Here is a 72,089-nt window from a genome sequence, read left to right on the forward strand (position 1 = left end):
TGTGTTGAATGTACACCTTGACAATCATTATGCTAGATAGCTCCGTTATTGTTTTAGAGCCAGATATTTCCCATTGTAGAATACACTCCCATTCACCCTGGAATATCCAAACGCAGCTTTTATAAGAAACGTGTTTCTAACTCGCTGAATCTAAATATAGATGCAACTTCGTAGGTTTAACCAACATACAGTAGAGCAGTTTGAAATATACGTTTACCCTCTGTTTTAGATGCAGTCTTACTGCTAAGTCTTATGTGAATGTATAAGGGTGGAAATGTCTGTTTCTAGATTCTCCAAAGAAAGTGTTTCTAAGCTGCTACAGACATACACCCGTTTAGCTCTGTAAGTTGAATATACACCTTGGCAACATTTCTGCTAGATAACTCCGTTTTTGTTTTAGAGCCAGATATTTCTCATTACAGCATATACTCCCATTCACTCAGGAATATCCAAACCCTGCTTTTAGAAGAAATGTGTTTCTGACTAGCTGAATCTAAACATAGGTGCAACTTCCGAAGGTGAAGCAACATACAGCAGAGCTGTTTGAAACATACGTTTCTATTCTGTTTTAGACGCAGTCTTACTGCTAATTCTTATATGTCTGTGTAAGGCAGGAAACATCTGTTTCTAGATCCTCCAAAGAAACGGTTTCTGAACTGCTACATACACACACCTGTTTAACTCTGTAAGTTGAATGTACACTCGATAACCTTTCTGCTAGTTAGGTCCTTTTCTGTTTTACAGCCAGATATTTCTTATTACAGCATATACTCCCATTCACTCTGGAATATCCAAACGCAGTTTTTAGAAGAAACACATTTCTAACTCGCTGAAAAGAAAAATAGATGCAACCTCCTACGGTTAAGCAACATACAGCAGAGCAGTTGGAAAGATATATTTCTTCTCTGTTTTAGACGCAGTCTTACTGCTAATTCTTATACGCCTGTATAAGGTTGTAAATATCTGTTTCTAGATTTTCCAAAGAAATTGTTACTGAACTGCTAAATACACACACCCGTTTAACTCTGTAAGTTGAATATTCACCTTGATACCATTCTACTAGATAGCTCTGTTTTTGTTTTAGAGCCAGATATTTCTCATTACAGCATATACTCCCATTCACTCTGGAATAACCAAATGTAGCTTTTAGAAGAAATGTGTTTCTAACTCGCTGAATCTAAACCTAGATGCAACTTCCTAAGGTGAGCCAACATACAGCAGAGCAGTTTGAAAGATGCGTTTCTCCTATTTTTTAAACGCAGTCTTACTGCAAATTCTTAAATGCCTGTATAAGGCTGGAAATATCTATTTCTACATTCTCCAAAGAAAGGGTTTTCTGAACTGCTACATACACACGCCACTTCAAATCTGTAAGTTGAATGTACACCTTGACAACCATTCTGTTAGATAGCTCCGTTTTTGTTTTAGAGCCAGATATTTCTCATTATAGCATTTACTCCCATTCACTCTGGAATATGCAAACGCAGCTTTTAGAAGAAACTTGTTTCTAACTAGCTGAATCTAAACATAGATGCAACTTCGTAGGTTTAACTGACATACAGCATAGCAGTTTGAAAGATACGTTTCTCCTGTGTTTTAAATGCAGTCTTACTGCTAATGCTTTTTTCACCCATTTATTTTATTGCATTTTAGGTTTTGGGGTACTTGTGAAGAACATGCGAGATTGTTGCATAGGCACACACGTGGCAGTGTGATTTGATCTCTTCCTCCCCATCACCTACCTCTGGCATCTCTCCCCTTGCTATCTCTTCCCAGCTCCTCTATCCCCACCGTCCCTCACCTATTTCCACCCCCCAACTGACCTCAATGTGTGGTGCTCCCCTCCCTGTGTCCATGTGTTGTCATTGTTCAAAACCCACCTATGAGTGAGAACATGTGGTGTGTGATCTTCTGCTCTTCTGTCAGTTTGCTGAGAATGATGGTTTCCAGGTTCATCCATGTCCCTACAAAGGACACAAACTCACCGTTTTTGATGGCTGCATAATATTCCATGGTGTGTATGTGTCACATTTTCCCTCTCCAGTCTATCATCGATGGGCATTTGGGTTGGTTCCAGGTCTTGCTATTGTAAACAGTGCTGCAGTGAACATTTGTGTGCACGTGCCCCTATACTAGAACAATTTATAATCCTTTGGATATATACCCAGTAATGGGATTGCTGGGTCAAATGGAATTTCTATTTCTAGGTCCTTGAGGAATCGCCACACTGTCTTCCACAATGGTTGAACTAATTTACACTCCCACCAACAGTGCAAAAGTGTTCCTATTTCTCCACATCCTCTCCAGCATCTGTTGTCTCCAGATTTTTTAATGATTGCCGTTCTAACTGGCGTGAGATGGTATCTCAATGTAGTTTTGATTTGCATTTTTCTTTTTTTTCTTTTATACTTAAACAGTTTTTGTTGTGGAAAATCTTAACTATTGCACAAGAGTAGAGATAATCATCTAATAAACTCTCATATGCCTGTCATTCATTTCTCTGATGACCAGTGATGATGAGCATTTTTTCATATGTTTGTTGGCCTCATGAATGTCTTCTTTTGTAAAGTATCTGTTCATGTACTTTGCCAACTTTTGAATGGGCTTGTTAGGTTTTTATTGTTAATCTCTTTTAGTTCTTTGTAAATTCTGGGTATCAGCCCTTTGTCAGATGGGTAAACAGCAAAATTTTTTTCCCATTCTATTTTTTGCCGATTCACTCTAATGGATGTTTCTTTCGCTGTGCAGAAGCTGTGGAGTTTGATTAAGTCACATTCGTCTGCTTTGGCTTTTCTTATCAATGCTTTTGGTGTTTTGGTCATGAAGTCCTTGCCTACGCCTATGTCCTGAATGGTTTTGCCTAGATTTTCTTCTAGGGTTTTTATGGTGTTAGGTCTTATGTTTAAGTCTTTAATCCATCTGGAGTTAATTTTAGTGTAAGGTGTCAGGAAGGGGTTCAGTTTCTGCTTTCTTCACATGGCTAGCCAGTTTTCCCAACACCATTTATTAAACAGGGAATCCTTTCCCCATTGCTTATTTTAGTCTGGTTTGTCAAAGATCAGATGTTTGTAGATATGTTGTGTTGCCTCCGATTCCTCTCTTCTGTTCCATTGGCCTATATACCTGTTTTGGTACAAGTACGTGCTGTTTTGATTACTGTAGCCTTGTAGTATAGTTTGAAGTCTCGTAGTGTGATGTCTCCCGCTTTGTTCTTTTTGCTTAGAATGGACTTGGCTATGCGGGCTCTCATTTGGTTCCATATGAAGTTTAAGGTGGTTTTTTCCAGTTCTGTGAAGAATGTCATTGGTAGCTTGATGGTTATAGTATTGAATCTATAAATTACATTGGGCAGCATGGCCATTTTCACGATATTGATTCTTCCTAACCATGAACATGGAATGTTTCTCCACCTGTTTGTGTCCTCTCTTATTTCGTTGAGCAGTGGCTTGTAGTTCTCCTTGAGGAGGTCCTTTACGTTCCTCGTTAGTGTATTTCTAGGTGTTTTATTCTCTTTGTGGCAATTGTGAATGGAAATTTGTTCTTGATTTGGCTCTCTTTAAGTCTGTTATTGGTGTATAGGAATGCATGTGATTTTTGCACATTGGTTTGTATCCTGAGACATTGCTGAAGTTGCTTATCAGTTTCAGGAGATTTGGGGCTGAGACGACGGGGTCTTCTAGATATACAATCATGTCGTCTGCAAATAGAGACAATTTGACTTCCTCCTTTCCTATTTGAATACCCTTTATTTCTTTTTCTTGCCTGATTGTTCTGGCTAGAAATTCTAGTCCTATATTGAATAGGAGTGGTGACAGACAGCATCCTTGTCTAGTGTGAGATTTCAAGAGGAATAGTTACACTTTTTGCCCATTCAGAATGCTTTTGGCTGTTGGTTTGTCTTAAATAGCTTTTATTATTTTGAGATACATTCCATCAATACCTAGCTTATTGAGGGATTTTAGCATAAATAGCTGTTGAATTTTGTCAAAGGCCTTCTCTGCCTCAATTGAGATAATCATGTGGTTTTTGTCTTTGGTTCTGTTTATGTGAATTTCGTTTATAGGCTTGCGCATGTTGAACCAGCCTTGCATCCCCGGGATGAAGCCTACTTGATCGTGGTGGATAAGCTTTTTGATGTGCTGTTGCGATTGGCTTGTCAGTATTTTATTGAAGATTTTTGCATCTATGTTCATCATGGATATTGGCCTGAAGTTTTCTTTTCTTGTCTAGTCTCTGCCAGGTTTTGGAATCAGGATGATGTTGGTCTCATAAAATGATTTGGGAAGAATTCCCTCTTTTTGTATTGTTTGGAATAGTTGCAGAAGGAACACTACCAGCTCCTCTTTGTATGTCTGGTAGAATTAGGCTGTGAATCCATCTGGCCCTGTGCTTTTTTTTTTGGTGATAAGCTCTTAATTGCTGCCTCAACTTCAGACCTTGTTATGGGTCTGTTCAAGGTTGGCGCTTCTTCCTGGTTTAGGCTTGGGTCAAGGGTCCAGGAATTTATCCATTTCTTCCAGGTTTACTAGTTTATGTGCATAGAGTTGTTTGTAATAATCTCTGATGATGGTTTGAATTTCTGTGGAATCTGTGGTGATATCACCTTTATCGTTTTTTATTGCATCAATTTGGTTATTCTCTTTTTCTTTTTTATTAATCTGGCTAGTCGTCTCTCTTTTTTGTTGATCTTTTCAAAAAACCATCTCTTGGTTTTATTGATTTTTTGAAGGGTTTTTTGTGTCTCTATCTCCTTCAGTTCTGCTCTGATCTTAGCTATTTCTTGCCTTCTGCTAGACTTTGAGTGTTTTTGATCTTGCTCCTCTAGCTCTTTTAACTTTGACGATACGGTGTCAATTTTTGATCTCTCCTTGCTTCTCATGTGGGCACTTATTGCTATATATTTATCTGTAGAGACTGTTTTGAATGTGTCCCAGAGATCTGGTATGTTGTATGTTCAATCTCGTTGGTTTCGAAGAACATCTTTATTTATGTCTTCATTTCATTGTTTATCCAGTCAACATTCAAGAGCCAGTTGTTCAGTTTCCATGAAGCTCTGAGGTTCTGGGTTAGTTTTTGAATTCTGAGTTCTAACTTGATTGTACTGTGGTCTTAGAGACTGTGTGTTATGATTTCCATTCTTTTGCATTTGCTGAGGAGTGATTATTCCCAATTATGTGGTCAATTTTAGAGTAGGTGTGATGTGGCCCTGAGAAGAATGTATATTCTGTGGATTTCGGGTGGAGAGTTCTGTAAATGTCTATTAGGTTTGTTTGGTCCAGGTCTGAGTTCAAGTCCTGGATATCCTTGTTAATTTTCTGTCTGGTTGATCTGTCTAATATTGACAATGGGGTGTTAAAGTCTCCCACTATAATTGTGTGGGAGTCTGAGTCTCTTTGTAAGTCATTAAGAACTTGTCTTATGTATCTGGGTGCTCCTGTCTCGGGTGCGTATACATTTAGTATCGTTACCTCTTCTTGTTGCATTGATACTATTACCATTATGTAACGTCGTTCTTTGTCTCTTATGATCTTTGTTGCTTTAAAGTCTAATTTATCAGGAGAATTGCAACTCCTGCTTTTTTGTGCTCTCCATTTGCTTGCTAAATCTTCCTCCATCACTTTATTTTGAGCTTTTGTGTATCCTTGCACATGAGATGGATATTCTGGATACAGCACGCTGATGGGTTTTGGTTTTTATCCAATTTGCCAGTCTGTGTCCTTTGACTGGGGCATTTAGTCCATTTACATTTAGGGTTAATATTGTTAAGTGTGAATTGGATACTCCATTTAGTTCTAGCTGGCTGTTTTACCCACTAGTTGATGCAGATTTTTCATTGCGTTGATTCTCTTTACCATTTGGCATGTTTTTGGAGTGGCTGGTACTGGTTGTTCCTTTATATGGGTACAGCCTCTTTCAGAAGCTCTTGTAAAGCTGGCCTGGTGGTGACGAAATCTCTGAGTACTTGCATGTTCACAAAGGATTTTATTTTTCCTTCACTTAGGAAGCTTAGTTCGGCTGGATAGGAGACTCTGGGTTGAAAGTTCTTTTCTTTAAGGATGTTGAATATTGGCCCCCACTCTCTTCTGGCTTGTAGACTTTCTGCTGAGAGATCTGCTGTGAGTCTGATGGGTTTCCCTTTGTTAGTAACCTGACCTTTCTCTCTGGCTGCCCTTAGTATTTTCTCCTTCATTTCAACCCTGGTGAATCTGATGATTATATGCTTAGGGGTTGCTCTTCTTGACAAATATCTTTGTCGTGTTCCCTGTATTTCCTGGATGTGAATATTTGCCTGCCTTACTATGTTGGGGAAGTTTTCCTGGATAATATCCTGAAGAGTGTTTTACAGCCTGGATTCATTCTCTTCGTCACATTCAAGTACACCTATCAAACGTAAATTAGGTCTTTTCACATAGTCCCACATTTCTTGGAGACTTTGTTCATTCCTTTTTACCCTTTTTTCTCCATTCTTGCCTTCCCATTTTATTTCATTGAGTTGATCTTCAACCTCTGATATCCTTTCTTCTGCTTGTTCAGTTCAGCTGCTGATACTTGTGCATGCTTCATGAAGTTCTCGTGTTGAGTTTTTCAGCTCCATCAATTCACTTATATTCCGTTCTATTTTGTCCATTCTCGTTAGCATTTCATCAAATCTTCTTTCAAGGGTCTTAGTTTCTTTACATTGGGTTAGAACGTGTTCTTTTAGTTCACAGAAGTTTCTTACTACCCACCTTCTGAAGTCTGATTCTGTCATTTCATCACACTCGTTCTCCATCCAACCTTGTTCCCTTGCTGGTGAGGAGTTGTGATCCCTTGTAGGAGGACAGGTGTTCCTGTTTTGGGTGTTTTCATCCTTTTTGCACTGGTTTCTTCCCATCTTTATGGATTTATCCACCTGTCGTCTTTTTAGTTGCTGGCTTTCAGATTGGGTCTCTGAGTGGACATTCTGTTTGTTTATGATAAGGTTATTTCTGTTTCTTGGTTTTCCTTCTGACAGTCTGGTCCCTCTGCTGTAGGTCTGCTGAGGTCCACTCCAGGCCCTGCTTGCCTGGGGTTCACCTGCAGCAGCTGCAGAACAGTAAGGGTTGTTACCAGCTTTCTTCTTCTGGTATCTTTGTCCCAGAAGGATACTCGCCAGGTGTCAGTCTGATCTCTCCTTTATGAGGTGGCTCTTTGGCTATACAGGGTTCAGGGAGTTGCTTGACGAGATGGTCTCTTCTTTGTAGGAGCTCAAATGCTGAGTTTTGAGCTCCGTTGTTCATTCAGAGCTGCTGGACTGGTACGTTTAGGTCGGCTGCAGCATAACTCATAAACTGCTTTTTGTTCCCAGGTGCTCCGTCCCAGGGATTTAGGGTTTTATTTATGAGTTTCCGTTATACTGCTGCCTACTTATTTTTTTTCCTTCAGAGCTACCCTGCCCAGCAAGGAGGCAGCCTAGTCACTGTCTGCCTGTAGAGGCTTTGCTGAGCTGCTGTGGGCTCCACTCAGCTGCCGAGTGAACTTCCTGCAGTCATGTTTACATGGCTGTAGTTAGAACTGCCTCAGCATGGGTGGCACGCCTCTTTTAAGACGGAGTCTTTCTGTAGTGGCTGGTTGCCTTGGCAATGGCAGGCTGCCTCAGCAATGGCGGGTTGCCTTGGCAATGGCAGGCTGCCTCAGCATTGGCTGACTACCTCCTTAGTGGAGGGCTGCCTCGGTAATGGCGGACACCCCACCCCTCAGAGCTGGACTTTCCCAGGTTCAGCTGCACTTGCTGTGAAACTCTCGATCCAGAGAGTTTCTGATTGCTGTTATTTTGTGGGGGTGGGACCAGCCGAGCCTGATTGCCTGGCTCTCAGCCTCAGAGCCTTTTTTAAATAGGTGTTCCAGTCGCCTGTTGAAGAGGTGCTGGGGTGTGTTTGTTTTCCCCTGTGGCCACTCACTGCGCTGGCTTAAACAGCAGCACTGAGATTTGTGGTGTTTTTTTTTTTTTTTTTCCCCGGGAATCTACTGTCCTGGTTCCCTGCTCAGTCCCCTTTTTAAACGGATAAATGGGTGACTTCCAGTGGTTCCAATCACCAGCCAAAAGGGCACCCAGACGGGTGTATTTTGTACAGAGAACTGCTGCTCCTGGGTGCCAACAAAGCAGCCGCACAGGGCAAAGCAGCGGCACCGACCAGCACAGCCACGTGGGCTGAAACTGCGGCGCTAATGGCCTGTGGAGCTCCTCTGCCTGGGAATTGCCTGGTCTGTGGGCAATAAAAATATGATGTCAACTCACTCTCTGCACTTTCACTTGGAGCTGCAATCCTGAGCTGTTCCTAAACGGCCATCTTCGCATTTACTCCCTGCTAATTCTTATATACCTGTATAAGGCTGGAAATACCTGTTTCTAGTTACTCCAAAGAAATAGTTTCTGAACTGCTACATACACACATCCGTTTAACTCTGTAAGTTGAATGTACTCCTTGACAACCGTTCTGCTGGATAGCCCCTTTTTCTTTTAGAGCCAGATATTTCTCATTACAGCATACACTCCCATTCACTCTGGAATATCCAAGCGCAGCTTTTAGAAGAAACATGTTTCTTACTCGCTGAATGTAAACATAGATGCAACTTGTTAATTTTAACCAACACACCGCAGAGCAGTTTGAAAGATATGTTTCTCCTGTGTGTTAGACGCAGTCTTACTGATAATTCTTGTATGCCTCTATATGGCTAGAGATACCTGTTTCTATATTCTCCAAAGAAAGTGTGACGGAACTGCTACATAGATACATCAGTTTAACTCTGTAAGTTGAATGCAAACCTTGACAACCATTCTGCTATATAGCTCCATATTTTAGAGCCAGATATTTCTCATTACAGCATATACTCCCATTCACTCTGGAATATCAAAACGCACCTGCTAGAAGAAAAGTGTTTCTAACTTGCTGAATCTAAACATAGATGCAACTTTCTAAGGTGAACCAACACACTGGCGCAGTTTGAAAGATACGTTTCTCCTGTGTTTTATAGGCAGACTTACTGTTAATTCTTATATGCATGTATATGGCTGGAAATATCTGTTTATATACTCTCCAAAGAAAGGGTTTCAGAACTGCTACATAGATACATCAGTTTAATTCTGTAACTTGAATGTACACTTTTACAACCATTCTCTCAATAGCTCCGTTTTTGTTTTAGAGAAAGATATTTGTCATTATAGCCTATACTCCCATTCATTCTGGAATATCCAAATGCAGCTTTTAGAAGAAACGTGCTTCTAACTCGCTAAATCTAAACATAGATGCAACTTCCTAAGGTGAACCAACAAACAGCAGAGGAGATTGAAAGATACGTTTCTCCTCCGTTTTGGACGCAGTCTTACTGCTAATTCTTATATGCCTGTACATGGCTGGAAATATCTGTTTCTATATTCTCCAAAGAAAGGGTTTCTGAACTGCTACATACACACATCATTTTACCTCTGTACGTTGAATGTAAAACTTGACAACCATTCTGCTACATAGCTCCGTTTTTGTTTTAGAGCCAGATATTTTTCATTACAGCTATACCCCATTCATTCTAGAAAATCAAAACACAGCTTTTAGAAGAAACGTATTTCTACATCGCTGAATCTAAACATAGATGCAACTTCCTAAGTTGAACCAAAACACAGCAGAGCAATTAGAAAGAAACGATTCTCCTGTGTTTTAGATGCACTCTGGCTGTTAACTCTTATATGCCTGTTTATGGCTGGAAATATCTGTTTTTATATTCTCCAAAGAAAGGGTTTCTGAACTGCTACATATATACATCAGTTTAATTCTGTAAGTTGAATGTACACCTTGAAAACCATTCTGCCAGATAGCTCCATTTTTGTTTTAGAGCCAGATAATTCTCATTGCCATGTATACTCCCATTCACTCTGGAATATACAAACGCAGCTTTTAGAAGAAACATGTTTCTAACTCGCTGAATCTAAACATAGATGCGACTTCCTAAGGTGAATCAACACAGAGCAGAGCAGTTTGAAAGATACGTTTCTGGTGGATACGATCCAAGGTCTCCATTTAGGAACAGCTCAGCTTTGCAGCTCCCAGTGAAAATGCAAAGGGCATGTGAACGATGAATTTTTATTGCCCACAGACTCCCACAGACTAGGCAATTCTCAGGGGTAGGAGCTCCACGGGACGCCAGCGCAGCTGTTTCAGCCAGCACGGCTGTGCCGGCCAGCGCCGCTGCTTTTCCCGATATAGCTGCTTTGTTGGTGCCCCAGAGCAGTGGTTCTCCATACAAAATACATCGGTCTGGGTTCCGTTTTTACATGCAATTGAAGCCCCGGGAAGTTGCCCATTCGTCTGTTTAAAAAGGGGACTGAGAAGGGAACCAGGACAGTAAATTCCAGAGCAAAAAAAATGCCACTAATCTCTGTGCTACTCTTTAAGCCAGTGCAGTGAGTTGCCCCACGGGGAAAAACAGACACTGGTGCCTCTTCAACAGGCGACTGGAACACCAACTTAAAAAAAAAAAAAAAGGCTCTGAGGCAGGGAGCCAGGCAATCAGTCACTGCTGGACCCACCCCCACAAAAGAACAGCAATCAGAAACTCTCTGGATTCAGAGTTTCACAGCAAGTGCAGCGAAACCTGGGATGGTCCAGCTTTGTGGGGGAGGGGCGTCTGCTATTACCGAGGCTGCCAGCCACTATGGAGGTAGTCAACCAATGCTGAGGCAGCCCGCCGTTGCCAAGGCAACCCGCCACTGAAGAGAAGCTCCGCCTTAACAAAGGGGGGCCATCATTGCCGAGGCAGTTCTAACTGCAGCCATATAAACAGGACTGCAGGGAAGTTCAGTCGGCAGCTGGGCGGAGCCCACAGCAGCTCAGCAAACCCTCTACAGGCAGACAGTGACTAGGCTGCCTCCTTGCTGGGCAGGGCAGCTCTGAAGGGAAAAAAAAGAAGGCAGCAGCATAATGAACACTCATAAAGCCCTAAATCCCTGGGACAGAGCACATGGGAACAAAAAGCGGTTTATGAGTTCTACTGCAGCAGACCTAAAAGTACGTGCCCAGGAGCTCTGAATCAACAATGGAGCTCACAGCTGAGCATTTGAGCTCCTATAAAGAAGAGACCATCTCCTCAAGCAGCTTGCAGGCCCCTGTATATCCAAAGAGCCACCTAATAAAGGAGAGATCAGATTGACACTTGATGGGTATCATTGTGGGACAAAGATAGCAGAAGAAGAAAACGTGTAACAACCCTTACTGTTCAGCAGCTGCTGCACGTGATTCCCAGGCAAGCAGGGCCTGGAGTGGACCTCAGCAGACCTACAGCAGAGGGGCCAGACTGTCAGAAGGAAAACCGAGAAACAGAAATAACCTCATCATCAACAAACAGAACGTCCACTCAGAGACACAATCTGAAAGCCAACAACTACAAAGACGACAGGTGAATAAATCCATAAAGATGGGAAGAAACCAGCGCAAAAAGGATGAAAACACCCAAAACAGGAACACCTGTCCTCCTACAAGGGATCACAACTCCTCACCAGCAAGGGAACAAGGTTGGATGGAGAACGAGTGTGATGAGATGACAGAATCAGACTTCAGATGGTGGGTAGTAAGAAACTTCTGTGAACTAAAAGAACATGTTCTAACCAAACGCAAAGAAACTAAGAACCTTGAAAGAAGATTTGATGAAATGCTAACGAGAATGGACAAAATAGAAAGGAATATAAGTGAATTGATGGAGCTGAAAAACGCAACATGAGAACTTCATGAAGCATGCACAAGTATCAACAGCTGAATTGACCAAGCAGAAGAAAGGATATCAGAGGTTGAAGATCAACTCAATGAAATAAAACAGGAAGGCAAGAATGGAGAAAAAAGGGCAAAAAGGAATAAACAAAGGCTCCAAGAAATGTGAGACTATGTGAAAAGACTTAATCTACCTTTGATAGGCGTACCTGAATGCGATGAAGAGAATGAATTCAAGCTGGAAAATACTCTTCAGGATATTATCCAGGAAAACCTCCCCAAGCTAGCAAAGCAGGCACATATTTAGTCCAGGAAATACAGAGAACACCACAAACGTATTCGTCAAGAAGAGCAACCCCAAGGCACATAATTGTCAGATTCACCAGGGTTGAAATGAAGGAGAAAATACTAAGGGTAGCCAGAGAGAAAGGTCAGGTTACCCACAAAGGGAAGCCCATCAGACTCGCAGAAGATCTCTCAGCAGAAACCCTACAAGCCAGAGGAGAGCGGGGGCCAATATTCAACATCCTTAAAGAAAAAATCTTTCAACCCAGAATGTCCTATCCAGCCAAACTAAGCTTCCTAAGTGAAGGAAAAATAAAATCCTTTGGGAACATGCAAGTACTCCGAGATTTTGTGACCACCAGGCTTGCTTTACAAGAGCTTCTTGAAAGAGCCTATACACATATAAAGGAACAACTAGTACCAGCCACTCCAAAAACAAGCCAAATGGTAAAGAGAATCAACACAAAGAAGAATCTGCATCAACTAATGGGCAAAACAGCCAGCTAGCACCAAAATGGCAGTATCAAATTCACACATAAAAATATTAACCCTAAATGTAAATGGACTAAATGCCCCAATCAAAAGATGGAGACTGACAAATTGGATAAAAAGAAAACAACCCATCGGTGTGCAGTTTCCAGGAAATGAATCTCACATGCAGGGATACACAAAGGCTCAAAATAAAGAGATGGAGGAAGATTTACCAAGCAAATGGAAACAAAATAAAGCAGGAGTTGCAATTATCATCTCTGATAAATTAGACGTGAAAGCAACAAAGATCAAAAAAGATAAAAAAGGACATTACATAATGGTAAAAGGATTAATGCAACAAGAAGAGCTAACGATCCTAGTTACGTAAGGGAAGGCTTACAAAGAGACTTAGACTCCCACACAATTATAGTGGGAGACTTTAACGCCCCATTATCAATATTAGACAGAACAATCAGACAGAAAATTAACAAGGGTATCCAGGACTTGAACTCACACCTGCACCAAGCAAACCTAATAGACATTTACAAAACTCTCCAGCCCAAATCCACAGAATATAATTTCTTCTCAGCACTACATCACACCTGCTCTAAAATTGACCACATAATTGGTGGTAAGTCACTCCTCAGCAAATACAAAGGAATGGAAATCATAATAAACAGTCTCTAAGACCACAGTGCAATCAAGTTAGAACTCAGAATTCAAAAATTAACCCAGAACCACACAGCTTCTTGGAAACAGAACAACTGGATCTTGAATGTTGACTGGATAAACAATGAAATGAAGACAGAAATAAAGATGTTCTTCAAAACCAACAAGAATGAAGGCACAACTTACCAGAATCTCTGGGACACATTTAAAGCAGTCTCTAGAGGAAAATATATAGCAATAAGTGCCCACATGCGAAGCAAGGAGAGATCAAAAATTGACACCTTATCATGAAAACAGTAAGAGCTAGAGGAGCAAGATCAAAAAAACTCAAAGTCTAGCAGAAGACACGAAATAGCTAAGATCAGAGCAGAAATGAAGGAGATAGAGACAGAAAAAAAACCCTTCAAAAACTCAATAAGGACGAGGGAGGATCCAAGATGGCCGTTTAAGAACAGCTCAGGATTGCAGCTCCCAGTGAAAGCACAGAGGGTGAGTGGACGCCGCGTTTTTATTGCCCACTGACTAGGAAATTCCCGGGCGGAGAAGCTCCACGGTCGCCAGTGCGGCTGTTTCGGCCAGCGTGGCTGTGCCGACCGGCGCCGCTGCTTTGCCCCGCATGGCTGCTTTGTCAGTGCACCAGAGCAGCAGTTCTCTGTACAAAATACACCAGTCCAGGTGCCCTTTTGTCTGGTGATTGGAGCCACTGGAAGTTGCCCATTCGCCCGTTCAAAAAGGGGACTGAGCAGATAACCAGGACAGTAGATTCCAGGGCAAAAAAAAAAAAAAAAGCCCCACAAACCTCAGTGCCACTGTTTAAGCCAGCGCAGTGAGTGGCCATAGGGGAAAACAAACAGACCCCGGCGCCTCTTCAACAGGCAACTGGAACACGAACTTAAAAAATCTCTGAGGCAGGGAGCCAGGCGATCAGGCTCGGCTGGTTCCACCCCCACAAAAGAACAGCAACCAGATACTCTGGATTGAGACTTTCACAGCAAGCACAGCTGAACCCGGGACGGTCCAGCTCTGTGGGGGAGGGGCGTCCACCATTACCAAGGCAGCCCACCACGTCCTAGTCAGCCAATGCTGAGGCAGCCCGCCGTTGCCAAGGCAACCCGCCATTGCTGAGGCAGCCTGCCGTTGCCAAGGCAACCCGCCATTGCTGAGGCAGCCCGCCGTTGCCAAGGCAACCTGCTAAGGCAGAGAGACTCCACCTCAACAGAGGCGGGCCACCATCGCCAAAGCAGTTCTAACTACACCCATATAAACAGGACTGCAGGGAAGTTCACTCGGCAGCTGGGTGGAGCGCACAGCAGCTCAGCAAAGCCTCTATAGGCCGACAGTGACTAGGCTGCCGCCTTCATGGGCTGGGCAGGTCTGAAGGAAAAAAAAAAAAAAAGAAGCCGGCAGCATAACGGAAACTCATAAATAAAGCCCTATATCCCTGGGACAGAGGACCTGGGGAAAAAAAAGCAGTTTATGAGTTCTGCTGCAGCAGATCTAAAAGTACCTGCCCAGCAGCTCTGAATGAACAACAACAGAGCTCACAGCTCACCATTTGAGCTCCTACAAAAAAGAGACTGTCTCCATAAGCAGCTCCCTGACCCCTATATATCCAAAGAGACACCTAATAAAAGAGAGATCAGATTGACACTAGGTGGGAATCCTTCTGGGACAAAGATAGCAGAAGAAGAAAACTGGTAACAACCCTTGCTGTTCAGCAGCTGCTGCGGGTGATCCCCAGGCAAGCAGGGCCTGGAGTGAACCTCAGCAGACCTACAGCAGAGGGGCCAGACTGTCAGAAGGAAAATCAAGAAACAGAAATAACCTCATCGTAAACAAACAGAAGGTCAATCTGAAAGATTTGAGAACCAACCTGAAAGTCAGCAACTACAAAGTCGACAGGTGGATAAATCCTTAAAGATGGGAAGAAACCAGTGCAAAAAGGATGAAAACACCCGAAACCAGAACACCTCTCCTCCTAAAAGGGATCACAACTCCTCACCAGCAAGGGAACAAGGTTGGAGGGAGAACGAGTGCGATGAAATGACAGAATCAGACTTCAGAAGGTGGGTAGTAAGAAAATTCTGTGAACTTAAAGAACATGTTCTAAACAAATGCAAAGAAACTAAGAACCTTGAGAAAAGATTTCATGAAATGCTAACGAGAATGGACAAAATACAAAGGAATATAAGTGAATTGATGGAGCTGAAAAATGCAACACGAGAACTTCATGAAGCAGGCAAAAGTATCAACAGCCGAATTGATCATGCAGAAGAAAGGAAATCAGAGGTCGAAGATCAACTCAATGAAATAAAAAGGGAAGGCAAGACTGGAGAAAAAAGGGTAAAAAGGAATGAGCAAAGTCTCCAAGAAATGTGGGACTATGTGAAAAGACCTAATCTACGTTTGATAGGCGTACCTGAATGCAACGAGGAGAATGAATCCAAGCTGGAAAATACTCATAAGGATATTATCCAGGAAAACTTCTCCAACCTAGCAAGGCAGGCAAACATTCAAGTCCATGAAATACAGAAAACACTACAAAGATATTCGTTAAGAAGAGCAAACCCAAGGCACATAATCGTCAGATTCACCAGGGTCAAAATGAAGGAGAAAGTACTAAGGGCAGCCAAAGAGAAAGGTCGGGTTACCCATAAAGGGAAGCCCATCAGACTCACAGCAGATCTCTCAGCAGAAACTCTACAAGCCAGAAGAGAGTGGGGGCGAATATTCGACATCTTTAAGAAAAGAACTTTCAACCCAGAATCTCCTATCCAGCCAAACTAAGCTTCATAAGTGAAGGAAAAATAAAATCCTTTGGGAACATGCAACTACTCAGAGATTTCGTCACCACCAGGCCACCTCTACAAGAGCTCTTAAAGAGGCTCTACACATATAAAGGAACAACAAGTACCAGCTCAACTAAACGGCAACACCACCAGCTAGCACCAAAATGGCAGTATCAAATTCACACATAACAATATTAACCATAATGTAAATGGACTAAATGCCCCAATCAAAAGACACAGACAGGCAAATTGGATAAAAAGCCAAAACCCATCAGTGTGCTGTATCCAGGAAACCCATCTCACATGCAAGGATACACAAAGGTTCAAAATAAAGGGATGGAGGAAGATTTACCAAGCAAATGGAGAGCAAAAAAAAAAAAGCAGGAGTTGCAATTCTCATCTCTGATAAATTAGATTTTAAAGCAACAAAGATCATATGAGACAAAGAGCGACATTACATAATTGCAAAAGGATCAATGCAACAAGAAGAGCTAATGATCCTAAATATATACGCACCCAATACAGGAGCACCCAGATACATAAGGCAAGTTCTTAATGACTTACAAAGAGACTTAGACTCCCACACAATAATAGTGGGAGACTTTAACACCCCATTGTCAACATTAGACAGTTCAACCAGACAAAATTAACAAGGATATCCAGGACTTGAACTCAGACCTGGACCAAGCAAATCAAATAGACATTTACAGAACTCTCCACCCCAAAGCCACAGAATATACATTCTTCTCAGCACCACATCACATCTACTCTAAAATTGACCACATAATTGGGAATAAAACACTCCTCAGCAAATGCAAAAGAACGGAAATCGTAACAGACAGTCTCTCAGACCACAGTGCAATCAAGTTAGAACTCAGAATACAAAAACTAACCCAGAACCACACACCTTCATGGAAACTGAACAACTTGCTCTTGAATGTTGACTGGATAAACAATGAAATGAAGACAGAAATAAAGATGTTTTTGGAAACCAACGAGAATGAAGACACAACATACCAGAATCTCTGGGACACATTTAAAGCAGTCTCTAGAGGACAATATATAGCAATAAGTGTCCACATGAGAAGCAAGGAGAGATAAAAAATTGACACCCTATCGGCAAAACTGAAAGAGCTAGAGGAGCAAGATAAAAAAACCTCAAAGTCTAGCAGAAGACAAGAAATAGCTAAGATCAGAGCAGAACTGAAGGAGATAGAGACACAAAAAACCCTTCAAAAAATCAATAAATCCAGGAGCTGGTTTTTTGAAAGATCAACAAAATAGACAGACCACTAGCCAGATTAATAAAAAAGAAAAGAGAGAATAACCAAATTGATGCAATAAAAAACAATAAAGGGGATATCACCACAGCTTCCACAGAAATTCAAACCATCATCAGAGATTATTAAAAACAACTCTATGCACACAAACTAATAAACCTGGAAGAAATGGATAAATTCCTGGACACTTGCCTCCAGCCAAGCCTAAACCAAGAAGAAGCCGAAACCCTGAACAGACCCATAACAAAGTCTGAAGTTGAGGCAGCAATTAAGAGCTTACCACCCAAAAAAAGCCCAGGTCCAGATGGGTTCACAGCTGAATTCTACCAGGTGTACAAAGAGGAGCTGGTACCATTCCTTCTGAAACTATTCCAAACAATACAAAAAGAGGGAATTCTTCCCAAATCATTTTATGACACCAACGTCATCCTGATTCCAAAACCCGGGAGAGACTCAACAAGAAAAGAAAACTTCAGGCCAATATCCATGATGAACAGAGATGCAACAATCTTCAACTAAATACTGACAAGCTGATTGCAACAGCACGTCAAAAAGCTTATCCACCATGATCAAGTAGGCTTCATCCCAGGGATGCAAGGATGGTTCAACATACGCAAGTCTATAAACATAATTCATCACATAAACAGAACCAAAGACAAAAACCACATGATTATCTCAATTGATGCAGAGAAGGCCTGTGACAAAATTCAACAGCCCTTTATGCTAAAAACACTCAATAAACTAGGTATAGATGGAACGTATCTCAAAATAATAAAAGCTATTTATGACAAACCAATAGCCAATATCATACTGATTGGGCAAAAACTGGAAACATTCCCCTTGAAATGTGGCACCAGACAAGGATGCCCTCTCTCACCACTGCTATTCAATATAGTATTAGAAGTTCTAGCCAGGGCAGTCAGGCAAGGAAAAGAAATAAAGGGAATTCAACTAGGAATGGAGGAAGTCACATTGTCTCTATTTGCAGACGACATGATTGTATATCTAGAAGACCCCATCGTCTCAGCCCCAACCTCCTGAAACTGAGAAGCAAGTTCAGCAAAGTCTCAGGATACAAAATCAATGTGTAAAAATCACATGCATTCCTATACACCAATAACAGACTTAAAGAGAGCCAAATCGAGAACAAATTTCCATTCACAATTGCCACAAAGAGAATAAAATACCTAGGAATACAACTAACAAGGAATGTAAAGGACCTCTTCAAGGAGAACTACAAGCCACTGCTCAACGAAATAAGAGAGGACACAAACAGATGGAGAAACATTCCATGTTCATGGTTAGGAAGAATCAATATTGTGAAAATGGCCATACTGCCCAAAGTAATTTACAGATTCAATGCTATCCCCATCAAGCTACCAATGACCTTCTTTGCAGAACTGGAAAAAACCACCTTAAACTTCATATGGAACCAAAAGAGAGCCCGCATAGCCAAGTCAATTCTAAGCAAAAAGAACAAAGTGGGGGCATCACACTACCGGACTTCAAACTATACTACAGTAATCAAAACAGCATGGTACTGGTACCAAAACAGAGATATAGACCAATGGAACCGAGCAGAGGTCTCGGAGACAACGCAATATATCTACAACCATCTGATCTTTGACAAACCAGACAAACACAGACAATGAGGAAAGGATTCCCTGTTCAATAAATGGTGTTGGGAAAACTGGCTAGCCATGTGCAGAAAGCAGAAACTGGACCCCTTCCTGACACCTAACACTAAAATTAACTCCAGATGGATTAAAGACTTAAACATAAGACCTAACGCCATAAAAACCCTAGAAGAAAATCTAAGCAAAACCATTCAGGACATAGGTGTAGGCAAGGACTTCATGACCAAAATACCAAAGCATTGACAACAAAAGCCATAATAGAAAAATGGGACCTACTCAAACTCCACAGCTTCTGCATAGCAAAAGAAACAATCATTAGAGTGAATCGGCAACCAACAGAACGGGAAAAAATTTTTGCAGTTTACCCATCTGACAAAGGGCTGATATCCAGAATTTACAAAGAACTAAAGCAGATTTACAAGAAAAAAACTAACAAGCCCATTCAAAAGTGGGCAAAGGATATGAACAGACACTTCTCAAAAGAAGACATACGTGAGGCCAACAAACATATGAAAAAATGCTCATCATCACTGGTCATCAGAGAAATGCAAATCAAAACTACACTGAGATACCATCTCACGCCAGTTAGAATGGTGATCATTAAAAAATCTGGAGACAACAGATTCTGGAGAGGATGTGGAGAAATAGGAACACTTTTACGTTGTTGGTGGGAGTGTAAATTAGTTCAACCATTGTGGAAGACAGTGTGGCAATTTCTCAAGGACCTAGAAATACAAATTCCTTTTGACCCAGCAATCCCATTACTGGGTATATATCCAAAGGATTACAAATCGTTCTACCATAAGGACATGTGCACACGAATGTTTATTGCAGCAATGTTTACAATAGCAAAGACCTGGAACCAACCCAAATGCCCACCGACGATAGAGTGGATAGGAAAAATGTGGCATATATACACCATGGAATATTACGCAGCTATCAAAAACGATGAGTTTGCGTCCTTTGTAGGGACATGGATGAGCCTGGAAACCATCACTCTCAGCAAACTGACAGAAGAGCAGAAGATCAAACACTGCATGTTCTCACTCATAGGCGGGTGTTGAACAATGAGAACACATGGACACAGGGAGGGGAACACTACACACCTGGGTCAGTTGGGGGGAAATAAGGGAGGGACGGTGGGGGGGTGGGGAGCTAGGGAGAGATAGTAAGGGAAGAAATGCCAGATGTAGGTGATAGGGAGGAAGGCAGCAAATCACACAGCCACGTGTGTGCCTATGCAAAAATTTTGCATATTCTTCACATGTACCCCAAAACCTAAAATGCAATAAAATAAATAAATGTGGAAAAAGAAATCAAAACATCCAGGACCTGGGTTTTTGAAAAGGTCAACAAAATAGACAGACCACTAGCCAGGTTAATAAAAAAGAAAGAGAGAATAACCAAATTGATGCAGTAAAAAACGATAAAGCTGATATCACCACAGATTCCACAGAAATTCAAACCATCATCAGAGATTATTACAAACAACTCAATGCACATAAACTAGTAAACCTGGAAGAAATGGATAAATTCGTGGGCACTTGCCTCTTCCCAAGCCTAAACCAGGAAGAAGCTGAAACCCTGAACAGACCCATAACAAGGTCTGAAGTTGAGGCAGCGGTTAATAGCTTACCATCCAAAAAAAGCCCAGGTCCAGACGGGTTCACAGCCGAATTCTACTGGACATATAAAGAGGAACTGGTACCATTCCTTCTGAAACTATTCCAAACAGTATAAAAAGAGGGAATTCTTCCAAAAACATTTTATGAGGCCAAAATCATACGGATTCCAAAACCCAGCAGAGACTCAACAAGAAAAGAAATCTCCAGGCCAATATCCATGATGAACAAAGATGCAAAAATCTTCAATAAAATTCTGACAAGCCCATTGCAACAGCACATCAAAAAGCTTATCCACCATGATCAAGTAGGCTTCATCCCAGGGATGCAAAGGTCGTTCAATATATGCAAGTCTATAAACATAATTCACCATGTAAACAGAAACGAAGACAAAAACCACATGATTATCTCAATTGATGCAGAGAAGGCCTTTGACAAAATTCAACAGCCCTTTATGCTAAAAACCCTCAATAAGCTAGGTATTGAAGGAACGTATCTCAAAATAATAAAAGCTATTTATGACAAACCAACAGCCAATATCATATTGAATGGGTAAAATCTGGAAACACTCCCCTTTGAAATGTGGCACTAGACAAGGTTGCCCTCTCTCACAACTCCTATTCAATATAGCACTAGAAGTTCTAGCCAGAGCAATCAGGAAGGAAAAGAAATAAAGGGCATTCAAATAGGAAAGGAGGAAGTCAAATTTTCTCTATTTGCAGACGACATGATGGTATATCTAGAAGACCCCATCGTCTAAGCCACAAATCTCCTTAAACTGATAAGCAACTTCAGCAAAGTCTCAGGATGCAAAATCAATGTGCAAATATCACATGCATTCATATACACCAATAACAGACTTAAAGAGAGCCAAATCAAGAACAAATTTCCATTCACCATTGCCACAAAGAGAATAAAATAACTAGGAATACAACTAACAAGGAACATAAAGGACCTCTTCAAGGAGAACTACAAGCCACTTCTCAACGAAATGAGAAAGGACACAAACAGATGGAGAAATATTCCATGTTCATGGATAGGAAGAATCAATAACGTGAAAATGTCCATACTGCCCAAAGTAATTTACAGATTCAATGCTATGCCCATCAAGCTACCAATGACCTTCTTCACAGAACTGGAAAAAAACATCTTAAGATCTCGATCCAAGATGGCCGTTTAGGAACAGCTCAGGATTGCAGCTCCCAGTGAAAGCGCAGAGGGTGAGTGGACGCCGCATTTTTATTGCCCACAGACTAGGAAATTCCCGGGCAGAGGTGCTAGACTGTCGCCAGCGTGGCTGTTTCGGCCAGCGCGGCTTTGCCGGCACCGCAGCTTTGCCGCAGGGCTGCTTTGTCGGCGCCCCGGAGCCGCGGTTTTCCGTACAAAATACACTGGTCCAGGGGCCCTTTAGGCTGGCGATTGGAGCCACGGAAAGTCGACCATACGCTGGTTAAAAAGGGGACTGAGCAGAGAACCAGGACAGTAGATTCCAGGGCAAAAAAAAAGAAAAAAAAGCGCCACAAACCTCAGTGCCTCCGTTTAAGCCAGCACAGTGAGTGGCCACGGGAAAACAAACACACCCCAGCGCCTCTTCAACAGGCGACTGGAACACCAACTTAAAAAAAGCTCTGAGGCAGAGAGCCAGGCGATCAGGTTCGGCTGGTCCCACCCCCACAAAAGAACAGCAACCAGAAACTCTGGATTGAGAGTTTCACAGCAAGCGCAGCTGAAACCGGGACAGTCCAGTCTGTGGGGGAGGGGTGTCCGCCATTACGGAGGCAGCCCGCCGTTGCCAAGGCAACCCACCATTGCTGAGGCAGCCCGCCGTTGCCAAGGAAACCCGCCACAGAGGACACTCCGCCCCAACAGAGGCGGGCCACCATCGCCAAAGCCGTTCTAACTACACCCATAAACAGAACTGCAGGGAAGTTCACTGGGCAGCAGGGTGGAGCCCACAGCAGCTCAGCAAAGCTGCTATAGGCCGACAGTGACTAGGCTGCCTCCTTGCTGGGCTGGGCAGGTCTGAAGGAAAAAAAAAAAAAAAGGCGGCAGCATAACGGAAACTCATAAATAAAGCCCTAAATCCCTGGGACAGAGCACCTGGGAACAAAAAGCAGTTTATGAGTTCTGCTGCAGCAGACCTAAAAGTACCTGCCCAGCAGCTCTGAATGAACAACAACAGAGCTCGCAGCTCACCATTTGAGCGCCTATAAAGAAGAGACCGTCTCCTCAAGCAGCTCCCTGACCCCTATATATCCAAAAAGACACCTCATTAAAGAGAGATCAGATTGACACTAGGCGGGTATCCTTCTGGGACAAAGATAGCAGAAGAAGAAAACTGGTAACAACCATTGCTGTTCAGCAGCTGCTGCGGGTGAACCCCAGGCAAGCAGGGCCTGGAGTGAACCTCAGCAGACCTACAGCAGGGGGGCCAGACTGTCAGAAGGAAAACCAAGAAACAGAAATAACCTCATCATCAACAAACAGAACGTCAATCTGAAAGATTTGAGACCCAATCTGAAAGCCAGCAACTACAAAGTCGACAGGTGGATAAATCCTTAAAGATGGGAAGAAACCGGCACAAAAAGGATGAAAACACCCGAAACCAGAACACCTCTCCTCCTAAAAGGGATCACAACTCCTCACCAGCAAGAGAACAAGGTTGGATGGAGAACGAGTGTGATGAAATGACAGAATCAGAATTCAGAAGGTGGGTAGTAAGAAACTTCTGTGAACTTAAAGAACATGTTCTAGCCAAATGCAAAGAAACTAAGAACCTTGAAAAAAGATTTGACGAAATGCTAACAAGAATAGACAAAATAGAAAGGAATATAAGTGAATTGATGGAGCTGAAAAACACAACACAAGAACTTCGTGAAGCATGCACAAGTATCAACAGCCGAATTGACCAAGCAGAAGAAAGGACATCAGAGGTTGAAGATCAACTCAATGAAATAAAACGGGAAGGAAAGACTGGAGAAAAAAGGGTAAAAAGGACTGAACAAAGTCTCCAAGAAATGTGGGACTATGTGAAAAGACCTAATCTACGTTTGATAGGCGTACCCGAATGCGACGAAGAGAATGAATCCAAGCTGGAAAATACTCTTCAGGATATTATCCAGGAAAACTTCCCCAACCTAGCAAGGCAGGCAAACATTCAAGTCCAGGAAATACAGAGAACACCACAAAGATATTCGTCAAGAATAGCAACCCCAAGGCACATAATCGTAAGATTCACCAGGGTCGAAATGAAGGAGAAAATACTAAGGGCAGCCAGAGAGAAAGGTCCGGTTACCCATAAAGGGAAGCCCATCAGACTCACAGCAGATCTCTCAGCAGAAACCCTACAATCCAGAACAGAATGGGGGCCAATATTCAACATCCTTAAAGAAAAGAACTTTCAACCCAGAATCTCCTATCCAGCCAAACTAAGCTTCATAAGTGAAGGAAAAATAAAATCCTTTGGGAACATGCAAGTACTCAGAGACTTCGCCACCACCAAGCCAGCTCTACAAGAGCTCCTGAAAGAGGCTCTACACATATAAAGGAACAACAAGTACCAGCTCAACTAAAGGGCAAAACAGCCAGCTAGCACCAAAATGGCAGTATCAAATTCACACATAACAATATTAACCCTAAATGTAAATGGACTAAATGCCCCAATCAAAAGACACAGACTGGCAAATTGGATAAAAAGACAAAACCCATCGGTGTGCTGTATCCAGGAAACCCATCTCACATGCAAGGATACACAAAGGCTCAAAATGAAGGGATGGAGGAAGATTTACCAAGCAATTGGAGAGCAAAAAAAAGCAGGAGTGGCAATTCTCATCTCTGATAAATTAGACTTTAAAACAACAAAGATCATAAGAGACAAAGAGGGACATTACATAATGGTAAAAGGATCAATGCAACAAGAAGAGCTAACGATCCTAAATATATATGCACCCAAAACAGGAGCACCCAGATACATAAAGCAAGTTCTTAATGACTTACAAAGAGACATAGACTCCCACACAATAATAGTGGGAGACTTTAACACCCCATTGTCAACATTAGACAGATCAACCAGACAGAAAATTAACAAGAATATCCAGGACTTGAACCCAGACCTGGACCAAGCAAACCTAATAGACATTTACAGAACTCTCCACCCCAAATCCACAGAATATACATTCTTCTCAGCACCACATCACACCTACTCTAAAATTGACCACATAATTGTGAGTAAATCACTCCTCAGCAAATGCAAAAGAACGGAAATCGTAACAAACAGTCTCTCAGACCACAGTGCAATCAAGTTAGAACTCAGAATTCAAAAACTAACTCAGAACCGCACAGCTTCATGGAAACTGAACAACTTGCTCTTGAATGTTGACTGGATAAACAATGAAATGAAGGCAGAAATAAAGATGTTCTTCGAAACCAACAAGAATGAAGACACAAGATACCAGAATCTCTGGGACACATTTAAAGCAGTCTCTAGAGGAAAATATATAGCAATAAGTGCCCACATGAGAAGCAAGGAGAGATCAAAAATTGACACCCTATCGTCAAAACTGAAAGAGTTAGAGGAGCAAGATCAAAAAAACTCAAAGTCTAGCAGAAGACAAAAAATAGCTAAGATCAGAGCAGAACTGAAGGAGATAGAGACACAAAAAACCCTTCAAAAAATCAATAAATCCAGGAGCTGGTTTTTTGAAAAGATCAACAAAATAGACAGAACACTAGCCAGATTAATAAAAAAGAAAAGACAGAATAACCAAATCGATGCAATAAAAACGATCAAGGGGATATCACCACAGATTCCACAGAAATTCAAACCATCATCATAGATTATTACAAACAACTCTATGCACACAAACTAATAAACCTGGAAGAAATGGATAAATTCCTGGACACTTGCCTCCTGCCAAGCCTAAACCAGGAAGAAGCCGAAACGCTGAACAGACCCATAACAAGGTCTGAAGTTGAGGCAGCAATTAAGACCTTACCACCCAAAAAAAGCCCAGGACCAGATGGGTTCACAGCCGAATTCTACCAGACATACAAAGAGGAGCTGGTACCATTTCTTCTGAAACTATTCCAAACAATACAAAAAGAGGGAATTCTTCCGAAATCATTTTATGACACCAACATCATCCTGATTCCAAAACCCGGCAGAGACTCAACAAGAAAAGAAAACAACAGGCCAATATCCATGATGAACATAGATGCAAAAATCTTCAATAAAATACTGACAAGCCGATTGCAGCAGCACATCAAAACCCTTATCCACCATGATCAAGTAGGCTTCATCCCGGGGATGCAAGGCTGGTTCAACATACGCAAGTCTATAAACGTAATTCACCACGTAAACAGAACCAAAGACAAAAACCACATGATTATCTCAATTGATGCAGAGAAGGCCTTTGACAAAATTCAACAGCCCTTTATGCTAAAAACACTCAATAAGCTAGGTATCAATGGAACGTATCTCAAAATAATAAAAGCTATTTATGACAAAGCAACAGCCAATATCATACTGAATGGGCAAAAACTAGAAGCATTCCCCTTGAAATGTGGCACCAGACAAGGATGCCCGCTCTCACCACTGCTATTCAATATAGTATTAGAAGTTCTAGCCAGAGCAATCAGGCAAGAAAAAGAAATAAAAGGCATTCAAATAGGAAAGGAGGAAGTCAAATTGTCTCTATTTGCAGACGACATGATTGTATATCTAGAAGACCCCATCGTCTCAGCCCCAAACCTCCTGAAACGGATAAGCAAGTTCAACAAAGTCTCAGGATGCAAAATCAATGTGCAAAAATCACATGCATTCCTATACACCAATAACAGACTTAAAGAGAGCCAAATCAAGAATAAACTTCCATTCACAATTGCCACAAAGAGAATAAAATACCTAGGAATACAACTAACAAGGAACGTAAAGGACCTCTTCAAGGAGAACTACAAGCCACTGCTCAACGAAATAAGAGAGGACACAAAGAGATGGAGAAACATTCCATGTTCATGGTTAGGAAGAATCAATATTGTGAAAATGGACATACTGCCCAAAGTAATTTACAGATTCAATGCTATCCCCATCAAGCTACCAATGACCTTCTTTGCAGAACTGGAAAAAACCACCTTAAACTTCATATGGAACCAAAAGAGAGCCCGCATAGCCAAGTCAATTCTAAGCAAAAAGAACAAAGCGGGGGGCATCACACTACCAGACTTCAAACTATACTACAAGGCTACAGTAATCAAAACAGCATGGTACTGCTACCAAAACGGAGATATAGACCAATGGAACAGAACAGAGGTCTCGGAGGCAACACAACATATCTACAACCATCTGATCTTTGACAAACCAGACAAAAACAAGCAATGGGGAAAGGATTCCTTGTTCAATAAATGGTGTTGGGAAAGCTTGCTAGCCATGTGCAGAAAGCAGAAACTGGACCCCTTCCTGACACCTTACACTAAAATTAACTCCAGATGGATTAAAGACTTAAACATAAGACCTAACACCATAAAAACCCTTGAAGAAAATCTAGGAAAAACCATTCAGGACGTAGGTGTAGGCAAGGACTTCATGACCAAAACACCAAAAGCATTGACAACAAAAGCCAAAATAGACAAATGGGACCTAATCAAACTCCATAGCTTCTGCACAGCAAAAGAAACAATCATTAGAGTGAATCGGCAACCAACAGATTGGGAAAAAATTTTTGCAGTTTACCAATCTGACAAAGGGCTGATATCCAAAATTTACAAAGAACTAAAGCAGATTTACAAGAAAAAAACTAACAAGCCCATTCAAAAGTAGGCACAGGATATGAACAGACACTTTACAAAAGAAGACATACGTGAGGCCAACAAACATATGAAAAAATGCTCATCATCACTGGTCATCAGACAAATGCAAATCAAAACTACATTGAGATACCATTTCACGCCGGTAAGAATGGCGAACATTAAAAAATCTGGAGACAGCAGATGCTGGAGAGGATGTGGAGAAATAGGAACACTTTTGCACTGTTGGTGGGAGTGTAAATTAGTTCAACCATTGTGGAAGACAGTGTGGCGATTCCTCAAGGACCTAGAAATAGAAATTCCATTTGACCCAGCAATCCCATTACTGAGTATATATCCAAAGGATTACAAATCGTTCTACTATAAGGACACGTGTACACGAATGTTCATTGCAGCACTGTTTACAATAGCAAAGACCTGGAACCAACCCAAATGCCCATCGACGATAGACTGGATAGGGAAAATGTGGCACATATACACCATGGAATATTACGCAGCCATCAAAAACGATGAGTTTGGGTCCTTTGTAGGGACATGGATGAACCTGGAAACCATCATTCTCAGCAAACTGACAGAAGAGCAGAAGATCAAACACCGCATGTTCTCACTCATAGGTGGGTGTTGAACAATGAGAACACATGGACACAGGGAGGGGAGCACTACACACTGGGGTCAGTTGGGGGGAAATAGGGGAGGGACGGTGGGGGGTGGGAAGCTGGGGAGAGATAGCAAGGGGAGAAATGCCAGATGTAGGTGATGGGGAGGAAGGCAGCAAATCACACTGCCACGTGTGTTCCTTTGCAACAATTTTGCATGTTCTTCACATGTACCCCAAAACCTAAAATGCAATAAAATAAATAAATGGGGGAAAAAAAGAAAAAAAGCTAGAACTCTGGAGCTGGACTGCTTGGGTTAAAATCACGATGATTGTGTATTGATTTTGAGGCCCTGGACAAGTTGCTTAACTCCATTTCCCCATATGTGGATCATGTATAATAAAAAAATTATAAGACTTAAAAAAAAAAATCTTAAACTTCATATAGAACCAAAAGAGAGCCCGCATAGCTAAGCCAATTCTAAGCAAAAAGAACAAAGCAGGAGGCATCACACTATCAGACTTCAAACTATACTGCAAGCCTACAGTAATCAAAACAGCATAGTACTGGTACCAAAACAGAGATATAGACCAATGGAACAGAACAGAGGTCATAGATGCAATGCAACATAACTACAACCATCTGATTTTTGATAAACCAGACAAAAACAAGCAATGGGGAAAGAATTCCCTGTTTAATAAATGGTGTTGTGAAAACTGGCTAGCCATGTGCAGAAAGCAGAAACTGGGACCCTTCCTGACACCTTACACTAAAATTAACTCCAGATGGATTAAAGACTTAAACATAAGACCTAACGCCATAAAAAACCTAGAAGAAACTCTAGGCAAAACCATTCAGGGCATAGGTGTAGGCAAGGACTTCATGATCAAAACACCAAAAGCATTGACAACAAAAGCCAAAATAGACAATTGGGACCTAATCAAACTCCACAGCTTCTGCACAGCAAAAGAAACAGTCATTAGAGTGAATCGCCAAGCAACAGAATGGGAAAAAATTTTTGCTCTTTACCCATCTGACAAAGGGCTGATATCCAGAATTTACAAAGAACTAAAACAAATTTACAAGAAAAAAAATAACAAGCCCATTCAAAACTGGGCAAAGGATATTAACAGATACTTTACAAAAGAAGACATACATGAGGCCAACAAACATATGAAAAAATGCTCATCATCACTGGTCATCAGAGATATGCAAATCAAAACAATATTGAGATACAATCTAACGCAAGTTAGAATGTCTATCATTAAAAATTCTAGAGACAACAGATGCTGGAGAGGATGTGGAGAAATAGGAACACTTTTACACTGTTGGTGGGAGTGTAAATTAGTTCAACCATTGTGGAAGACTGTGTGGCGATTCCTCAAGGACCTAGAAATAGAAATTCCATTTGTCCCAGCAATCCCATTACTGGGTATATATCCAAAGGATTATAAATTTTTCTACTATAAGGACACGTGCACACAAATGTTCATTGCAGCACTGTTTACAATAGCAAAGACCTGGAACCAACCCAAATGCCCATCGATGATAGACTGGACAGGGAAAATGTGGCGTATATACACCATGAAATATTATGCAGCCATCAAAAACGATGAGTTTGTGTCCTTTGTAGGGACATGGATGAACCTGGAAACCATCATTCTCAGCAAACTGAAAGAAGAGCAGAATCTCAAACACCGCATGTTCTCACTCATAGGTGGGTGTTGAAAAATGAGAACACATGGACACAGGGAGGGGAGCACTACACACTAGGGTCAGTTGGGGGGAAATAGGGGAGGGACGTTGGGGTTGGGGAGCTGGGGAGAGATAGCAAAGGGAGAGATGCTATATGTAGGTGACAGTGATGAAGGCAGCAAAGCACACTGCCAGGTGCATAGCTATGCAACGATCTCGCATGTTCTTCACATGTACCCCAAAACCTAAAATGCAATAAAACAAATAAATGGGGGAAAAAAAAAGATACGATTCTCCTGTGTTTTAGACACAGTCTTACTCCTAATTCTTATCTGACTGTGTATGGCTGGAAATATCTGTTTATGGATTTTCCTAAGAAAGGGTTTCTGAACTGCTACATACACACTTCCGTTTAACTCTGTAAGTTTTATGTACACCTTGACAACCATTCTGTTAGAAAGCTCCGTTTTTATTTTAGAGCCAAATATTGCTCATTACAGCCTATACTCCGTTTCACTCTGCAGTATCCCAACGCAGCTTTTACAAGAAACGTGTTTCCAACTCGCTGAATCTAAACATAAAAGCAACTTCCTAAGGCGAACCAACAGAGCATAACAGTTTGAAAGATATGTATCTCCTCTGTTTTGGACGCATTCTTACTGCTAATTCTTATATGCCTGTATAAAGCTGGAAATATCTGTTTCTAGATTCTCTAAAGAAAAGGTTTCTGAACTGCTACATGCACACATCTGTTTAACTCTGTAAGTTGAATGTACACCTTGACAACCATTCTGCTAGGTAGCCCGTTTTTGTTTTACAGTCAGATATTCCTCATTACAGCAAATACTCCCATTCACTCTGGAATATCCAAACGCAGCTTTTAGAAGAAACGTGTTTCTAACTCCCTGAATGTAAAGATAGATGCAACTTCCTAAGGTAAACCAACGTGCAGCAGAGTACTTTGAAAGATACCTTTCTCCTCTGTTTTAGACGCAGTCTTACTGCTAATTCTTATATGCCTGTAAATGGCTGGGAATATCTGTTTCTATATTCTCCAAGGAAAGTATTTCTGAACTGCTGCATACACACATCAGTTTACCTCTGTAAGTTGAATGTACACTTTGTCAACAGTTCTCCTAGGTAGCTCCGTTTTTGTTTTAGAGCCAGATATTTCTCATTACAGCATATACTCCCATTCACTCTGGAATATCCAAACGCAGCTTTTAGAGGAAATGCTGAATCTGAAGATAGATGCAACTTCCTAAGATGAATGAACACAGAGCAGAGCAGATTGAAAGATACGTTTCTCCTGTGTGTTAGACACAGTCTTACTGCTAATTCTTACGTACCTGTATATGGCTGGAAATATCTATTAGTAGATTCTCCAAAGAAAGGGTTCATGAACTGCTACATACACACATCAGTTTAACTCTGAAAGTTGAATATATACCTTGACAACCATACTGCTAGATAGCTCCGTTTTTCTTTTAGAGCCAGATATTTCTCATTACAGCATAAGCTCCCACTAAATCTGGAATATCCAAACGCAGCTTTTAGTTGAAACGTGTTTCGAACTCGCTGAATCTAAATATAGATGCAACTTCCTAAGGTGAGGGATCACACAACAGAGCAGTTTGAAATATCCATTTCTCCTGTTTTTAGATGCAATCTTATTGCTAATTCTTGTATGCCTGTATATGGCTCGAAATATCTCTTTCTACATTCTGCAAAGAAAGGGTTTCTGAAGTGCTACATACACACAACAGTTTAACTCTGTAAGTTGAATGTACACCTTCACAACCATTCTGCTAGAAAGCTCCGTTTTTGTTTTAAAGCAAGATATTTCTCATGACCGCATATATTCGCATTCACTCTGGAATATCCAAATGCAACTTTTAGAAGAAATGTGTTTCTAACTTGCAGAATGTAAACATAGATACGACTTCCTAAGGGGAATGAACAGACACTAAAGGAGTTTGAAAGATAAGATTTTCCTGTGTTTTAGACGCAGTCTTACTGCTAACTTTCATATGCCTGTATAAGGCTGACAATATCTGTTACTAGATTCTCCAAAGGAAGGGTTTCTGTACTGCTACATACACACATCTGTGTTACACTGTAAGTTGAATGTACACCTTGACCACCATTCTTCTAGATAGCTCCGTTTATTTTTTAGAGCCAAATATTTCTCATTACGACATATAATCCCATTCATTCTGGAATATCAAAACGCAGCTTTTAGAAGCAACGTGTTTCTAACTAGCTGAATCTAAACATAGATGCAACTACCTAAGATGAATGAACACAGAGCAGAGCAGGTTGAAAGATATGTTTCTCCTGTGTGTTAGACACAGTCTTACTGCTAATTCTTATATACCTGTATATGGCTGGAAATATCTATTTCTAGATTCTCCAAAGAAAGGGTTTCTGAACTGCTACATACAAACATCAGTTTAACTCTGAAAATTCAATGTACACCTTGACAACCATACTGCTAGATAGCTCCGTTTTTCTTTTAGAGCCAGATATTTCTCATTACAGCATATGCTCTCACTCCATCTGGAATATCCAAACGCAGCTTTTAGATGAAACGTGTTTCTAAGTCGCTGAATCTAAACATAGATTCAACTTCCTAAGGTGAAGGATCACACAGCAGAGCTGTTTGAAATATCCATTTCTCCTGTTTTTAAATTAAATCTTACTGCTAATTCTTATATGCCTGTATATGGCTCAAAATATCTCTTTCTAGATTCTGCAAAGAAAGGGTTTCTGAAGTGCTACATACACACAACAGTTTAACTCTGTAAGTTGAATGTACACCTTGACAACCATTCTGCTAGAAATCTCCGTTTTTGTTTTAGAGCCAGATATTTCTAATGACAGCATATATTCACATTCACTCTGGAATATCCAAAGGCAACTTTTAGAAGAAAAGTGTTTCTAACTCGCGGAGCATACACATAGATGCAACTTCCTAAGGTGAATGACCACATACTAGAGGAGTTTGAAAGATACGTTTTTCTTGTGTTTTTGACGCAGTCTTACTGCTAGTTCTCATGTGCCTGTATAAGGCTGGAAATATCTGTTACTTGGTTCTCCAAAGGAAGGGTTTCTGTACTGCTACATACACACATCTGTGTTACACTGTAAGTTGAATGTACACCTTGACCACCATTCTTCTAGATAGCTCCGTTTTTTTTTTTTTTTTTAGAGCCAAATATTTCTCATACAACACAAAATCCCATTCACTGTGCAATATCCAAATGCAGCTTTTGGAAGAAATGTGTTTCTAATTCACTGAATCTAAACATAGATGCACCTTTCTTAGGTAAACGAACACACAGTAAAGCAGTTTGAAAGATTCGTTTCTCCTCTGTTTTAGGCGGAGTCTTACTGCTAATTCTTACATGCCTTTATATGGCTGGAAATATCTGTACCTAGATTCTATAAAGAAAGGTTTTCTGGGAGGGAGGACGATCCAAGATGGCCGTTTAGGAACAGCTCAGGATTGCAGCTCCCAGTGAAAGCGCAGAGGGTGAGTGGACGCCGCGTTTTTATTGCCCACAGACTAGGAAATTCCCGGGCGGAGAAGCTCCATGGTCACCAGCGTGGCTGTTTCTGCCAGTGCGACTGTGCCGGTCAACGCCGCTGCTTTGCCCTGCGCGGCTGCTTTGTTGGCGCCCCGGAGACGCGGTTCTCCGTACAAAATACACCGGTCCAGGTGTCTTTTTGGCTGGTGATTGGAGCCACGGGAATTCGCCAATTCGCCAGTTCAAAAAGGGGACTGAGCAGAGAACCAGGACAGTAGACTCCAGGGCAAAAAAAAAAAAAAAAAAAGTTTCACAAACCTCAGTGCCGCTGTTTAAGCCAGCACAGTGAGTGGCCGCAGGGGAAAACAAACAGACCCCAGCGCCTCTTCAACAGGCGACTGGAACACCAACTTAAAAAAGGAGCTGAGGCAGGGAGCCAGGCAATCAGGCTCGGCTGGCAACACCCCCACAAAAGAACAGCAACCAGAATCTCTGGATTGAGACTTTCACAGCAAGCGCAGCAGAACCCAGGACGGTCCAGCTCAGTGGGGGAGGAGCGTCCGCCATTACCAAGGCAGCCTGCCGTTGCCAAGGCAACCCGCCATTGCTGAGGCAGCACGCCGTTGCCAAGGCAACCCGCCATAGCTGAGGCAGCCCGCCGTTGCCAAGGCAACCCGCCATAGCTGAGGCAGCCCGCCATTGCCAAGGCAACCCGCCACAGCAAAGAGACTCCGCCCCAACAGAGGTGGGCCACCATCTCCAAAGCAGTTCTAACTACACCCATATAAACAGGACTGCAGGGAACTTCACTGGGCAGTGGGGCGGAGCCCACAGCAGCCCAGCAAAGCTGCTATAGGCTGACAGTGACTAGGCTGCCTCCTTGCTGGGCTGGGCAGGTCTGAAGAAAAAAAAAGAAAAGAAGGCGGCAGCATAACAGAAACTCATTAAAAAAGCCCCAAATCCCTGGGACAGAGCACCTGGGAATAAAAAGCAGTTTATGAGTTCTGCTGCAGCAGACCTAAAAGTACCTGCCCAGCAGCTCTGAATGAACAACAACAGAGATCACAGCTCACCATTTGAACTCCTATAAATAAGAGACCGTCTCCACGAGCAGCTCCCTGACCCCTATATATCCAAAAAGACACCTAATAAAAGAGAGATCAGATTGACACTAGGCGGGTATCCTTCTGGGACAAAGATAGCAGAAGAAGAAAACTGGTAACAACCCTTGCTGTTCAGCAGCTGCTGCAGGGGAACTCCAGGCAAGCAGGGCCTGGAATGAACCTCAGCAGACCTACAGCAGAGGGGCCAGACTGCCAGAAGGAAAACCAAGAAACAGAAATAACCTCATCATCAACAAACAGAACGTCAATCTGAAAGATTTGAGACCCAATCTGAAAGCCAGCAACTACAAAGTCGACAGGTGGATAAATCCTTAAGGATGGGAAGAAACCGGCTCAAAAAGGATGAAAACACCCGAAACCAGAACACCTCTCCTCCTAAAAGGGACCACAACTCCTCACCAAGAAGGGAACAAGGGTGGATGGAGAATGAGCGTGACGAAATGACAGAATCAGAATTCAGAAGGTGGGTAGTAAGAAATTTCTGTGAACTTAAAGAACATGTTCTAACCAAATGCAAAGAAACTAAGAACCTTGAGAAAAGATTTGATGAAATGCTAACGAGAATGGACAAATAGAAAGGAATAGAAGTGAATTGATGGAGCTGAAAAACGCAACACGAGAACTTCATGAAGCAGGCAAAAGTATCAACAGCCAAATCGACCAAGCAGAAGAAAGGATATCAGAGGTCGAAGATCAACTCAATGAAATAAAAGGGGAAGGCAAGACTGGAGAAAAAAGGATAAAAAGGAATGAACAAAGTCTCCAAGAAATGTGGGACTATGTGAAAAGACCTAACCTACGTTTGATAGGCGTACCCGAATGTGACAAAGAGAATGAATCCAAGCTGGAAAATACTCTTCAGGATATTATCCAGGAAAACTTCCCCAACCTAGCAAGGCAGGCAAACATTCAAGTCCAGGAAATACAGAGAACACCACAAAGATATTCGTCAAGAAGAGCAACCCCAAGGCACGTAATCGTCAGATTCACCAGGGTCGAAATGAAGGAGAAAATACAAAGGGCAGCCAGAGAGAAAGGTCGGGTTACCCATAAAGGGAAGCCCATCAGACTCACAGCGGATCTCTCAGCAGAAACCCTACAAGCAAGAAGAGAGTGGTGGCCAATATTCAACATCATTAAAGAAAAGAACTTTCAATCCAGAATCTCCTATCCAGCCAAACTAAGCTTCATAAGTGAAGGAAAAATAAAATCCTTTGGGAACATGCAAGTACTCAGAGATTTCGTCACCACCAGGCCAGCTCTACAAGAGCTCCTGAAAGAGGCTCTACACACATAAAGGAACAACAAGTACCAGCTCAACTAAAGGGCAAAACAGCCAGCTAGCACCAAAATGGCAGTATGAAATTCACACATAACAATATTAACCCTAAATGTAAATGGACTAAATGCCCCAATCAAAAGACACAGACTGGCAAATTGGATAAAAAGACAAAACACATCGGTGTGCTGTATCCAAGAAACCCATCTTACATGCAAAGTTACACAAAGGCTCAAATAAAGGGATGGAGGAAGATTTACCAAGCAAATGGAGAGCAAAAAAAAGCAGGAGTTGTAAATCTCATCTCTGATAAATTAGACTTTAAAGCAACAAAGATCATAAGAGACAAAGAGGAACATTACATAATGGTAAAAGGATCAATGCAACAAGAAGAGCTAACGATCCTAAATATATATGCACCCAATACAGGAGCATCCAGATACATAAGGCAAGTTCTTAACGACTTACAAAGAGACTTAGACTCCCACACAATAATAGTGGGAGACTTTAACACCCCATTGTCAACATTAGACAGATCAACCAGACAGAAAATTAACAAGGATATCCAGGACTTGAACTGAGACCTGAACCAAGCAAACCTAATAGACATTTACAGAACTCTCCAGCCCAAATCCACAGAATATACATTCTTCTCAGCACCACATCACACCTACTCTAATATTGACCACATAATTGGGAGTAAATCACTCCTCAGCAAATGCAAAAGAACGGAAATCGTAACAAACAGTCTCTCAGACCACAGTGCAATCAACTTAGAACTCAGAATACAAAAACTAACCCAGAACCGCACACCTTCATGGAAACTGAACAACTTGCTCTTGAATGTTGACTGGATAAACAATGAAATGAAGGCAGAAATAAAGATGTTCTTCGAAATCAACGAGAATGAAGACACAACATACCAGAATCTCTGGGACACATTTAAAGCAGTCCCTAGAGGAAAATATATAGCAATAAGTGCCCACATGAGAAGCAAGGAGAGATCAAAAATTGACACCCTATCGTCAAAACTGAAAGAGTTAGAGGAGGAAGATAAAAAAAACTCAGTGTCTAGCTGAAGACAGGAAATAGCTAAGATCAGAGCAGAACTGAAGGAGATAGAGACACAAAAAACCCTTCAAAAAATCAATAAATCCAGGAGCTGGTTTTTTGAAAAGATCAACAAAATAGACAGACCACTAGCCAGATTAATAAAAAAGAAAAGACAGAATAACCAAATTTATGCAATAAAAAACGATAAAGGGGATATCACCAGAGATTCCACAGAAATTCAAACCATCATCAGAGATTATTACAAACAGCTCTATGCACACAAATTAATAAACCTGGAAGAAATGGATAAATTCCTGGACACTTGCTTCCTGCCAAGCCTAAACCAGGAAGAAGCCAAAACCCTGAACAGACCCATAACAAGGTCTGAAGTTGAGGCAGCAATTAAGAGTTTACCACCCGAAAAAAGCCCAGGTCCAGACAGGTTCACAGCTGAATTCTACCAGACATACAAAGAGGAGATGGTACCATTTCTTCTGAAACTATTCCAAACAATACAAAAAGAGGGAATTCTTCCCAAATCATTTTATGACACCAACATCATCCCGATCCCAAAACTCGGGAGAGACTCAACAAGAAAAGAAAACTTCAGGCCAATGTCCATGATGAACATAGATGCAAAAATCTTCAATAAAATACTGACAAGCCAATTGCAACAGCACATCAAAAAGCTTATCTACCATGATCAAGTAGGCTTCATCCCGAGGATGCAAGGTTGGTTCAACATACGCAAGTCTATAAACATAATTCACCACATAAACAGAACCAAAGACAAAAACCACATGATTATCTCAATTGATGCAGAGAAAGCCTTTGACAAAATTCAACAGCCCTTTATGCTAAAAACCCTCAATAAGCTAGGTATCGATGGAAAGTATCTCAAATTAATAAAAGCTATTTATGACAAACCAACAGCCAATATCATACTGAATGGGCAAAAACTGGAAGCATTCCCCTTGAAATGTGGCACCAGACAAGGATGCCCTCTCTCACCACTGCTATTCAATATAGTATTAGAAGTTCTAGACAGAGCAATCAGAGAAGAATAAGAAATAAAGGGCATTCAACTAGGAAAGGAGGAAGTCACATTGTCTCTATTTGCAGATGACATTATTGTATATCTAGAAGACCCCATCGTCTCAGCCCCAAACCTCCTGAAACTGATAAGCAAGTTCAGCAAAGTCTCAGGATACAAAATCAATGTGCAAAAATCACATGCATTCCTATACACCAATAACAGACTTAAAGAGAGCCAAATCAAGAACAAACTTCCATTGACAATTGCCACAAAGAGAATAAAATACCTAGGAATACAACTAATAAGGAATGTAAAGGACCTCTTCAAGGAGAACTAGAAGCCACGGCTCAACGAAATAAGAGAGGACACAAACAGATGGAGAAACATTCCATGTTCATGGATAGGAAGAATCAATATCGTGAAAACGGCCATACTGCCCAAAGTAATTTACAGATTCAATGCTATCCCCATCAAGCTACCAATGACCTTCTTCGCAGAACTGGAAAAAACCACCTTAAACTTCATATGGAACCAAAAGAGAGCCCGCATAGCCAAGTCAATTCTAAGCAAAAAGAAAAAAGTGGGAGGCATCACACTACCAGACTTCAAACTATACTACAAGGCTACAGTAATCAAAACAGCATGGTACTGGTACCAAAACAGAGATATAGACCAATGGAACAGAACAGAGGTCTCGGAGGCAACACAACCTTTCTACAACCATCTGATCTTTGACAAACCAGACAAAAACAAGCAATGGGGAAAGGATTCCCTGTTCAATAAATGGTGTTGGGAAAGCTGGCTAGCCATGTGCAGAAAGCAGAAACTGGACCCCTACCTGACACCTTACACTAAAATTAACTCCAGATAGATTAAAGACTTAATCATAAGACCTAACACCATAAAAACCCTAGAAGAAAATCTGGGCAAAACCACTGAGGACATAGGTGTAGGCAAGGACTTCATGACCAAAACACCAAAAGCATTGACAACAAAACCAAAATAGACAAATGGGACCTAATCAAACTGCACAGCTTCTGCACAGCAAAGGAAACAATCATTAGAGTGAATCGGCAACCAACAGATTGGGAAAAAATTTTTGCAGTTTACCCATCTGGCAAAGGGCTGATATCCAGAATTTACAAAGAACTAAAACAGCTTTACAAGAAAAAAACTAATAAGCCCATTCAAAAGTGGGCAAAGGATATGAACAGACACTTCTCAAAAGAAAACAAACGTGAGGCCAACAAACATATGAAAAAATGCTCATCATCACTGGTCATCAGAGAAATGCAAATCAAAACTACACTGAGATACCATCTCACGCCAGTTAGAATGGCGATCATTAAAAAATCTGGAGACAACAGATGCTGGAGAGGATGTGGAGAAATAGGAACACTTTTACACTGTTGGTGGGAGTGTAAATTAGTTCAACCATTGTGGAAGACAGTGTGGCGATTCCTCAAGGACCTAGAAATAGAAATTCCATTTGACCCAGAAATCCCATTACTGGGTATATATCCAAAGGATTACAAATCGTTCTACTATAAGGACACGTGCACACCAATGTTCATTGCAGCACTGTTTACAATAGCAAAGAACTGGAACCAACCCAAATGCCCATCGACGATAGACTGGACAGGGAAAATGTGGCACATATACACCATGGAATATTATGCAGCCATCGAAAACGATGAGCTTGGGTCCTTTGTAGGGACATGGATGAACCTGGAAACCATCATTCTCATCAAACTGACAGAAGAGCAGAAGATCAAACACTGCATGTTATCACTCATAGGTGGATGTTGAACAATGAGAACACACGGACACAGGGAGGGGAGCACTACACACTGGGGTCAGTTGGGGGAAAATAGGAGAGTGACGGTGGGGGGTGGGACGCTGGGGAGCGATAGCAAGGGGAGAAATGCCAGATGTAGGTGATGGGGAGGAAGGCAGCAAATCACACTGCCACGTGTGTTCCTTTGCAACAATTTTGCATGTTCTTCACATGTACCCCAAAACTTAAAATGCAATAAAATAAATGGGAAAAAAATCATATCCCCTATTTTTTTCCTTCATTTTCAAAATAAAAAAAATGAAAGGTTTTCTGAACTGCTACATGCACACATCAGTTTAACTCTGTAAGTTGAATGTACTCCTTGACAACCATTCTGCTAGATAGCTCCGTTTTTTATTTAGAGTTCAATATTTCTCATTACAGCATGTACTCCCATTCACTCTGGAATATCCAAACGCAGATTTTAGAATAAACGTGTTTCTTACTCACTGAATCTAAACATAGAAGCACCTTCCTAAGGTGAATGAACACACATGAGAGCAGATTCAAATATCCATTTCCCCTTTGTTTTAGACGCAATCTTACTGCTAATTATCATATGCATGCATATAGCTGGAAATATCTGTTTCTAGACTCTCCAAAGAAAGCATTTCTGAACTGGTACATACACGTATTAGTTTAACTCTGTAATTTGAATGTACACATTGACAACCATTCTGCAAGACAGCTCCGTTTTTTTATTTAGAGACAGATATTTCTCATTACAGCATATATTCCCATTCACTCTGGAAAATCCAAATGCAGGTTTTAGAAGAAACGTGTTTCTAACTCGCTGAGTCTAAACATAGATGCAACTTCCTAAGGTGAACGAAAACAGAGTAGAGAAGTTTGAAAGTTACATTTCTCCTTTGTTTTAGACACCATCTCACTGCTAATTCTTATATGCCTGTATATGGTTGAAAATATCTTTCTAAATTTTCCGAAGAAAGAGTTTCTGAAATGCTACTTGCGCACATCATTTTAACTCTGTTAGTTGAATGTAAACCTTGACAATCATTCTGCTATATAGCACCGTTTTTTTTTTTTTTAGCCAGATATTTCTCCTTACAGCATATACTCACATTCACCATGGAATATCCAAAAGCAGCTTTTAGAAGAAGCGTGTTTCTAAGTCGCTGAATCTAAACATAGATGCAACTTTCTAAGCTGAAAGAACACACATTAGAGCAGTTTAAAAGATAGATTTCTCCTGTGTTTTAGAGGTAATCTTACTGCTAATTCTTATATGCCTACGTATGTCTGGAAGTATCCGTTTCTAAATTCTCCAAAAAAGGATTTCTGAACTGCTACATACACACATCAGTTTAAATCTGAAAGTTAAATGTACACCCTGATAACCATTCTTCTATGTAGGTCCGTTTTTGTTTTGTACCAAGATATTTCTCATTACAGCATATACTGCCATTTACTCTGGAATATTCAAACGCAGCTTTTCAAAGAATTGTGTTCCTAACTCGCTGAATCTAAACCTAGATGAAACTTCCTTAGGTGAACGAAAACACAGCAGAGCAGTTTGAAAAATACGATTCTCCTGGTTTAGACGCAGTCTTGCTGCTAAGTTTTATATGCCTGTATATGGCTGGAAGTATCCGTTTCTAAATTCTCCAAAGAAAGGGCTTCTGAACTGCTACATACACACATCAGTTTAACTCTGTCAGTTGAATGTACACCTTGACAATCATTCTGCTAGATAGCTTCGTTTTTGTTTTCAGCCAGATATTTATCATTACAGCATGTACTCCCATTCACTCTGGAATATCCACACGCAGATTTTAGAAAAAACGTGTTTCTAACTCGCTGAATCTAAACATACGTGCAACTTTCTAAGGTAAATGAAAACGCCACAGAGCAATTTGAAATATCCATTTCTCCTGTGTTTTAGATGCAATCTTACTGTTAATTCTTACATGCCTGGATATGGGTGAAAATATCTGTTTCTAGATTCTCCAAAGAAAGGGTTTCTGAACTGCTACATAGACATCTCAGTTTATTTCTGTAAGTTGAATGTACACCTTGACATCCATTCTGTTACATGGCTCCATTTTTGTTTTAGAGCCATATATTTACATACATTTCCTCTGGTATATCCAAACACAGCTTTTAGAAGAAACATGTTTCTAAATTGCTAAATCTAAACATAGATACAAGTTTCTAAGGTGAACGAACATAAAGTAGAGGAGTTTTAAATATCAGTTTCTCCTGTGATTTAGACGCAATCTTACTGCTTATTCTTATATGCCTGTATATAGCTGGAAATATCTGTAGATTCTTCAAAGAATGGGCTTCTGAACTGCTAAAGACACACATCAGTTTAACTTTGTAAGTTCAATGTACACCTTGACATCCATTCTGCAAAATCGCTCAGTTTTTCTTACAGCTAGATATTTCTTATTACAGCATATTTCACTCTGGAATGTCCAAATGCAGCTTTTAGAAGACACGTGTTTCTAACTCACTGAATCTAATCATAGATTCAACTTCGAAGGTGAATGAACAAACTGCAGAGAAGTTTGAAATATACATTGCTCCTGTGTTTCAGACGTCTTCTTACTGCTAATTCTTCTGTGCCTGTATACAGCTAGATATACCTGTCTCTAGATTCTCCAAAGAAAGGGTTTCTGAACTGCTAAATACATACATCAGGTAAACTGTGTAAGTGGAATGTACACGTTGACAAAAATTTTGCTAGATAGCTCCGTTTTGTTTTAGAGCTAGATAGTTCTCATTCCAACATGTACTCCTTTTCACTCTGGAATATCCAAACACAGCTTTTAGAAGAAACGTGTTTGTAACTTGCTGAATCTAAACATAGATCCAACTTCTTAAGGTGAATGAACACACAGCAGAGCAGTTTGAAAAATACCTTTTTCCTGTGTTTTAGACGCAGTCTTACTGCTAATTCTTATATGCCTGTATATGGCTGGAAATATCTGTTTCCAGTATCTCCAAAGAGAGGCTTTCTTAACTGCTTTATACACACTTCAGTTTAACTCTATAAGTTGAATGTACACCTTGACATCCATTCTGCTAGATAGCTCCGTTTTTGTTTTAGAGCCAGATATTTATCATTACAGCATATACTCCCATTCACTCTGGAATATCCAAAGGTAGCTTTTAGAAGAAACGTGTTACTAACTCGCTGAATCTAAACATAGAGGCAACTTCATATGCTTACCGAACACACAGCAGAGCAGTTTGAAACATACGTTTCTCGTGTGTTTTAGAAGCAGTCTTGCTGCTAATTCTTCTATGCCTGTATTCGGCTGGAAATATCTGTTTCTTGAAATTCCAAAGACAGGGTTTGTGAACTGCACTGTACACACATCAGTTTAACTCTGTAAGCTGAATGTTCACTTTGAGAACCATTCTACTAGATACCTCCGTTTTTTTTTTAGAGCCAGATATTTCTCATTATAGCCCATACTCCCATTCATTCTGGAATATCTAAACGCAGCTTTTAGAAGAAAAGTGTTCTAACTCGCTGAATCTAAACCTAGATGCAACTTCCTATGGTGAACGAACAACAGAGCACTTTGAAAAAAATGTTTCTCCTGTATTTTAAATGTAGTCTTACTGCTAATTATTATATGCCCGTATACGGCTGGAAATATCTCTTCCTAGATTCTCCAAAGAAAGGGTTTCTGAACTGCTACAAACACATATAAGTTTACCGCTGTAAGTGGAATGTACACCTTGACAACCATTATGATGGATAGCTCCGTTTTTGTTTTAGAGACAGATAATTCTCAATACAGCATATACTCCCATTCACTGTGGAATATCCAAACGCAGCTTTTAGAAGAAACGTGTTTCTAACTCACTGAATCTAAACATAGATGCAACTTCCTAACGTGAATGAACACAGAGCAGAGCAGTTTGAAATATACGTTTCTACAGTGTTTTAAACACAGTCTTACTGCTAATTATTATATGTCTGTATACGGCTGGAAATATCTGTTTCTAGATTCTAAAAATAAAGGTTTTCTGAACTGCTACATACACACATTATTTAACTATGTAAGTTGAATGTGCACCTTGACAATCATTCTGCTAGACAGTTCTGTTTTTATTTTAGAGTCAGATATTTCTCATTACAGAATATGCTCCCATTCACTCTGGAATATCCACACGCAGCTTTTAGAAGAAACGTGTTTCTAACTCGCTGAAACTAAATATAGATGCATCTTCCTAAGGTGATCGACCACACAGCAGAGCAGTTTGAAAGGTACCTTTCTCCTGTGGTTTAGATGCGATCTTACTGCTGATTCTTAGGTACCTGCATATGGCTGGAAATATCTGTTTCTAGATTCTCCAAAGAAAGGGTTTGTGAACTACTACATACACATATAAGTTTACCTCTGTAACGTGATTGTACTCCTTGACTACCATTCTGCTAAATAGTTCTGTTTTTGTTTTAGAGTCAGATATTTCTCTTTACATCATATACTCCCATTCAGTATGGAATATCCAGAGGTAGCTTTTAGAAGAAACGCGTTACTAACTCGCTGAATCTAAACATAGAGGCAACTCCATAAGCTTACCGAACACACAGCAGAGCAGTTTGAAACATACGTTTCTTGTGTGTTTTAGAAGCAGTCTTACTGCTAATTCTTCTATGCCTGTATTCGGCTGGAAATATCTGTTTCTTGAATCTCCAAAGACAGGGTTTGTGAACTGCACTATACACACATCAGTTTAACTCTGTAAGCTGAATGTTCACTTTGAAAACCATTCTGCTAGATACCTCCGTTTTTTTTTTTTGTTTTTTTTTTTTTTTTTTGTGCCAGATATTTCTCATTACAGCCCATACTCCCATTCATTCTGGAATATCCAAACACAGCTTTTAGAAGAAACGTGTTTCTAACTCGCTGAATCTAAACCTAGATGCAACTTCCTACAGTGAACGAACAGTAGAGCACTTTGAAAGAAACGTTTCTCCTGTATTTTAAATGTGGTCCTACTGCTAATTATTCTATGCCTGTATACGGCTGAAAATATCTCTTCCTAGATTCTCCAAAGAAAGGGTTTCTGAACAGCTACATACACACATCAGTTTAACTGTGTAAGTGGAATGTACACGTTGACAACAATTCTGCTAGATAGCTCCATTTTTGTTTTAGAGCCAGATATTTCTCATTACAGCATATACTCCCTTACACTCTGGAATATCCAAACACAGCTTTTAGAATAAACGTGTTTGGAACTCGCTGAATCTAAACATAAATGCAACTTCCTAAGGTGAACAAACACACAGCAGAGCAGTTTGAAAGATACGTTTCTCCTGTGTTTTAGACGCAGTCTTACTGCTAATTATTATATGCCTGTATATGACTGGAAATATCTGTTTCTAGATTCTCCAAATAAAAGGTTTCTGACCTACTACATACACATATAAGTTTATCTCTGTAAGTTGAATGTACACCTTGACAACCATTATGACGGATAGTTCCGTTTTTGTTTTAGAGCCAGATATTTCTCAATACAGCATATACTCCCATTCACTATGGAATATCCAAAAGCAGCTTTTAGAAGAAACGTGTTTCTAATTCGCTGAATCTAAACATAGATGCAACTTCCTATCGTGAACGAACACATAGCAGAGCAGTTTGAAATATACATTTCTACAGTGTTTTCAACGCAGTCTTACTGCTAATTATTATATATCTGTATACGGCTGGAAATATCTGTTTCTAGATTCTAAAAATAAAGGTTTTCTGAACTGCTACATACACATATCATTTAACTGTGTAAGTTGAATGTGCACCTTGACAATCATTCTGCTAGATAGTTCTGTTTTTGTTTTAAGTCAGATATTTCTCGTTACACAATATGCTCCCATTAACTCTGGAATACCCACACGCAGCTTTTAGAAGAAACGTGTTTCTAACTCGCTGAATCTAAATATAGATGCATCTTCCTAAGCTGAACAAACACACAGCAGAGCAGTTTGAAAGGTATGTTTCTTCTGTGGTTTAGATGCGATCTTACTGCTAATTATTAGGTACCTGCATATGGCTGGAAATATCTGTTTCTAGATTCTCCAAAGAAAGGGTTTGTGAACTGCTACATACACATATAAGTTTACCTCTGTAACATGATTGTACACCTTGACCACCATTCGGCTGAATAGTTCTGTTTTTGTTTTAGAGTCAGATATTTCTCTTTACAGCATATACTCCCATTCAGTATGGAATATCCAAAAGCAGCTTTTATAAGAAACGTGTTTCTAACTCGCTGAATCTAAACATAGAGGCAACTTCCTAAGGTGAACGAACACACAGCAGAGCAATTTGAAATATACTTTTCTCCTGTGCCTTAGACGTGGTGTTACTGCTAATTCGTATATGCCTGTGTGTTGCTGGAAATATCTGTTTCTAGATTTTCCAAAGAAAAAGATTTGAAATGCTACATACACACATCAGTCTACCTCTGTAAGTTGATTGTGCACCATGACAACCATTCTGTTAGGCAGCTCCGTTTTTGTTTTAGAGCCAGATATTTCTCATTACAGCATATACTCCCATTAACTCTGCAATACCCAAAGGCAGCTTTTAGAGGAAACGTGTTTATAACTCGCTGAATCTAAACATAGATGTAAGTTCCTAAGGTCAACGAACAGACAGCAGAGCAGTATGAAAGATATATTTCTCCTCTGTTTAATACGCAGTCTTACCGCTAATTATTAGGTACCTGCATATGGCTGGAAATATCTGTTTCTAAATTCTCCAAAGAAAGGGTTTCTGAACTGCTGCATACACACATTAGTTTGACTCTGTATGTTGAATGTACACCTTGACAAACATTCTGCTCGATCGCTCCGTTTTTGCTTAGAGCCAGATATTTCTCATTACAGTATATACTCCCATTCAATCTGGAATATCCAAACGCAGCTTTTAGAAGAAACATGTTTCTAACTCGCTGAATCTAAACGTGATGCAACTTCCTAAAGTGAACCAACACACAGCAGAGCAGTTAGAAATATACGTTTCTCCTGTGTTTTAGATGCAGTATTACTGCTAATTCTTATATGTCTGTGTGTGGCTCAAAATACCTGTTTCTAGATTCTCCAAAGAAAGGGTTTCTGAACTACTATATACACACATCATTTTAACTCTGTAAGGTGAATGTACACATTGACAACCATTCTGCTAGATAGCTCCGTTTTTGTTTTATTGACAGATATTTCTCATTATAGCTTAAATTCCCATTGACTCTGGAATTCCCAAATGGAACTTTTAGAATATACGTGTTTCTAACAGCCTGAATCTAAACATTGTTGCAACTTCCTAAGGTGAACGAACACATAGCAGTGCACTTTGAGAGATACATTTCTTCTGTGTTTTAGACGCAGTCTCACCTATTTCTTATATGCCAGGATTTGGCTGGAAATGTCTATTTTCAGATTCTCCAGAGAAAGGTTTTCTGAACTGCTGCATACATACATCAGTTTAAATCTGTATGTTGAATGCCCACATTGACAACCATTCTGTTTGATAGCTCCATTTCCATTTTAGAGCCAGATATTTATCATTATATCATATACTCCCTTTCACTCTGAATTATCCAAACGCTTCTCCTAGAAGAAAGTTATTTCTAACTCACTGAATCTAAATGTAGGTGCAACTCTCTAAGGTGAACAAACACACAGCAGAGCACTTTGAAAGAAACATTTCTTCTGTGTTTTAGATGCATTCTCACTGCTATTTCTGATATGCCTGGATTTGGCAGGAAATGTCTGTTTTTAGATTCTCCACAGAAGTGGTTTCTGATCTGCTGCATACACACATCAGTTTAACACTGTAAGCTGAATGCACACATTGACAACCATTATCTTAGATAGCTCCTTTTTTGATTCAGGGCCAGATATTTCTGATTATACAATATACTCTGATTTACTCTGGAATATCCAAACGCTGCTCCAAGAAGAAAGGTGTTTCTAACTCACTTAATCTGAACATAGATACAACTCCCGAAGGTGTTCGATCACACTGAAGAGCAGTTTGAAAGATAGGTTTCTTCTGTGTTTTAGACTCTTATATGCCTGGAATTGGCTGGAAATGTCTGGTTTTAGATTCTTGAAAGAAAGGGTTTCTGAACTGATGCATACACGCATCAGGTTAACTCTGTAAGTTGAATGCACACATTAAAAACCATTCTATTAGAAAGCTCCTTTTTCGTTTTAGAGCCAGATATTTTTCATTAAAGCATATACTGCCATTCACTCTGGAATATCCAAATGCTGCTTCTAGAAGAAAGGTGTTCCAAACTGACTGAATCTAAACGTAGATGATACTTCCTAAGGTGAACTCAACACACAGCAGAGCTCTTTGAAAGATACCTTTATTCTGTGCGTTGAACGCAGTCTTACTGCTATTCCTAATATGTGTGGATTTGGCTGGAAATGTCTGTTTTTAGATTCTGGAGAGAGAGGGATTCTCAACTGCTACATACACAAATCATTTTAACCCTGTAAGTTGAATGCACAGATTGACAACCATTCTGTGAGATATCACCATTTTCATTTTCGAGCCAGATATTTCTCATTACATCAAATCCTCCCATTCACTCTGGAATATCCAAACACTGCTCCTAGAAAAATCGTGTTTCTAACTCGCTGAATCTAAACGTAGATGCCACTCCCTAAGTTGAACGAACAAACAGCATAGCAGTTTGAAATATACATTTCTCCTGTGTTTTAGATGCAGTCTTACTGCTATTTCTTATATGCCTGGGTTTGGCTGAAAATGTCTGTTTTTAGATTCTCCAAAGAAAGGGTTTCTGAACTGCTGCATACACACGTCAGTTTATCTCTGTAAGTTGAATGCACACATGATAACCATTCTGTTAGAAAGCTCTGTTTTCATTTTAGAGCCATATATTTTTCATTACATCATATTATCCCATTCACTCCGGAATATCCAAACGCTGCTCGTAGGGGAAACGTGTTCCTAATTCGATGAACCTAAACATAGATGCAACTCCCTATGGTGAACGAACACGTGGCAGAGCAGTTTGAAAGATACTTTATTCTGTGTTTTTGACGGAGTCCCACTGCTATTTCTTATATTCCAGGATTTGGCTGGAAATGTCTGTTTTTGGATTCTTGAAAGAAAGGGTTTCTGAACTGCTGCATGCACACATCAGTTTAGCAATGTAAGTTGAATACACACATTAAAAACCATTCTGTTAGATAGCTCCTTTTTCGTTGTAGAGCCAGAGGTTTCTCATTACAGCATATACTCCCATTCACTATGGAATATCTAAATGCTACTCCTAGAAGAAAGGTGTTTGCAACTTCCTGAATGTAAACGTAGATGCAACTCCCTAAGGTGAATAAACACACAGCAGAACAGTTTGTAAAGTACAGTTCTTCGTGTTTCAGATGCAGTCTTTCTGCAATTTCTTATATGGCTGGATTTTGCTGGAAATATGTCTTTTTAGATTCTCCACAGAAAGGGTTTCTGAACTGCTGCATACACACATCAGTTCAACTCTCTATGTGAGATGCACACATAGACAAGCATTCTGTAATATTGCTCCATTTTTGTTTTAGAGCCAGATATTTTATATAGCATATCCTCCCATTCACTCTGGAATATTGAAACTCTGCTCTTATGAGAAAGGTGTTTCTTAGTTGCTGAATCTAAACATATATGCAACTCCCTAAAGTGTACAAACACACAACGGTGCAGTTTGAAAGATATGTTTCTTCTGTGTTTTAGACGCCGTTTCACTGCTATGTCTTATATGCCTGGATTTGGCTGGAAGTGTCTGTTTTTTGATTCTGCACAGAAAAGGTTTCTGAACTGTTACATACACACATCACTTTATCTCAGTAAGTTGAATGCACACATTGACAACGATTCTGTTAGATATCTCCATTGTCGTTTTAGAGCCAGATATTTCTCATTACAGCATATACTCCCATTCACTCTATAATATGCAAACGCTGCTCCTGGAAGAAAGGTGTTTCTAACTCGCTGAATCTAAACATAGATGAAACTCCCCAAGGTGAACAATCACACAGCAGAGCAGTTTCAAAGATATGTTTCTTCTCTGTTTTAGACACAGTCTTCTGGTTATTTCCTATATTTCTAGATTTGTCTGAAAATGCATGTTTTTAGATTACAACAGAAAGTTTTCCTGAACTGCTGCATACACACATCAGTTTAACTCTGTAAGTTGAATGCACACATTGACAGCATTCTGTAAGATAGCTCCATTTTCGTTTTAGAGCCAGATATTTCTCATTACAGCATATACTCTCATTCACTCTGGAATATCCAAACGGTACTCCTAAAGAAAGGTGTTTCTAACTCGCTGAATCAAAACATAGATGCAATTCCCAGAGGCGCATGAACACGCAGCAGAGCAGTTTGAAAGATACGTTTCTTCTATGTTTTAGACGCAATCTTACTGTTACTTCCTATAAGCCTGGATTTTTATGGAAATGTCTGTTTTTAGATTCCCACAGAAAGTGTTTCTGAACTGCTGCATACACATACCAGCTTAACTCTCTACGTTGAATTCACACAATGACAACCATTCTGTTCGGAGCTCTTTTTTTGTTTTAGAAGCAGATATTTCTAATTACAGCATAAACTCTCATTCACTATGGAATATCCAAATGCTGCTCCAAGAAGAAATGTGTTTCTAACTCGCTGAATCTAAAGAAAGACACAACTCCCTAAGGTGAACGAACTCATAGCAGAGTAGTTTGTAAGATACGTTTCTTCTGTGTTTTAGACGCAGTCTTACTGCTATTTCTTAAATTCCTGGATATGGCTGGAAACATGTCTTTTTAGATTCTCCACAGAAAGGGTTTCTGAACTGCTGCATAAACACATCAGTTTACCTCTGTACATTGCATGCACACATTGACAACCATTCTGTAAGATAGCTCCGTTTTCGTTTTAGAGCCTGATATTTTATTTAGAATATCCTCCCATTCAGTCTGGAATATCCAAATGCTGTTCCTAGAAGAAAGGTGTTTTTAACTCGCTGAATCCAAACATAGATGCAACTCCCTAAGGTGAATGAACACACAGCAGAGCATATTCAAAAATAACGTTTCTTCTGTGTTTTAGACTCAGTTTCACTGCTATTTCTGATATTCCTGGATTTGGTTGGAATTGTCTGTGTTTAGATTCTCCACAGAAATATTTTCTTAACTGCTGCATACACACATCAGTTTAAATCTGTAAGTTGAATTTCCACATTGACAACCATTTGGTTAGATAGCTCCGTTTTCGTTTTAGAGCCAGATATTTCTCATTACAGAATATACTCGCAATCAGCCTGGAATATCCTAACGCTGCTTCTATAAGAAACGTGTTTCTAACCCACTGAATCAAAACATAGATGAAATTGCCTAAGGTGAATGAACACACAGCAGAGCAGTTTGAAGGATAATTTTCTTCTGTGTTTTAGATGCTTATAGGCCTGGATTTGGCTGGAAAAACCTGTTTTTAGATACTTCACGGAACGGGTTTCCGAACTGCTGCATATACCCATCAGTTTAACTCTGTAAGTTGAATGCACACATTGACAATCATTCTGTAAGATATCTCTGTTTTCATTTTACAGCCAGATATTTTATATAGCATATCCTCCCATTCACTCTGTCATATCCAAACGATGCTCCTAGAAGAAATGTGTTTCTAATTTGCTGAATCTAATATAGATACAACTCCCTAAGGTGAACGAATACAGAGCAGAGCAGTTTGAAATATACGTTTCTTCTGTGATTTGGATGCAGCCTTACTGCTATTTCTTATATGCCTGGATTTGGTTGGAAATGTCTGTTTTCAGATTCTCCACAGAAAGGGTTTCTGAACTGCTGCATATACACATCAGTGTAACACTGTAAGTCGAACGCACACATTGGCATCCATTCTGTTAGATACCTCCGTTTTCGTTTTCTCATTACTGTATAGTCTGTCATTTACTCTGGAATATCAAAGCACTGCTCACAGAAGAAACGTGTTCCTAACTCTTTGAATCTAAACATAGATGTAAATCTGTAAGGTGAAAAAACACACAGCAGAGCAGTTTTGTAAGATACGTTTCTTCTGTATTTTAGACACAATCTTTCTGCCATTTTTTATATGCCTGCATATTGCTTGGAAATGTGTCTTTTTAGATTCTCCACAGAAGGGGTTTCTGAACTGCTGGGTACACATATCAGTTTAACTCTGTAAGTTGAATGCACACATTGACACCATTCTGTAAGATAGCTCCATTTTCATTTTAGAGCCAGATATTTTATATAACATATACTCCCATTAGCTCTGTAATATCCAAACCCTGCTCCTAGAAGAAAGGTGTTTCTAATTCGCTGAATCTAAACATAGATACAACACCCTAAGGTCAACATACGCACAGCAGAGCAGTTTGAAAAATACATTTCTTCTGTGTTTTAGATGCTTATATATCTGGATTTGGCTGGAAATGTTCGTTTTTAGATTCTCCAAAGAAAGGTTTCTGAACTGCTGCATACACACAACAGTTTAACTCTGTATGTTGAAAGCACGCATTGATAACCATTCTATTAAACAGCTCCATTATGGTTTTAGAGCCACATATTTATCATTACAGCATATACACCCATTCACTCTGGAATATCCCAACGCTGCTCCTAGAAGAAAAGTGTGTCTGACTTGCTGAATCTAAACAAAATGCAACTCCCTAAGGTGAATGAACACTCAGCAGAGCAGCTTGATAGATAACGTTTTTTCTGTGTTTTAGATGCACTCTTACTGCTATTTCTTATATGCCTGGAAATCTCTGCTTTTATATACTACACAGAAAGGTTTTCTGAAGTGCTGGATACACACATCAGTTTAACTCTGTAAGCTGAATGCACACATTGACACCATTCTGTAAGATAGCTCCGTTTTGTTTTAGAGCCAGATATTTTTTATAGCATATCCTCCCATTCACGCTGTAATATACAAATGCTGCTCCTGGAAGAAAGGTGTTTCTAATTCGATGAATCTAAACACAGATGCAACTCCCTAAGGTGAACGAACACACAGCAGAGCAGTTTGAAAGAAAGGATTCTTCTGTGCTTTAGAGGTTTATTTGCCTGGATTTGGCTGGAAATACCCGTTTTTAGATTCTCTAAAGAAAGGGTTTCTGAACTGCTGCCAACACACATCAGTTTAACTTTGTAAGTTGAAAGGGCACAATGATAACCATTCTGTTAGATAGCTCCGTTTCAGTTTTAGAGCCAGAAATTTCTCATTACGGCACAAACTCCCACTCACTCTGGAATATCCAAATGCTGCTCCTAGAAGAAAGGAGTTTCTAACTCGCTGAATCTAAACATAGATGCAACTCAATAAGGTGAACGAACACACAGCAGAGCCGTTTGAAAGATATGTTTTTTCTATGTTTTAGACGCAGCCTTACTTTTATTTCCTGTATTCCTGGATTTGGATGGAAATGTCTGTTTTTAGATTTTCACAGAAAGGGTTTTTGACCTGCTGCATACACACATCAGTTTAACTCCCTAACTTGAAGGCACCCATTTCAACCATACTGTAAGGTAAGTCCGTTTTCCTTTTAGAGCCCAATATTTTATATAGCATATCCTCCCATTCACTCTAGAATATCCAAACCTGCTCCTAGAAGAAAGTTGTTTCAAACTCCCTGAATCTAAAAATAGATGCAACTCCCTAAGGTGAAGTAACACACAGCAGAGCAGTTTGAATGATATGTTTCCTCTGTGTTTTGGATGCAGTCTTACTGCTATTTATTTTATGCATTGATTTGGATGAAAATGTCTGTTTTTGATTCAGCACAGAAAGGGTTTCTGAACTGCTGCATACACAAATCAGTTTAACTCTGTAGGTTCAATGCACACATTGACAACCAAGCTGTTAGATAACTCTGTTTTCATTTTAGAAACAGATATTTATCTATATAGAATATTGCCCCCTTAACTCTGGAATATCCAAATGCTGCTCCTAGAAGAAAGGTGTTTCTAATACCCTCAATCTAAACATAGATGCAATTCCCTAGGGTGAACAAACACACTGCAGAGCAGTTTGAAAGATACATTTTTCCTCTGTTCTGGAAGCAGTTTTACTGCTGTTAATTATATGCCTGGATTTGGCTGGAAATATCTGTTTTCAGATTCTGCACACAAATGGTTTCTGAACTGCTGCATGCACACATCACTTTAGCACTGTAAGTTGAATGCACTCTTCAACCACCATTCTGTTACAGAACTCCATTTTCCTTTTAAAGCCAGATATTTCTCATTACAGCAAATACTCCAATTCACTCTGGAATATCCAAAGGCTCCTCCTAGGAGAAGTGTGTTTGTAACTCGTTGAATTTAAACATAGATGCAACTACCTAAGGTGAACGAACACACAGCAGAGCAGTTTGAAAGATACAATTTTTTTCTGTGTTTTAGACGCAGTCTTACTGCAATTTCTTATATGCCCAGATTTGGCTGGAAATGTCTGTTTTTAGATTCTCCAAATAAAGGGTTTCTGTACTACTGCCTACACACATCAGTTTACCTCTGTAAGTTGAATGCACACATTGACTACCATTCTGAAAGGTAGCTCCGTTGTCATTTTAGAGCCAGACATTTTTCCATATAGCATATACTCCCATTCACTCTGGAACATCCAAACCCTGCTCCTAGAAGAAAGGTGTTTCTAACTCGCTGAATCTAAACATAGATGCAACGCACTAAGGTGAATGAACACACAGCAAAGCAGTTTGAAAGATATGTTTCTTCTATTTTCTGGACACAGTCTTATTATTTCTTCTATGCCTGGATTTGGCTGTAAATGACTGTTTTTAGATTCTCTACAGAAAGGGTTTCCGAACTGCTGCATACACACATCAGTTGAACTCTGTAAGTTGGATGCACACATTGACAACATTTCTGTTAGATAGCTCCATTTTCGTTTTAGAACCAGATATTTCTCATTACAGCATATACTCCTATTGACTCTGGAATATCCAAACACTGCTCCTAGAAGAAAGGGAATTCTAACTCATTGAATCTAAACGTAGATGCAACTCCCTAAGGTGAAAGAACACACAGCAGAGCAGTTTGAATGATACGTTTATTCTGTGTTTTAGACGCAGTCTCACTGCTATTTCAATTATGCCTGGATTTGTCTGGAAATGTCTGTTTTTAGATTCTCCACAGAAAGGATTTCTGAACTGCTGCATACACACATCAGTTTACCTCTGCATGTTGATGGCACACTTGAAAAACATTTTGTAACATAGCTCCATTTTCCTTTTAGAGCCAGATATTTCTCTATATAACATATACTCCCATTCACTCTGGAATATCCAAATGCTGCTCCTAGAAGACAGGTGTTTCTAACTAGCTGAATGTAAAGATAGATGCAACTCGCTAAGTTGAATGAACATAGCAGATCAGTTAGTAACATATGTTTCGTCTGTGTCTTGGATGCAATTTTACTGCTATTTTTTATATGCCCAGATTTGGCTGGAAATGTCTGTTTTTAGATTCTGCACAAAAAGGTTTCCTGAACTCCTGCATACACCCATCAGTTTACCTCTGTAAGTTAAATGAACACATTGACAACCATTCTGTTAGATAGCTCTGTTTTTGTTTTAGAGCTAGATATTTCTCATTACAGCATATATTCCCATTCACTCTGGAATGTCCAAACAAAGCTCCTAGAAGAAACGTGTTTCTAACTCGCTGAATCTAAACATAGATGCAACTACCTAAGGTGAACGAACACACAGCAGAGAACTTTGAAAAGTAGGTTTCTTCTGTGTTCCAGACAGTCTTATTGCTATTTGCTTTATGCCTGGATTTGGTTGGAAATGTCTGTTTTTAGATTTTCCAAAGAAAGGTTTTCTAAACTGCTGCATACACACATCAGTTTAACTCTGTAAGTTGAATGCACACATTGACAACCATACTGTTAGATAGCTCTGTTTTAGTGTTAGAGCTCGATATTTCTCATTACAGCATACTACCATTCACTCCGGAATGTCCAAACACAGCTCCTAGAAGAAACGTGTTTCTAACTCCCTGAATCTAAACATAGATGCATCTCACAAAGGTGAACAAACACACAGCAGAACAGTTTGAAAGATATATTTCTTCTATATTTTAGACGTAGTCTTAGTGCTTTTTTTCAATGCCTGGATTTGGCTTAAAATGATTGTTTTTAGATTCTGCACAGAAAGGGGTTGTGAACTGCTCTATACACACATAAGTTTAACTCTGTAAGTCGGATGCACACATTGAAAACCATTCTGTTAGATACCTCTGTATTCGTTTTGGAGCCAGATATTTCTCATTACGGCACAAACTCCCACTCACTCTGGAATATCCAAATGCTGCTCCTAGAAGAAAGGTGTTTCTAACTCACTGAATCTAATCATAGATGCAACTCAATAAGGTGAATGAACACACAGCAGAGCAGTTTGAAAGACACGTTTCTTCTGTGTTTTAGACTCTGCCTTACTTTTATTTCCTATATTCCTGGATTTGGATGGAAATGTCTGTTTTTAGATACCCGTAGAAAGGCTTTTTGACCTGCTGCATACACACATCAGTTTAACTCCGTATTTTGAAGGCACACATTGACAACCATTCTGTAAGATAGGTCCGTTTTCCTTTTTGAGCCCGGTGTTTTATATATATTATTTCCTCCCATTCACACTGGAATATCCTAACTTGCTCCTAGAAGAAAGATGTGTCTAACTCGCTGAATCTCAACATAGATGCAAATACCTAAGGTAAATTATCACACAGCAGAGTAGTTTGAAAGATGTGTTTCTTCTGTGTTTTGGATGCAGTCTTATTGCTATTTCTTTTATGCATGGATTTGGATGGAAATGTCTGTTTTTTGATTCAGCAGAGAAAGGGTTGTTGAACTGCTGCATACACAAATCAGTTTAACTGTGTAAGTTCAATGCACAGAGTGACAATCATGCTGTTAGATAACACCATTTTCATTATAGAAACAGATATTTCTTTATTTAGAATATACTCAATTTAACTCTGGAATATCCAAATGCTGCTCATAAAAGAAAGATGTTTCTAACTTGCTGAATCTAAACATAGATGGAATTCCCTAGGGTGAACGAACATACTGCAGAGCAGTTTGAAAGATATGTTTTTCCTATGTTCTGGACACAGTTTTACTGCTGTTCATTATACGCCTGGATTTGGTTGGAAATATCTGTTTTTAGATTCTGCACAGAAACGGTTTCCGAACTGCTGTATACACACATCACTTTAGCACTGTAAGTTGAAAGCACACTTTGACCACATTTCGGTTACAGAGTTCCGTTTTCATTTTAGAGACAGATATTTCTAATTACAGCCTATAATACCATTCACTCTGGAATATCCAAACGCTGCTTCTAGAAGAAAGGCGATTGTAACTTGCTGAATCTAAACAGAGATGCAACTTCCTAAGGTGAATGAACACACAGCAGAGAAGACTGAAAGACATGTTTCTTCTGTGTTTTAGACACAGTCTTACTGCTATTTCTTATATGCCCAGATTTGGCTGGAAATGTCTGTTTTTAGATTTTCCACAGAAAGGTTTTCTGAACTGCAGTCTACACACATCAGTTTACCTCTGTAAGTTGAATGCACACATTGACTACCATTCTGAAAGATATCTCCGGTGTCATTTTAGAGCCAGACATTTTTCTATATAGCATATACTCCAATTCACTTCAGAATATCTAAACGCTGCTCCTAGAAGAAATGTGTTTCTAACTCGCTGAATCTAAACATAGATGCAAGTCCCTAAGTTGAACGAACACACAGCAGAGCAGTTTGAAAGATATGTTTCTTCTATTTTCTGGATGCAGTCTTATTATTTCTTCTATGCCTGGATTTGGTTGTAAATGACTGTTTTTAGATTCTCCACAGAAAGGGTTTCTGAACTGCTGCATATACACATCAGTTTAACTGTGTAAGGTGGATGCACACATTGACAACCATTCTGTCAGATAGCTCCGTTTTCATTTTAGAACCAGATATTTCTCATTACAGCATATATTACGATTCACTCTGGAATATCCAAATGCTGCTCCTAGAAGAAAGGTAATTGCAAGTCGTTGAATCTAAACAAAGATGCAACTCGCTAAGTTGAATGAACACAGCAGAGCAGTTTGAAAGATACATTTCTCCTGTGTTTTAGATGCAGTCTCATTGCTATTTTTTACATGCCTGGATTTGGCTGGATATGTCTGTTTTTATATTCTCCACAGAAAGGGTTTCGGAACTGCTGCACACACATAACTGTTTAACTCTTTAGGTTGATTGTACTCTTTGAAAACTATTAGTTGGATAGTTTTTGTTTTCCTGTTAGAGCCAGATATTTCTCATTACATCATATATTCCCATTCACTTTGGAATGTCTAAACGCAGCTCCTAGAAGAAACGTGTTTCTAACTTGCTGAGTCTAAACATAGATGCAAATCCCTAAGGTGAACGAACTCACAAAAGAGCAGTTTGAAAGATATGATTCTTCTGTATTTTAGATGCAGTCTTACTGCTATTTCTTATATGTCTGGATTGGGCTGGAAATGGCTATTTTTAGATTCTCCACAGATGGAGTGTCTGAACTACTGCATACACACCTAAGTTTAACTCTGTAGGTTGAATGCACACATTGATAACCGTTCTGTTAGATAGCTCTGTTTTTGTTTGAGAGCCAGATATTTCTCACTAAAACCTATATACTCCCATTCACTCTGGAATGTCCATATGCAGCTCCTAGAAGAAACGTATTTCTAACTCACTGAATCTAAACATAGATGCAACTCCCTAAGATGAACGAGCACACAGATGGATATTTATTGCCCACAGATCAGGGGACTCCCAGCGGAGGAGCCCCACGGATTCCCAGCTTGGCTGTTTCAGCCAGCTCTGCTGTTTTGGCCCACCCGGTTGCTGTGTCCATACCCCGGAGTGGTAGTTTTCCATACCAAAGACACTGGTCCGGTGCCCTCTTAGCTGACAATTGGGGTGCAGAGATGGCAGAGTCGCTCATTCATCTGAAATAGCAAACCAGGCCAGGAGATTCCTAGGAAAAAAAAACTACTAGGAATCTCAGCGCCACTGTTTCAGCAGGTTCAGTGAGTCATGACAGGGGAGATCCTGGCACCTTTTCAACAGTAGACTGGAACACTGAGAGAGAGTCAACGGTTCAACAATAACAACAACAAAAAAGACTCTGAGTCAGGGAGCCAGGTGATGAGGCTCGGCTTGTCCCACCACCCCCACACACACAAAAATAATAATTGAAAACGCTTTTTGTTGAGAGTTTCACATAAAGCACAGCTGAACCTGTGATGGTCCAGCTCTGTGGGAGAAGGGCATCCTCCATTACTGAGACACTCAACCACTACAGAGGCAAACTGACCATCACTGAGGCTGCACACCATTGCTGAGGCAACCCGCCATTTCCGAGGCAACCTGCCACTACAGAGAGAGTCTGCCATAACAGAGGGGTGCCACCATTGACAAGACAGTTCTAACTACACCTATATAAATAGGACTGAAGGGAAGTTCACACAGTAGCTGGGTGGAGCCTACAGCAGCTCAACACAGTCTCTGCAGGCAGACAGTGACTAGGCTGCCTCCTCGCTGGACTGGGCATTCCTGAAAGAAAAAAAAAGGCAGCAGCACAACGGAAACTCATAAATAAAGCCCTAACTCCCTGGGACAGAGCACCTGGGAAAAAAGAGAGAGTTTATGAGTTCTGCTGCATCAGACCTAAATGTACCTGCCCAGCAACTCTGAATGAACAACGGAGCTCACAGCTCAGGACTTGATCTCCAATAAAGGAGAGACTGTCTCTTCAAGCAGCTCCCTGGTCCCCTTATATCCAAAGAGTCATCTCGTAAAGGAGAGAACAGACTGACATATGTCGGGCATCCTTCTGGGACAAAGATAGCAGAAGAGGAAACTGGTAGCAACTCTTACTGTTCTGCAGCTACTGCATGTGATCCCCTGGCAAACAGGCCCTGGAGTGGACCTTAGCAGTCCTACAGCAGAGGTGCCAGACCGTTAGAAGGAAAGCTAAGAAAAAGAAGTAACTTCAGTATAAAAATCTGGAAGTTCACTCAGAGACCCAATCTGAAAGTCAATAACTACAAAGACAACAGGTGGATAAACCCACAAAGATGGCAAGAAACCAGCGCAAAAAAGATGAAAACACCCAAACCAGAACACCTCTCCTCTTAAAGGGGTCACAACTCCTCACCAGCAAGGGAACAAGGCTGGATGGAGAAGGAGTGTGATGAAATGACAGAATCAGACTTCAGAAGGTGTGTAATAAGAAACTACAGTGAGCTAAAAGAAAATGTTCTAACCCAATGCAAAAAACTAAGAATCTTGAGAAAAGATTTGACGAAATGCTAACGAGAATGGACAACATAGAGATAAATATAAGTGAATTGATGAAGCTGAAAAACACAACACAAGAATTTTGCAAAGCATACACAAGTTTCAACAGCTGAATTGACTACGCAGAAGAAAGGTTATCAGAGGTCGAAGATCAACGCAATGAAATAAAACGAGAAGGCAAGAATAGAGAAAAAAGGGTAAAAAGGAATGAACAAATTCTCCAAGAAATGTGGGACTATGTGAAAAGACCTAATCTACGTTTAACAGGTGTACCTGAATGTGATGAAGAGAACTAATCGAAGCTGGAAATTACTCTTCAGGATATTGTCCAGGAAACCTTCCCCAACCTAGCGGGGCAGAGCAATATTCAAGTCCAGGAAATACAGAGAACATCACAAAGATATTCCTCAAGAATTGCAACACCAAGGCACATAATCATCAGATTCACCAGCATTGAAATGAAGGAGAAAATGCTAAGGGCAGCCAGAGAGAAAGGTAGGGTTACCCACAAAGGGAAGCTTGTCAGACTCACAGCAGACCTCTCAGCAGAAACCCTACAAGCCAGAAGAGAGTGGGGGCCAATATTCAACACCTTAAAGAAAAAAACTTTCAACCCAGAATCTCCTATCCAGCCACGCTAAACTTCATAAGTGAAGGAAAAATAAAATCCTTTGCGAACAAGCAAGTATTCAGAGATTTCATCACCACCAGACCTGCTTTACAAGGGCTCCTGAAAGTAGCTCTACACATATAAAGGAACAACCAGTACCAGCCACTCAAAGAACATGCCAAATGATAAAGAATCTGCATCAAAATGGTAGTATCAAATTCACACATAACAATATTATCCCTAAATGTAAATGGTCTAAATGCCACAATCAAAAGACAGACTGGCAAATTGGATAAAAAGCCAAAACTCATCAGTGTGCTGTACCCAGGAAACCCAATTGACATGGAAGGATACATGAAGGCTCAAAATAAAGGGATGGAGGAAGATTTACCAAGCAAGTGGAGAGCAAAAAAAAAGCAGGAGTTGCAATTCTCATTTCTGATAAAATAGACTTTAAAGCAACAAAGATCAAAAGAGACAAAGAAGGACATTACATAATGGTAAAAGGATCAATGCAACAAGAAGAGCTAACAATCCTAAATATATACTCACCCAATACAGGAATACCCAGATACATAAGGCACATTCTTAAGGACTTACAAAGAGACTTAGACTCCCACACAATAATAGTGGGAGACTTTAACACCTCATTGTCAATACTAGACAGATCAACCAGACAGAAAATTAACAAGGATATCCAGGACCTGAACTCAGACCTGGACCAAGCAAACCTAATAGACATTTACAGAACTCTCCACCCCAAAGCCACAGAATGTACATTCTTCTCAGCACCACATCACACTTAGTCTAAAATTGACCACATAATTGGGAGTAAATCACTCCTCAGCAAATGCAAAAGAATGGAAATCATAACAGTCTCTCAGACCACAATGCAATCGAGTGAGGACTCAGAATGCAGAAACTAACTCAGAAGCGCACAGCTTTGTGGGAACTGAACAACTGGCTCTTGAATGTTGACTGGATAAACAACGAAACAAAGGCAGAAATAAAGATGTTCTTCGAAACCAATGAGAATGAAGACACAACATACCAGAATCTCTGGGACACATTTAAAGCAGTCTCTAGAGGAAAATATTTGGCAATAAGTGCCCACATGAGAAGCAAGGAGAGATCTAAAACTGAAACCCTAGCATCAAAATTGAAAGGGCCAGATGAGCAAGGTCAAAAAAAGTCAGAACCTAGCAGAAGACAAGAAACAACTAAGATCAGAGCAGAACTAAGGAGATAGAGACACAAAAAACCCTTCAATAAATGCAGGAGCTGGTTTTTTGAAAAGATAAACAAAATAGACCACTAGCCAGATTAATAACAAATAAAAGAGAGAATACCCAAATTGATGCAATAAAAAATGATAGTGGGCGTATCACCATAGATTCCACAGAAATTGAAACCATCAACAGAGATTATTACAAACATCTGTATGCATGTAAACTAGTAAACATGGAAGAAATGGATAAACTCCTGAACACTTTCCTCCTCCTAAGCCTAAACAAGGAAGAAGATGAAACTCTGAATAGACCAATAACAAGGTGTGAAGTTGAGGCAGCAATTAAGAGCCTACCACCTAAAAAAAGCCCAGGTCCTGATGGATTCACAGCTGAATTCTACCAGATATACAAAGAGTAGCTGGTACCATTCCTTCTGAAACTATTCCAAATAATCCAAAAAGAGGGAATCCTTCCCAAATCATTTTATGAGACCAATATCATCCTGATAGTAAAACCCAGCAGAGACTCAACAAGAAAAGAAAACTTCAGGCCAGCATCCATGATGAGCATAGATGCAAAAATCTTCAATAAAATTCTGGCAAGCAGAATGCAACAGCACGTCAAAAAGCTTATCCACCACGATCAAGTAGGATTCACCCCAGAGATGGAAGGCTGGCTCAATATACGCAAGACTAAATCAGCCCTAAATCGCCTGAAAATGATAAGCAACTTCAGGAAAGTCTCCAGATACAAAGTCAATGTGCAAAAATCACAAGTGTTCCTATACACCAATAACAGACTTAAAAAGAGCCAAATCAAGAACGAACTGCCATTCACAATTGCTACAAAATAAATAAATAAATAAATAAACAACCTGGGAATACAACTAACAAGGAACGTAAAGTACCTCTTCAAGGAGAACTACAAGCCACTGCTCAATGAAATAAGAGAGGACACAAACAGATGGAGAAATATTCCACGTTCATGGTTAGGAAGAATCAATATCGTGAAAATGGTCACACTGCCCAAAGTAATTTACAGATTCAACACTATTCCCATCAAGCTACCAATGACCTTCTTCACAGAATTGGAAAAAAACACCTTAAATTTCATATGGAACAAAAAGAGAGCCCACATAGCCAAGTCAATTCTAAGCAAAAAGAACAAAGCAGGAGGCATCACACTACCGGACTTCAAACTATGCTACAAGGCTACAGTAATCAAAACAGCATGGTACTGGTACCAAAACAGAGGTATAAACCAATGGAACAGAACAGAGGCTTCGGAGGCAACAGAACATATCTACAACCATCCGATCTTTGACAAACCTGACAAAAAAAAGCAATGTGGAAAGGATTCCCTGTTTAATAAATGGTGTTGGGAAAACTGGCTACCATGTGCAGAAAGCAGAAACTGAGCCCCTTCCTGATGCCTTACAGGAAAATTAACTCCAGATTAATTAAAGGCTTAAAAATAAGGCCTAACACCATAAAATCCCTAGAAGAAAATCTAGGCAAAAACATTCAGGACATAGGCTTAGACAAGGACTTCATGTCCAAAACAACAAAAGCATTGGCAACAAAGCCAAAATGGGCAAATGGGACGTAATCAAGCTCCACAGTTTCTGTACGGCAAAAGAAACAGTAATTAGAGGGAATCGGCCACCAACAGAATGGGAAAACATTTTTACAGTCTACCCATCTGACAAAGGGCTGATATCCAGAATTTACAAAGAACTAAAACAGATTTACAAGAAAAAAACAAACAAGCCCATTCAAAAGTGCGTGAAGGATATGAACAGACACGTTACTAAAGAAGACATACATGAGGCCAACAAACATGAAAAAATGCTCATCATCACTGGTCATTAGAGAAATGCAAATCAAAACTACATTGAGATACCATCTCACGCCAGTTAGAATGGCGATCATTAAAAATTCTGGAGACAACTGATGCTGGAGAGGATGTGGAGAAATAGGAAAAATTTTACACTGCCTGTGGAAGTGTAAATTTGTTCAACCGTTTTGGAAGACAGTGTGGCGATTCCCTAAGGACCTAGAAATAGAAATTCCATTTGACCCAGCAAACCCATTACTGGATATATATCCAAAGTGTTATAAAACATTCTACTATAAGGACACACGGACATGAATGTTCATTGCAGCACTGTTTTTTCTTTTTCTTTTTTTTTATTACATTCTAGGTTTTGGGGTACATGTGAAGAACATGCAAGATTGTTGCATAGGTACACACACGGCAGTGTGATTTGCTGCCTTCCTCCCCTTCAACTATTTCTGGCATTTCTCCCTATGCTATCGCTCCCCACCTCCCCACCCCCATCACTCCCTCAATTCCACCCAATGGACCCCCGTGTGTAGTGCTCCCCTCCCTGTGTTCATGTGTCCTCATTATTCAACACCTGCCTATGAGTGAGAACATGCAGTGTTTGATTTTCTGCTCTTGTGTCAGTTTGCTGAGAATGATGGTTTCCAGGTTCATCCATGTCCCTACAAAGGACACGAACTCATCATTTTTGATGGCTGCCTAATATTCCATGGTGTATATGTCCAGGATATCATTGATGGGCATTTGGGTTGGTTCCACATCTTTTGCTATTGTAAACAGTGCTGCAATGAACATTCGTGTGCATGTGTCCTTATAGTAGAACAATTTATAATCCTTTGGATATATACACAGTAATGGGATTGTTGTATCAAATGGAAGTTCTATTTCTAGGTCCTTAAGGAATCACCACACTGTCTTCCACAAAGGCTGAACTAATTTACACTCCCACCAACAGTGTAAAAGTGTTCCTATTTCTCCACATCCTCTCCAGCATCTGTTGTCTCCAGATCTTTTAATGTTCGCCATTCTGACTGGTGTGAGATGGTATCTCAATGCAGTTTTGATTTGCATTTCTCTAATGGCCAGTCAGGATGAATACTTTTTCATATGTTTGTTGGCCTCATGTATGTCTTCTTTTGTAAAGTGTCTGTTCATATCGTTTAACCACATTTGAATGGCCTTTTTTTTTTTTCTTGTAGATCTGTTTTAGTTCTTTGCAAATTCTGGATATCAGCCCGTTGTCACATGGGTAGACTGCAAAAATTTTTTCCCATTCTTTTGGTTGCCGATTCACTTTATTGAGTGCACAGCAGCACTGTTTACAATAGCAAAGACCTGGAACCAACCCAAATGCCCATCGATGATAGACTGCACAGGGAAAATGTGGTGCATATACACCATGGAATATTAAGGATGAACCAGGAATTCACCATTCACAGCAAACTGGCACAAGAGCAGAAAATCAAACACCACGTGTTCTACTCATAGGCGAGTATTGAACAATGAGAACACTTGGTCAGTGGAAGGGGAGCACTATACACTGGGGTTGGTTGGGAGAAAATGGGGGAGGGATGGGGATTTGGGGAGGTGGGGTGAAATAGCATGGGGATAAATGCCCGCTATAGGTGAAGGGGAGGAAGGCAGAAAATCACACTGCCATTTATGTACATATGAAACAAACTTCCATGTTCGTCACATGTACTGAAAAACTTAAAATGCAATAAAAAAGATATCTTTCTTCTGCGTTTTAGATGCAGTCTTACTGCTATTTCTAACTCACTGAATCTAAACAAAGATTCACCTTCCTAATTTGAACAAACACACAGCAGAGCAGTTTGAAAGTTACAATTCTACTTTTTTTATATGCATTATTACTGCTATTTCTTATATCCCTGGACTTGTCTGGAAATGTCTGTTATTAGATTCTACACGGAAAATGTTTCTGAACTGCTGCATATACATATCTGTTTACCTCTGTAAGTTGAATGCACACATTGACAACCATTCTGTTGGATAGCTCCTTTTTCGTTTTAGAGCCAGATATTTCTTATTACAGCATATACTCATATTCACTCTGGAATGCCCAATGCAGATCCAAGATGATATGTGTTTCTCACTCGCTGAATCTAAACATAGATGCAACTATGTAAGGTGAGTGAATACACAGCAGAGCAGTTTGAAAGATACCTTTCTTCTGTCTTTTAGACACAGTCTTGCTGCTATTTCTTATATGCCTGGATTTGGCTGAAAATGTCTGTTTTTAGATTCTCCACAGAAAGTGTTTCTGAACTTCTTCATACAAACATCAGTTTAACTCTGTAAGTTGAATGCACACATTGACAACCATTCTGTTATATAGCCCCAACTTCATTTTAGAGCCAGATATTTCTCATTACAGTATATATTCCCATTCACCCTGGAATGTCCAAACGCAGCTCCTAGAAGAAACGTCTTTCTAACTCAGTTAATCTAAACATAGGTGCATCTACCTAAGGTGAACTAACATAAAGGAGAGCAATCTGAAAGACACATTTCTTCTGTGTTTTAGATGAAGGGTTACTGCTATTTCCTTTATGCCTGGATTTGGCTGGAAATGTCTGTTTTTAGTTTCTCCACAGAAAGGGTTTCTGAACCGCTGCATACACACATCAGTTTAACTCTGTAAGTTGAATGCACACATTGACAACCATTCTGTTAGGTAGCTCCATTTTAGAACCAGATGCTTCTCAGTACAGCATATACTCCCATTCACTCAGGAATGTTGAAACCCAGCTCCTAGAAGAAATGGGTTTCTAACTCACTGAATCTAAACATAGATGCAACTCCCTTAGTTGAACGAACACACAGCAGAGCAATTTAAAAGACACATTTCTTCTGGTTTTACACGCAGTCTTACTGCTATTTCTAATATGCTGGGATTCTGCTGGAAATGTCAGTCTTTAGATTCTCCACAGAAAGTGTTTCTAAAGTGCTGCATACACAAATCAGTTTAACTCTGTAAGTTGAATGCATACATTGACAACCACTCTGTTGAATTTCCCGTTTTCGTGTTAGAACCAGATGTTTCTCATTACATCATAAACTACCATTCACTCGGGAATGTTCAAACGCAGCTCCTAGAAGAAACGCGTTTCTAACTCGCTGAATCTAAACATAGACACAACTCCCTTAGTTGAACGAACACACAGCCGAGCACTTTGAAAGTTACATTTCTTGTGTGTTTAGATGCAGTCTTACTGCTTTTTCTTATATGCTGGGATTTTGCTAGAAATATCTGTTTTTAGATTCTAAGAAGAAATGGTTACTAAACTGCTGAATACACACATTAGTTTAACTCTGTAAGTTGAATGCACACATTGACAACCATTCTGTTAGATAGCTCCATTTTCGTTTTAGAACCAGATTTTTCTCATTACAGTATTTACTCCCATTAACTTGGGCATGTCCAAAAGCAGCCCCTAGAAGAAGCGTGTTTCTCACTCGCTGAATCTGAACATAGATGCAACTCCCTTAATTGAACGAACACACAGCAGAGCAGTTTAAAAAATATGTTTTTTTCTGTGTTTTTGGCGCAGTCTTACTGCTATTTATTATATTCCGGGATTTTGATGGAAATGTCTATTTTTAGATTCTCCGCAGCAATGGTTTCTAAACTGATGCACACACAAATCAGTTTACCTCTGTAAGTTCAATATGCACATTGACAAGCATTTTGTTAGATAACTCCATTTTCATTTTAGAACCACGTTTCTCATTACAGCATATACTCCCATTCACTTGGGAATGTACAAACTCAGCTCCTAGAGAAAAGGGTTTTCTAACTCACTGAATCTAAATATGGATACAACTTCCTTATTTTAACGAAAACCCAGCAGAGCAGGTTGAAAGATAATTTTCTTCTGTGTTTTAGACAGTCTTATTGCAATTTCTTATATGCCATGATTTTGCTGGAAATATCTGTTTTTAGGTTGTCCACAGAAAGGATTTCTAAACTGCTGCATACACAAATAGTTTAACTCTGTAAGTTGAATGCACGCATTGACAACCATTGTGTTAGATATTTCCATTTTCGTTTTAGAACAAGATGTTTCTCATTACATCATATACTCCCATTCACTCTGAAATGCCCAAACGCAGCTCCTAAAAGAAACAGGTTTCTGGTAACCGGGAGATCCAAGATGGCCGTTTAGGAACAGCTCAGGATTGCAGCTCCCAGTGAAAGCGCAGAGGGTGAGTGGACGCCGCGTTTTTATTTCCCACAGACTAGGAAATTCCCGGGCAGAGGGGCTCCATGGTCGCCAGCGCAGCTGTTTCGGCCAACGCGGCTGTTTCGGCCAGCGCGGCTGTTTCGGCCAGCGCGGCTGTGCCGGCCAGCACCGCTGCTTTGCCCCGCGCGGCTGCTTTGTCGGCGCCCCGGAGCCGCGGTCCTCCGTACAAAATACAACGGTCAGGGGGCCCTTTTGGCTGGCGATTGGAGCCACGGGAATTCGCCCATATGCTGGTTCAAAAAGGGGACTGAGCAGAGAACCAGGACAGTAGATTCCAGGGCAAAAAAAAAAAAAAGCGCCAAAAACCTCAGTGCCGCTGTTTAAGCCAGCGCAGTGAGTGGCCGCAGGGGAAAACAAACAGACCCCAGCGCCTATTTAACAGGCGACTGGAACACCAACTTAAAAAAGGCTCTGAGGCAGGGAGCCAGGCGATCAGGCTTGGCTGGCCCCACCCCCACAAAAGAACAGCAACCAGAAACTCTGGATTGAGAGTTTCACAGCAAGCGCAGCTGAACCCGGGACGGTCCAGCTCTGTCGGTGAGGGGCGTCCTCCATTACCAAGGCAGCCCGCCATTGCCAAGGCAACCCGCCATTGCTGAGGCAGCCCGCCGTTGCCAAGGCAACCCGCCACAGCAGAGACTCCGCCCCAACAGAGGCGGGCCACAATCGCCAAAGCAGTTCTAACTACACCCATATAACCAGGACTGCAGGAAAGTTCACTCGGCAGTGGGGCGCAGCCCACAGCAGCTCAGCAAAGCTGCCATAGGCCGACAGTGACTAGGCAGACTCCTTGCTGGGCTGCGCAGGTCTGAAGGAAAAAAAAAAAGAAGGCTGCAGCATAACGGAAACTCATAAATAAAGCCCTAAATCCCTGGGACAGAGCACCTGGGAACAAAAAGCAGTTTATGAGTTCAGCTGCAGCAGACCTAAAAGTACCTGCCCAGCAGCTATGAATGAACAACAACAGAGCTCACAACTCACCATTTGAGCTCCTATAAAGAAAAGACCGTCTCCTCAAGCAGCTCCCTGACCCCTATATATCCAAAAAGACACCTCATAAAAGAGAGATCAGATTGACACTAGGCGGATATCCTTCTGGGACAAAGATAGCGGAAGAAGAAAACTGGTAACAACCCTTGCTGTTCAACAGCTGCTGCAGGTGAACCCCAGGCAAGCAGGGCCTGGAGTGAACCTCAGCAGACCTACAGCAGGGGGGCCAGACTGCCAGAAGGAAAACCAAGAAACAGAAATAACCTCATCATCAACAAACAGAACGTCAATCTGAAAGATTTGAGAACCAATCTGAAAGCCAGCAACTACAAAGTCGACAGGTGGATAAATCCTTAAGGATGGGAAGAAACCGGTGCAAAAAGGATGAAAACACCCGAAACCAGAACATCTCTCCTCCTAAAAGGGATCACAGCTCCTCACCAGCAAGGGAACAAGGTTGGATGGAGAACGAGTGTGATGAAATGACAGAATCAGAATTCAGAAGGTGGGTAGTAAGAAACTTCTGTGAACTTAAAGAACATGTTCTAACCAAATGCAAATAAACGAAGAACCTTGAAAAAAGATTTGACGAAATGCTAACAAGAATGGACATAATAGAAAGGAATATAAGTGAATTGATGGAGCTGAAAAATGCAACACAAGAACTTCCTGAAGCATGCACAAGTATCAACAGCCGAATTGACCAAGCAGAAAAGGATATCAGAGGTCGAAGATCAACTCAATGAAATAAAACGGGAAGGCAAGACTGGAGAAAAAAGGGTAAAAAGGAATGAACAAAATCTCCAAGAAATGTGGTACTATGTGAAAGGACCTAATCTATGTTTGATAGGCGTACCCGAATGTGACGAAGAGAATGAATCCAAGCTGGAAAATACTCTTCAGGATATTATCCAGGAAAACTTCCCCAACCTAGCAAGGCAGGCAAACATTCAAGTCCAGGAAATACAGAGAACACCACAAAGATATTCGTCAAGAAGAGCAACCTCAAGGCACGTAATCGTCAGATTCACCAGGGTCGAAATGAAGGAGAAAATACTAAGGGCAGCCAGAGAGAAAGGTCGGGTTACCCATAAAGGGAAGCCCATCAGACTCACAGCAGATCTCTCAGCAGAAACCCTACAAGCCAGAAGAGAATGGGGGCCAATATTCAACATCCTTAAAGAAAAGAACTTTCAACCCAGAATCTCCTATCCAGCCAAACTAGGCTTCATAAGTGAAGGAAAAATAAAATCCTTTGGGAACATGCAAGTACTCAGAGATTTCGTCACCACCAGGCCAGCTCTACAAGAACTCCTGAAAGAGGTTCTACACATATAAAGGAACAACAAGTACCAGCTCAACTAAAGGGCAAAACAGCCAGCTAGCACCAAAATGGCAGTATCAAATTCACACATAACAATATTAACCCTAAATGTAAATGGATTAAATGCCCCAATCAAAAGACACAGACTGGCAAATTGGATAAAAAGCCAAAACCCATCGGTGTGCTGTATCCAGGAAACCCATCTCACATGCAAGGATACACAAAGGCTCAAAATAAAGGGATGGAGGAAGATTTACCAAGCAAATGGAGAGAAAAGAAAAGCAGGAGTTGCAATTCTCATCTCTGATAAATTAGACTTTAAAGCAACAAAGATCTAAGAGACAAAGAGGGACATTACATAATGGTAAAAGGATCAATGCAACAAGAAGAGCTAACGATTCTAAATATATATGCACCCAATACAGGAGCACCCAGATACATAAGGCAAGTTCTTAATGACTTACAAAGAGACTTAGACTCCCACACAATAATAGTGGGAGACTTTAACACCCCATTGTCAACATTAGACAGATCAACCAGACAGAAAATTAACAAGGATATCCAGGACTTGAACTCAGACCTGGACCAAGCAAACCTAATAGACATTTACAGAACTCTCCAGCCCAAATCCACAGAATATACATTCTTCTCAGCACCACATCACACCTACTCTAAAATTGACCACATAATTGGGAGTAAATCACTCCTCAGCAAATGCAAAAGAACGGAAATCGTAACAAACAGTCTCTCAGACCACAGTGCAATCAAGTTAGAACTCAGAATTCAAAAACTAACTCAGAACCGCACAGCTTCATGGAACCTGAACAACTTGCTCTTGAATGTTGACTGGATAAACAATGAAATGAAGGCAGAAATAAAGATGTTCTTCGAAACCAACGAGATTGAAGACACAACATACCAGAATCTCTGGGACACATTTAAAGCAGTCTCTAGAGGAAAATATATAGCAATAAGTGCCCACATGAGAAACAAGGAGAGATCAAAAATTGACACCCTATCGTCAAAACTGAAGGAGCTAGAGGAGCAAGATCAAAAAAACTCAAAGTCTAGCAGAAGACAAGAAATAGCTAAGATTAGAGCAGAACTGAAGGAGATAGAGACACAAAAAAACCTTCAAAAAATCAATAAGTGCAGTAGCTGTTTTTTTGAAAAGATCAACAAAATAGACAGACCACTAGCCAGATTAATAAAAAAGAAAAGAGAAAATAACCAAATAGATGCAATAAAAAACGATAAAGGGGATATCACCACAGATTCCACAGAAATTCAACCCATCATCAGAGATTATTACAAACAACTCTATGCACACAAACTAATAAACCTGGAAGAAATGGATAAATTCCTGGACACTTGCCTCCTGCCAAGCCTAAACCAGGAAGAAGCCGAAACCCTGAACAGACCCATAACAAGGTCTGAAGTTGAGGCAGCAATTAAGAGCTTACCACCCAAAAAAAGCCCAGGTCCAGATGGGTTCACAGCTGAATTCTACCAGACATACAAAGAGGAGCTGGTACCATTTCTTCTGAAACTATTCCAAACAATACAAAAAGAGGGAATTCTTCCCAAATCATTTTATGAAACCAACATCATCCTGATTCCAAAACCCGGCAGCGACTGAACAAGAAAAGAAAACTACAGGCCAATATCGATGATGAACACAGATGCAAAAATCTTCAACAAAATACAGACAATCCGATTGCAACAGCACATCAAAAAGCTTATCTACCATGATCAAGTAGGCTTCATCCCGGGGATGCAAGGCTGGTTCAACATACGCAAGTCTATAAACGTAATTCACCACATAAACAGAACCAAAGACAAAAACCACATGATTATCTCAATTGATGCAGAGAAGGCCTTTGACAAAATTCAACAGCCCTTTATGCTAAAACACTCAAAAAGCTAGGTATCAATGGAACGTATCTCAAAATAATAAAAGCTATTTATGACAAACCAACAGCCAATATCATA

This window comes from Sapajus apella, unplaced genomic scaffold (assembly GCF_009761245.1).
Source record: "Sapajus apella isolate SASKATOON/1434 unplaced genomic scaffold, GSC_monkey_1.0 scaffold177, whole genome shotgun sequence".
NCBI lineage: Eukaryota > Metazoa > Chordata > Mammalia > Primates > Cebidae > Sapajus > Sapajus apella.